Source organism: Pinus tabuliformis, chromosome 3_1 (assembly GCF_031772625.1).
Source record: "Pinus tabuliformis cultivar Carrire ecotype Pingquan chromosome 3_1, CPIR1, whole genome shotgun sequence".
NCBI classification, from domain to species: domain Eukaryota; kingdom Viridiplantae; phylum Streptophyta; class Pinopsida; order Pinales; family Pinaceae; genus Pinus; species Pinus tabuliformis.
The window spans coordinates 562,071,222-562,143,310 of NC_142301.1; the positions used below are offsets into that span (position 1 = coordinate 562,071,222).

Consider the following 72,089-nt stretch of genomic DNA (forward strand, 5'->3'; position numbering starts at 1 on the left):
CCAATTAGTTGTCTATACTCTGATGGATTTGCCAAATCGGGTCCTACAACTTCTCCACATAATTTCTTGCAGTGCATTTCCATCCGTGTAGCCATGGATTTGCATTCAGTGATTCCAAATCTTTCCAGCAACTTCACAATGTATTTTCCTTGTGAAAGCAAAATCTCACCAGGCCTTTTCCACACCTCAAGACCTAGAAAGTAGTGCATGATACCAAAGTCGTTCATCACAAATTCAAAGGCTATCTCCCTCTTACACTCTATCATCAGAGGCTCACTACCTTTCAAGAATAGATCATCAACATATGAAACCAAAATCAATGGCATACCTTGGACTACCTTGAAGTAAAGGTTGGGATCGACATTGCTTCTTGTGAATCCCAACTTCATTAAGTAACTATTAATGCATGCATACCAAGCTCAGGGAGCTTGCTCCAAACCATATAATGCCTTCTTCAACATGCAAACATGCATTCTTCAATTTTCTACTTCAGCTCCCTATGGTTGTTTAACATATACTTCTTCCTATAACATGCCATGAAAAAATTTGGTCTTAACGTCCATTTGATGAAGAGTCCATCCTTGACTAGTAGCAAGGGAAACTATTGAATGGATGGTTGTATATCAAGCCACAAGAGAAAATATGTCATCATAATATTCTCCCTCTTTCTAAGAGAATCCTCAAGCTATGAACCTTGCTTTGTATTTCTAAATTCTACCATCAATTCCATGTTTGATCTTGGATAACCACTTTGAAGTCACGTCAAACTTCCCATTCGGTCTTGGCATAATATCCCATACATAATTTTTCACAATCGATTCATATTCCTTAGCCATAACATCCTTCTAAACTTGTTCTTTTACGACTTCTTTGAATGAGGATGTTTCGACTTGATTCATAGTGCTCATGGTTGCAATATATCCTTGATACCTGCATGGTTGCTTCCCTTCTCTAAATGATCTATGAATGGGAACATTTCTTTCATCATTTTGTAGAGTATCGTGGAACCAAAGTGGTATCTTCCTAGTAGGAGGATGAATTTGAGGAGGATCGAAAGCATCCATAGGCTCCATGGGATCATCAAAAATATCTGACTCGGGGAGGGAAGGACCATCTCGAATATCCTAGTCATCAGTCTCTTCCTTGGGAGGAGGAGGCAGAGGAAGATCTCTCGCTTTTCTAAGAGTTTCATCTTCGTCGAATGTTATGTCCTTGTAGTTTCGACCTTCTTTTGACCAGGAATATATATTATATATGCTTTAGTATTTTCACAATAACCCACAAACGTACCTTTTCTTCCTGTAACTTCCAACTTGTTTCTTTTTTCCTTCAGCACATGAAAATATACGAGGCATCCAAATACACGAAGATGGCTAATATCCATCTTTACACATGTGAATATTTCTTTGTGTAACAGCTCTAGTGAAAAATCCATGTAAAAATATATAAATACCACGGATGATGGGACACATATTCCAAGCTGAATGGTGGTCAAGACATCCTAGGGGGTGTTCATTTGGTTCTTTATGGCTAAGGAAATTGGCAAAGGCATTAAAGAGTCAAAAAGGTATTTTGGCACAATTATTTATGAAAATAATGGAAATTGGGAGAAAAGGAAGGTGAAAGTTCACATGCTGCATGTGAGGAGGAAATTGAAGGAAAATAATGGAAAATGGAAAAAATAGAGGCCTCATTAATAAAAGGGCTTCTGAGGATCAGTGGGCAAGACGTGGTCAGTTTAGCTTTGGAGCTCTCTCATTATTCTCTCTCTCTCATACTCTTAGACACTTAGAGTTTTCTTGCAGCACTTTGGCATTGGAGCAAGAAAGGCAAATAAGGAAAGAGGAAGCAAAGATTAAGCAGGGAAAGGAAGGATCAAGCAGCTACAACAGGCTTCATTGCAAGTATCAACTTGCATGTGTATTTTCCTCTGCTATATTTGGCATGCATGGGATCACATGTATTTCTTTTCTACCATGGCATGGGTTTTTCTAGGTGTGATAGTATTTTTAGCCTAGCCTTGCCACTTCTTGATAGCTTTGATGAGATGGATTCTCTCATGCCTTTTGTGGGGGATGGGCGGATTGGATTCAAAGCTAAGTGGCGTGGATATCCGAATTGAAAAACACATGGTGGTAGTGGTCCTTGAACCAGACTGTGGATGCACAAGGCCACTGGCCTACTAGCCCCTGAACCAGACTGTGGGTTGCGGTAAAGCCTGATTGTGTGCCTTGGCGGGCCTAGAAATCCTTGCTGGTGAATGACGGGATATATGGTAAAGCCAAGAGGTGGATTTTATCTCCGTTCGGCCTAGTGACTCTGAGATGGAATGCACAGTAAAGCTTGGAGATTATGTCTTGGTGTAGGGCCTAGTGATCCTTGGATTAGACTACGGATGCACGTAAAGCCTGAGAGACTAGGAGGCAATCAAATTCCTCATGGTGTAGGCGGAGAAATCCGATGGTATCCACATTGATTGGGATTTTTGATATGTTCTATGAGTCCCACATTCATGCTTGGAATATGGCATGGGGGTGATTGGCTGAAGAGAAACTTGGCTCAGCCAATCTATGGTTGAGTGGAACGTGGTAGTTCCATCACTGGTTGGTTCATTCCATTTATTAATGAGGAATTCATTCCTTGATTTTAATGTGCAAATGTACTAATATATATATATATATATATATATATATATATATATATATATATATATATATATGGATGGATTTTGATGGCTGATATGTCCATTGTATTTATGTTCCTATTATGCTGGTTATATGTACATTTTATGGTAGTAGTTATGTTTGGCTCTCAGCATGTTTTTACTTGTGTTTGAATGGATATTGTATTTATGACCTAATAAGTGATAAGGTAGTAAAAGACATGAGGAAACAATGGTTCATAGTAATTCTCAGATAAGTATGAGATCCCAACCCTTAATTCTATTATTTAAACCTCAAGGTTACATGTTGATGATATGTTTGACAAAATTCCTATCATGGCTAGTAGGCGTTTGGTTATGATTTTTTTCGTATTATTACTTTTGTATTCTTTTTACCTTGTATCCTTACCAATTCTAAATGATCATTCCATTTTGGGTAGTGTCCGAGGCTCTGCGCCAAAAAAGGTGGCTCAAATCCCAGAATGCTAGCATTAATTCTGAGATTAACTCGCCTGGGTAGTGTTTGGGGAGCATTACAAAGCACCTTGCTAGTGTTTGGGGAGTGCTAGTCCTGAAACTAACTTGCCTGGGCAATGTCTAGGGAGTATTACCCTACCCTAGGTTTTCTCAAACAACAGTAGGACCCAGGGACAGGATGTCTAAGTGGCTGACTTGTCTTCTTAAGTTTTTGTGGATGATGTTGGGTGAATATATGTGATGTTTTATCGATTCCTTTTCCTTAAAGTCACCAAGGAGGTTGAATATTATCATAGTGGCCTCTCATTGCATGTTTACCCTGGCTGTCTGGTTGCTTGGGTAGATGTGGGAGGAGGGTGTTACACTTCGGGAGTCTTGTTTTCTAATGCTTGATGAGGCACCCTGTTTTGAACATATATATTAGCATGTGTGGCTTCTGCCCAAAGGAATTTCGTCACCTTTTGATCACGGAGCTTGGCACCGATAACTTCTAATATAGACCAGTTCTTCCTTTCAACTAAACCATTTTTTTTGGGAGTATATGGCATAATTGTTTCCTTATTGATCCCTTCTTTCTTGTAAAATGATATGAATTCATTTGACATGTATTCCCCTTGATTATCGAACATGAATACTTTGATTCTCTACCCTATTTGATTTTCGATCAAGGCGTTGAATTCCTTGAACATTTCAAAGGCTTCATCCTTGTGCTTAAGGTAGTATATCCATGTCTTTCTTGAGAAGTCATAAATGAAGGTGATGTAGTAGATATGGACACCAATAGAATGCATAAGCATAAAACCACATATATCAGAATGAATGAGATGGAGGATGTCATTTGTCTTGTTCTCACTAGAGGGGAATAGTCCACTTATTTTCTTTCCACCCACATAACCTAGAAAAACTCCATCATGATGGGCCTGAACATCAGTAATAACCAAGATTAGTTTCTCCAATTCTGGAAGACCATCATAGTGAAGATGAGCCAGTTTGCAGTGCCATAACTTGCTCAAACGATTGGTGTTATGAACCAATGCTAGAAGTGGCCTTCTAGTGACTCTATAGAGTCCTTCAAATCTAGATCCTAATTTGAATGCATCTTTAATAGGTGAATCAGTAAACCAAGTCAAAAAATTTCCTTTGATGAAGGCAACCCTGATCCCTTTATCTTCCAATGTAGATACAGATACTTAATTCTTCATTAATGCTGGCACATACGTAACATCATGCAACAGAATGGATTCTCCATAATTCAACTGAAGTTAGATGGACCCAAAGCCTTTCACGGGATGAGTGGAGTTGTTTCCAAGAATGATAATCAACTTCGTCTCCCTCTCTACTAGATTAGAGAGGAATTACTTGTATCTAGAGAAATGATGAGTTGCCCCACTATCAACCAACCAAATATCTGACGAATCTGGTGGAGAAGAACTAGTAAGGGCAGAAATAAAAATATAATTAGATTCATTTACAACATTACTTTCATATCTAGGAGCTCTTGACTTCTTTTGAGGAGGATGATCTTCTTCACGACCGATTGAGGAATCTCTTCTTCTTCTTTCATATTTTCTGTCACAGTTATTCCTTTGATTTTCTTTTCTTCTTTTATTATTGTTGTTTCTTCTCGTGTTGTAACATGGCATTTTTATTTTCTTGGGACAGTCTTGAGCATAATGACCTTTCTTGTGGCAATTATAGCATTCAATATGAGATAAAGATATGTCATTCCTTCCTTTTTCATTTTTAGAAGGAGGGTTCCTTGATGGACCTCCTTTTCCCTTCTTCTTTTTGTCATGAGTGATATATGCACTGGGATCTCCTTCTTCATGCTTTCAAATCATTCCTCTAGCTATCATCCTTGATTATTCTTGAGTGGGATTCCCAACAATTTCATCAAATGATGGAAGGAAATTGTTGTTTCTTATTGTAGTAATGAAGGTTTCCCAAATAGGAGGTAGACCTCTGAGAGTCACAACTACAAGTTCCCTGTCAAGAACATTTTTTCCAAATATTTACAATTGATCTCTAAGGCCAAAAATCCTCATAATGTAGGATTGAAAAAATTCTCCTATGTTCATCTTGGTTTCCTTGAGTTGAAATTTCAAGGTGATGATCCCATTCAATTTTTTTATTTCATACATGTCGACTATCTTGACATAAATGTCTTTATACTTTCTTAAATGGCCAACATATGCAAGTAAATGACCTTGTAAACAATCATCTATAATTTTCTTTTATTTGGAATCACCTTTCTTTTACCTATTTTTTAGGGAAGTAGAAGCATTTTTTGGAGGTTTGGGCATCCTTCCTTGAATGTATTCCAGCACATCATTGTTGTCAGCTATGATCTCCAACCTGAATTTCCATGCAGCAAAGTTTGATGCATCACCCAACTTTTCATGCTCCTTGAAGGTAGAGGAAGACATCTTGACCTTGACTAGGAAATTTTCTTTCTAATAAAGAGGGCTTCCACGCTTGTCTTAACTTGGGCTTGTCCTTCACCTCAACTCTAATACCATGTTAATTTTTCAAATTGTTCTATGTTGTATCAACTACTTTAGCCCAATTTACTTCTTCATTAACAATGCATCCAATTATTAGCAATGTAACCAATCATAAACTATAATTGAAAATAGAAGAATATATGTAATGGTAAAGAAGACAACAACACAACCATAAGATGAAGAACATTGGTCAAAGACCAGGGAAAAACCCCAGAAGCGGGAAATCCTTTTCCAATATTCTTCTTTATTAGATTGTCATAAAAAAAATTCAACAAAGAGTACAATGAGGCCAATACATAAATTTGCAGCAGATAATTACAAAATAGATTGAAGATCTGCAAAATAGTAGAGAGAAACCCTTGATATACCAGACCGCTAAATCCAACTGAAGGAAACTTCCAAACCCTAGATCAAAACCCAGGACACTCCTAGAAAAGCTAACTGTTTCTATCTTAAACTACCTAGACGCTGCCTCAGATACTGTGTGAGGGAGTTTGTGTCTTCCCATATGCTCTCAGGAAGAATATATGTATGCGTCCGGGGTCAAAATCACTCATATTCTATCCAAACCCCCATACACTCTCTTCCAGTTATTGTGCGTGTGTTCGGGACTACCTAGACACTCCCTTAACCACTATGTGCGAGCGTCCAAGGACTAACACTATCTAATCTGCCTCAGAAACCCTGGATGATCCCTTAGCTACTGTGTGTGTGCATCTAGCGATGAAAAATCTCAGTTACATGCCTCTGTCTGAGAAACAGAAACCCTAGATCTATGTGAGCTTCATGCTTGTAATTTCAAACCCTCGCGAAAACTTCTTCCATCAGACCTGTGTGAACCAAGACAAAAGAGAAGAGTAGAAGATGGCTTGATCAATGTGTATAAATGAGATTGAGGTCTATTCTATTTATAAATGTCCATGAGGGTCCACTTAGGGTTGAGGCCGACCTAACCAATTTCACATGTGCTTAGGGCCAACCCATTCCATTATACATGAGTGAATAAAATAATTCAAAAATTAACTTCTGCTTGTCCAAATAGGGTGATCTTTAGGCTGATTTTGGTCCTATAAAAAAGAGGAATTTAATGAAATCATAATCTCAGTTATCTAAGTTGTCCAAGGTGGAATTTGACCCTAGTTGAAAAAATTAACAACTCTAAGGTCATTGAAAATTGGATCTATTACTAGATTAATGATCACAACTTCACATAATCTAGCATATAATAATGGTGGGAAGGTGGTAGTTCCAGGAGGTGGCATGTTGATCCAAGAATAGGAGCCCTTTGCAGATGCCATTGCAAATGTTTTCAATACAAGGAATTTTGTATAGGTGAGCATCACAGATGTTGTCAATGAAGGGAGATTTTTATAGGTGAGCTTTGGATCCTGAAAATAGCACCATATTTATTTGTAAATGTGTGTATCAAATTAAGATAATATTTTTCAACATAGTAAAATGGAACCATTATTTTTGTTCTAGTAGTACTTGGTTACAAAATCATTCCTTGAATTTCTATAGCCCATTGATTTCATTGGTTTTTTTTAGCTGATTGATGATTTCATCAAAAAGCGGGGCAGTTTATGTGGGGATGCATATTTTGGGGTGTTACTTGTGGCAAGAGACACAAGGCCTAATGGAGAAGAGCTACTCAGTGTTTCTATTAAAGTAATAAATTCATACTTTTACAGGCACAGTAGAATAGGTGCTAAATATATGACTGGGAAAAGATATTTTTTCTCTTTCAATATTGTCATGGCTAATGGTGGCAACTTCCGAAGGGAACTGGGGCTACAAAAGGAGTGATGGAAGTTGACATGGATATATTGACTATTCCACAAGTTCACAGGATGGTCTGGAGTAGAAAGAAAGGCATGCCAACAACAAAATCTGATTAATATATGCAGCTTTCAAGTTTAGTCAAGCAAGTTTGTTTAATCTCACATTATGTAAATCTTGAAATTGTGTGTAACATTTGATAGAATTCTTTAATTTGTACTTGTTATATGAATTCCTTGTATTGGGAATGTTTCTGAAGTCGATTGAGCCACCTTACGAATGAATCTTGATGAGCCACCTTACGAATGAATCTTGATTCTTGACTATTGTTTTATATTTGTATACTGAATCATTGACACTTATCTTTCAGTACAATCATTTGGATACGAGATTCTTACAGGAACAAGGCCTAGAGTGCAAAAGTCGAGACCTTGTATTAAAGGAGTGGTGGCAGATGGATTAAATGGAGTAGATGCAAAAAAATTGTATACATTACAACAAGTTTTGGAGGGTATTGAAGTGAATATCAGGAACTCTAGCAGGGAAGGTGAGGGAGGGCTCAATGATAATGTTGGGATTGAATTTGTGCCGAAGGAGAAGGTCAATCCAAGTGGATTTGGAGGGGATGATGTTGGAAGAAGGTGATTTTCTTGTCCTCTATGTTTACTATAATGGAAGATAGTACCTATTTTTCTTTGTCTTATGCTTTTCTATTACATAGTAACTACTATGTAAAATTTTGAAAAGGTGTGCAAGCTTGGATTGTGATGCAGATAGACTAGTTTATTTCTATATGTCATCCCAAGAGGAAAAAGCTGTTGAGCTAATTAATGGTGAGAAAAAATTGACTCTTTTTTCTATTTTCATCAAGAAACAATTAAATTCTATATATAACCAAGAAAAGGTAGAAATTTCACCAGCAATAATATTAGCTCAGAATCCTTTCAATGAAGAGTGCCATTCCATTACATTGGGAATTGTACAGACTGCTTATGCTAATGGAGGTTCAACAAGGTACTTGAGGGAAATTGGTTTTGAAGTTGTGTTCACTTCCACTAGAGTGAAGCACTTTACATGAGAAGGATATTGAATATGATATCAGTATCTATTTTGAAGAAAATGGACATGACACTATTTTGTTTTTGAGGAATTCTTACTATGGTTGAAAGAATTCGATGAAAATCCTTTTTCTGCATCAACAAGTCTGTTTGACTGTAAATGGGCTCTAGTAATTCAAATATTGCTAGTATTTAGTCTAGTAAATAGATAATGTTACAATTTGAGTAGTTTTCATTCATTAAACTTCTTCAAATTTAACTTCCATACTCAGAGAAGAGGAGGATTGTTCAAATATTTCTGGAAATGAGTAGTTTGATCAATCAAGTAGTTGGGGATGCATTGAGTGGCTTGTTGTTGGTAGAGGTAATTATTCACTCTATGGGATGGTCCATTCAAACATGGAATACACTATATCTGGCCATCAAAGCAAAGATGAGGTCTTTTTTTTTTTTTTTGTCTCAGACTCATTGTGGTCTTTCACATAAGGAACTATCTTTTGTATTCTGAAATTTTCTTCATACAACTATTATAGTTAGCAGTGTTTGAGAAGTAGGATGTGTTGAATATATTTAAGTGATTGTGTTCATTTATGTTAGTTTAGATATTTTGTATTATTATGTTTTTTCTCTGTGATATCATATGGTTCCCCAATGACTTAATTTGTGTGGAACATCAAACTTTTATGTCGTATGCCCATTGAGTGAATTGTTTCCATTCACTAGAAAATAAATTGACAAATTTTCATATACACAAACATGACTGCTACATAGTAAGTGAGAGATATTAAAATCACAAATTCATTTTGTACTTGTTATCCCTTGAAATGTCGTTGTAATATTATAAATCCTACATTCTACAACCATCTCTAATATAAATAAGGCCATTTAGGTGCATATGCAACCTACTAGGGTGAATTTAATTATCAAACCTTATTTGGAAAAATTGGTGCAAAACTTCTTAGCAGGTGGGACATTCTAGAGAAGAAGATGGACACTACAACTTGAGATACCATTGAAAGTAGGATTTTACATTCTTTATGAGGTCCCCTAAAATGTTGTGTTAATGTCCTCAAAGGTGGGTGTGAAGTGTTAGCTCACTACTCAAACTTTTTCTTTTGAGATGTTGTATGTATTATTTCAAAGATGAAATTAGTATATCATGGAGCAAAAAATTACATCACATGAACAACAGGGTTACTAGGAAAATCCTACCCTAAAATAACCTAAAAGGTAGGCATATGATCTTGCGCACCAAGATAAAGAAACTCAACATCAAAAACACTAATTTTGGCTCTCACAAGCAGATCCAATGACCACTTGAAGTTCCTTAGATCCCCTAGGTTAAAAAAAGAGGAGTCATCTTTTAAAGTAAATTTACATGGATGCTTCCATAGGCAACCAATACTAATCAACAATACTAAATTCCATAGGGATTTGAAGCTATCTGAAACCTTTTGAATGTACTCCAAAAGAGGCCTTTTACACAAAATCAAACTTTTGAAGAAGTGAAGTTAAACCTGAAACCATGCCTAAAAAATCAACCCAACATCTCTAAAATATATGCTTGACCTCTTCATCATTTCCACATAGAACACAAGAAACATTTGTCATACAATATATCTTCTTTATGAAGTTTAATTTTGGTAGCCAACCCTTACTAGAGCAAAAGCCACCTCTAAATGTTGTCCTTAAAAACCAAATCTGATTTCCAAATGGATTGACACTGCCTCAATCCATTTGAAAAGATCTAAGACACAAGATCTTAAGTGAAATTCCTCCTAAGGATCCTACAACAAAAATCCATTGGCTAGGGTATGACAAACTACAACATAAGATCTCAGATGCCCGTTGGGTCTAGGGTAACTAACTGTTGTCACAATATGGTATATTATTTGGATGTTCATACATAAGCATTGTGATAGCATTTATTTCTTTCCATGTTGGAGGTATAGCAGGAGATTGATGTTGTGGGAAGTTGCAAAATGCTTAAACCTTCCATTATTTTTATGAGAGAGTTTAGTCCAATCAGAATCAATTGGGATATAAGAGTTGTGTATCTTGCTACTGTACTATAAGATGTGTCGTTTTTACTTTTTATACAATTATGCTAAATTAGTTTATTCTACTAACTTTGGAACAATAGTATGGAAGGATTTAGATGTTTTCAAAGTATTTCTTTGTCGTATAGTTTCTCAATGATGGGTGTGTAGTAGACAAAGCATGAAAAATGGGATTTTACTTGAAGCATTCTTTCTAGATTGGTAGAGCATGGGGAATACCTATGATGGATTTAAAAAAGGTTATGCAAATTGTCTCGTTCATTTTTTTACATGGATGATAATGTTTGAAAAGATGTATGGTGTAGATGTCACTAAATTCCATAGTTTGTTCTTGAAGGAATATTATCTTGGAAATGACATGCTCATTGAATGTAGTTGGGTTACTCAATAAAATTACTCAACAATGTTCTTGTAACTGGGTTGTGAAGTTGCAATGAGTCTCTGGCAGTCTATGCAATGAATATTAGATGGGCCATCATGCTTTATGAAATATTCTTAATTGACTAGCAAAGGTGAACAAAATGACAAGGGAAGCTCAAATCTTGAAGGAAGATTTTGTCCCTAATGATTACTATGGCTATAGGTCATTCTAGAATATTTTCAAAAATTGGAGCAATAATATTGCATCTAGTAGATTTGCAACCTAGATCTAGAGAACATAGGAAATGGAACATCCATAATATATTCTACCTTTCTTGTTTGCGATCAATATTTGTGGATGAATCACAAAGATTTTCACAACTCAACAACAATAAATGAATTTAATGGCTTTTCTATATGAATGAAGTTTCAAGTTATTTCAAAGTCTAATATTTTGTTGTTTTGCAATTAAACTAAAGACGTTGAGCATTTCAATCTCCTTTCTTGTTTTTTTGTGGTAAAATAATTTTGCTAGATTAAATTTGCGAGTTCATGAATTTTTTTGGCACTTCCACCGCTCATCCTAGTTGCACTATTTGGTGTGATAAACTGGTTTGTTTCCATATTTTATGCTCCTAATTGTGGATCCTTCATTATATCCAAGTTTTCATTTTCAAATGAACTACTATGTATTTCCCAAATGAACTTAGCTATTTTATACAGAATAAGAATGTATCATTCAAGATGAAAATACAAGCATTATTGAAGGGAAAATATTACTTATGTACCAGTTGTCCTTAATTTTTGTCTGAGAATATTTGGATTTATTACCTAGCATGCAATGGTTCTTAATGTGAAATTGTGATGTTGAAATCTTTTGAAATGTTTATGTTCTGTTTGAATTCGAATTGTTCGCTGAGGTTAACCATTAAATTCGGGTTTATATATATATATATAAATGAAATATAGTATAAAATATTAAGAAATGAACCTAATAAATATAAAAAATGTTATGATGGAAAGTTCGAAGATAGATTACAAACTTCAAGCTATGATATGAACTAGAAAATTAACTCTAGAGAGATCTTATGCATATAGGAAAGGAACAAAAGAAGCATCAAAGGACAATATCCATCAGTCTTTTATAAAAGTCTAGGTAACATGTGATTCCTGTTGGAAATTTTGCTTGCACCCATTAAGGGTGAAAGGTTCATCACTTCCAAAAAACTGGTTTTCTCAGATGTTGAGGTGAAACATTCATCGCTTCCAAAAAACTGGTTTTGTCAAATGCTTTCTGGCTATAATTTTATGTGTTTGGAAAATATTAGTTTTTTTGACAAAGTCATTATTGCCCTATAAGTTTATGTGTTTAGAAAATATTTGAGCCATACAATAATACCTTATGTCTGATTTAGTATTGTTCATAGTTAACAACTTACTAACAAGTTTATAAATATCATGTTTGAAAAATATGTGTGGGTTTGTAGGCTAGTTTTGTAGTTTGTAATGACCTAGTTGATTTTAATATGTTATTGTTTCAATACACCTACATGAATCTATGTGATGTTACTAAAGATTCAACCATGCAAGTTATTAATGGGATGTATGGTATACAACCAATCTAGTCTCAAATGGATCCAAATAAAGGAAAACTTCGACCTCTAGGTGCTCCTATGTCTAGACTCTAAACACCTCTTTAATATCAAACATGTTGGTACAATTCATTACATAAAATATTTAAAGCCAAGTGTGATTTCCAACATTAGTAAGAAAGAACAAGAAATGATTTAACTCGTGAAATTTGTAGGTTGAACGGATCACTCAAGTTCTCTTTCAAAGAAGAATAAATAGAGCTTTGTTAGGAGATATAACTCAATTGATGTAGTTCAAAAGCCTCAAGAAAAAATTCAAGCAGGCACATGCATATTACAACCGACAATTAATGGGAATGGTGTTATAATGGGAATTGACAAATTCAAACAACAAGAAATATGGAAGTTGAAACATAATGCTTCTTATAGAGGTATGTGTTTTAAAATCAATTCTTGTGAATTAGTTGCCACTTGGTAATTATTTTCTATGTATGTTGTCACTTATCCATGATTTTATACACTTATTACATTTTTCTTCAAACTTGTCCTATGATTCTAGTCATTTATCAAATAATAATAAAATTATGTTATCTTGAGTTTTATGATGGTGACCTCTTCATCACATGTAGCAGAGAGAAATGTGGGGCGAGGAAATTGCAAGAATGAAGTTGAGGCAATGTAACATAATTCTTTAAAAAAAATTAAAGCTAGAGTAGAAGTTCATGTCTCTAATACTGAATTGTCAACAATTCCCAAAGAATCAAGCAAAGTTGATATATGATATAAAGCATTGATACACAGTGTGAAGCCTCTTGTTATAAAGAATAAATGTTCAACTGATGTAATTCAACATCTACAAAATATCAATCAAGCACATGTATTTTGCAAGAAGAGATTACAGAGAATGGTGTTGCAATGGGAATACACAAATACCAATAAGGATAAAAATGGAAGACGAAACAAAATTCCTCTCACATGGGTATGTGTTTGCAAATCCTTTCTTTTCTTTGGATTGCGACTGTATACATGTCTAAATATATAAACTCAAGGTAGGGGTCATACAAACAACTAAGTATTAAAGGCTGGACATAACAATCGCTATATATATATATATATAGCTTAGGAGGGAGAGAATAGCCAGAGTGTCGAGGGAAATTACCATTGACAAATATATCTATATTCATATATATAGGGATTGCTATATCTAAGTATCAAGGGTATATTGAAATGAATTCCCAACAATCATCATTGTCACGGAATTACCGTCTCGATGTCTTAAACCTTGGGAGCCTCAAACTGCACATAAATGTGGGAGGTTGAGAGAAGAAGCTGAGATGAGAAAACTCCGACAGTCGACGCAAAGAACTTCCATCTCAAGCCCTTCGCACATTGTGAGGAGACACCGAATGTCAAATATTTACATTGGGGATTCATGCTTAGCATAAGGGCCAAAAACATGGTGGGACCTATGCCATGTGACAAGATGACGTGGATTAGTAGTGACATGGCATTCAAAAGGACTACCATGTGGCATGTGCCAATGGCCCTTTTGGTGGGGCAAGTGGCCCAAAAAAATATGACATGTGGAATTCCTGAAGGAGGCTATGATGATATGATGACACGAACATGATATCAGAGTGATGGCATCTTGAGTTGATGTCATCTTAAGGTCTCGACAGGGCTTCTTGTATGAAACTATCATGATTTATAGGCGGGGATAAGAAAAGTTGGCAGCAGTTGATGGAGATGATTGATGTCTTTAGGTCTCGGGCCTTGGGGCAAAAATGTTTAGTGCAGGGGGTGGGCCTAGGTTATTTACTGACCTAGATGGGAAATTTTACTGACATTTGATGTGGAAAGTCTCATCTTGCCTCGAGCATTTTCTCATGGGTATGAAATGGTGGTCCAAGGGAACATGCCAAGAGATGGGAAGCCTTCCCATTTTTTGACATGCATAGACTTTTGTCTCAACTAAAAAATAATATTAAATGCCCTATACAATGGGACCGAGATTTATTATAATGGAAGTTTAATGAATTTCAAGGATTCAAGAGGGGTCAAACATCAATTTAAGGGCCCCCTTTCCTCTTCATAATTCATAGGTTTAACCACCCCCCTCATTTTGTTGATTTGGTTTGGTTAAAGAAAAGTCACTTGATCTCAAATGTGGAACCGTAAGCGGAACCAAAACTGAGGGACCCCCTTACCACATGACGTTAGCAAGGGAAATAGGGGGTGGTCCTCATTTAATCTCAATCATCGATCTGTGTGCGACTGAAGGTTTGTGATCAACCAAGGGGGCATGATGTGTGCGTGCGCGTCTGTAAGTAAATGAGCCACATGAACACACACATAAACAAAAATATATATATATATATACACTCCAAGGGGTGGATCAATGGTTAATATTTTATGGGTTGATGTGATGATGTGGAATTTCCCCTAAAGGGTGGAGAGGTGCCACATGGGAGCCATGTGTGGTTCATGTAGGTACCATGCAGCTACACAATGCTAACATGGAAAGGATTTATTAGCCTAACTACTAATGGTTGTATCTTGTGATCCATATGTCAATTTCTAACAAATTTTATAGTGTGAGAAAGTTCTTGACAAGCTAGATGTAATGGAGATGTTTATTTTAAGTTCTAATTATTTTGAAAAATGACAAAATTTTAAGACCCCATTTCCATAATAAGACTTTGGAGGTCGAGTCAAGGACAGTAATGCTTTCTTTTACCCTTACTATGGGCTAAGGGTGGATGGGGGTGTTATAGAGTGGTATTACAACAAAGGTTCAACTCTAGGCCTTTGGGAATAATTATTGTAGATTTGTTAATGATTAATGTCAAAGCGAAGGTTCAATGCTTTGACTTCTAGAAATGAGTGGAGCTCAAGCTCTGAGTGTAGTAGTTGAATATGAATATGATTACATGCTACTTATAACATCAATTGTGGACTGCATACTAACTAGAATGATGTTTGAATTGTTTTATCAGAGAATTGACATCACATGAGTTATCTTGCTTGCATTTTGGAAGATCGGAAAATTTATTGCTATGACCTTAGACATTTCATCAATTATTGCAAGACTAACTACATGATTGTGTATCAATTATAGATTGTGTATTGCATACATACCCATGATGATATTATAATTATGAAATTATAATATTATTCATTTTCATTATAAAATTATTATATAATTGTAAAGAAGTTAATATCTTATATTATACATTTTCATTAAATTATTATTACATTTACCTTTCCACAGAGTATATCAAAATAGATTATTTGTTTAATCAATAATGGTGTGTTTCATAAAAAAAAATGTATTTTTCATAGTTAAACATTACATATTTAATTTTATTACTCTTTTATATATATATATATATATATTCATAATTAAACATTACATATTTATTTTTATTATTTATATATATATATATATTCCATAGTTAACATTACATATTTAATTTTATTATTTTTAAATAATATTTCAATTTGTGATTAGTTCAACTCCTATGATGTAATGATTATTTCCAAATACTACCATGCGTACAAATTTCAACTATGGTTAAAGTATCTTTTTACGATCTGTGAATTTGTACTACTCCACGTAAATACATTTAATAAAAATTATAAACAAAAATATAAATCATTACTAGGGAATTGAATGTATTCTCAGGTAAATCAATCATGCGTAAAATGGAATTCCTGAAATTTCAATGTAAAATGACATAGCACATTAGACATAATTTAAATAATTACACCATTTAATGTAAAATGAAATAACACTTATGTGGTGTCGAAAATACGCATAATAAGCTGCTATTATTAGTGTGCTCTTTACGAAACTAAAATGTAAAAGGACATAGAAGAATGGAATAATTTAAAACTTCTCACGAGGCCATATCATCACGATTGTTAGATAATTACACAATTTAATGTAAAACGTCATAGCAGATATGGGTTGTGGAAAGAAAATATAAAAGTTGTGAGAATTTGCATGTTTTATCTATATTAACATAGATGGCAATGTGTGTAGCCAGGAATTTAATTATAATTTGGATAACGACATTTTCTTAAGGTTAATGTAGATATTTTATCAATCTTTCACAATTAGTATAATTTTTTTAACTCCGTGCTCTCGTAACGTGTTTATTTTTTTTCTATACCATATCTGAACATATAATTATTTATTATTAATGTGCGAAAATCTTTCCATCTTGCTTTCAGAAAAGGCCCCAAATATTTATACACATTGTTTTTAATGATAAGCATATTATAATTGTTTATTTATACACATTGTTTTTAATGATAAGCATATTATAATTGTTTATTTAATTTGCAATATGTTAATTATTATTAAATTAATAAGATAAGAAATTTAATAATTGTAACTATTTTTTTAAGTTGCAATTGTTATCTTGAAATTCAAAAATAATAATTTGTTAAATATATTATTTAATTATAACATAATATAAATCGCTAAATTACATTAAAAAAAAATACACTTTAAGTGAAAGTATAAAGACTAGCAAATAAATAACATAAACAATAAAGATTGATTGTAATTTGACTATAGTAAATTTTAAGGCTATATTTAAAAACTAGAGCAACCACATTAATAAATGTGATTGATAGATGTTTATAGGTCATATAAAACACACATAGAAATTATCAATAATATTAAGAATTAATGTTATTATCAATACTATTAATATAAATATAAGAACCATATTAATAATAATTAGTATTATAATAATAATAATAATAATAATAATAATAATAATAACAATTATATTAATAATCATTTAATAAATAATAATGAAGTAATTATGAAAGAAACATTTAATAAAAACCAAACAACATTTTAAATGTGGTTGATACAGAATTCAACTTTAAACACTCCACCCAAATACAGTTATTAAATTCTATCTTCTTCCAAAACACACTGAGACAGATGAAAAAAGTTGCACCAATTCAAATCAACAGGATAATTAGCACGACCATTTACACTTTCCAACCAATCCCTTCTCACACTGTCCTACATTTTTCATAACATTGAAAAGAAAATTGCGATGAAATCTGCAAACCAATCTATTGATTTCACTCTTGATATAGTTGTAAATGTCAGACCCTGCCTCTCTCTGTCTCAAATATCTACAGTGGCTTATTGCAAGGGAATAATATTAAACCCAAGGGATAAATATTATAAACCCAAGGTATAAAAATCCTAAGATAAATATTATAAACCCTAAAATAAACATGGTTGACCATGATTTGCCATCATTGATTTTCATACTGAGATGATATTTTTCATAATGTGACGTTGGACCATGGTTGACCATGGTTGATTTTCATATTGAGACAATCTTTGGCACATTGTGACATTGGACCATCATTGACCATGGATGACAATGATTGTAAAGCCAAGGGTTTTATATTAATCCCTATAATTAATATTATAAACCTTATGATTATATTCTAGGAATATGAACCAAATAGACCCAAGGGATTGGTATTATAGACCAAAGGGAATAATAAACCCAAGAGATTAATTCTAAAACCCAAAGGTATTATAAACCCAAGAGAATAATATTAAACCCAAGGGATTAATATTATAAATTCAAGGTATATAAACCCAAGAGGGGTTTATATTATAAACCCAATAGAATAATAAACCCAAGGGATTAATACTAAAAACCCAACAGATTAATAATATAAACCCAGGGAAATAATATCAAACCCAAGGGATTAATATTATAAACCCAAGTTATATAAACCCTAGTATATAAACCCAAGGGAATAATAAACCCACGGGATCATAAACCCAATTGAATAATATTAAACCCAAGGGATAAATATTATAAACCCAAGGAATATAACCCTTAAGATAAATATTATAAATTGTAAGATAAATATTTGTCACAATGCAACATCGGAATATCATTGACCATGACTGATTTTGACATTGAGACAATGTTTGTCACAATGCGACGTTGGACAAAAGTTGACCATGGTTGATCTCCATATTGAGACAATAGTTGTTACAATGTGATGTTGGACCATGGTTGAGCATCGTTGTGACAATGTGACTTTGAACCAAGAGATAGTATTTGTCGCAATGTGACCATGGTTGACCATGGTTGAGCAAGATTTAACCCAAAGGTATTATAAACCCAAGGGAATAATAAACAGAAGGGATTAATACTAAAAACCCAAGGGATTAAAAACCCAACGGATTGATAATATAAACACAAGGGAATAATATTAAACCCAATGAATTAATATTGTAAACCCAAGGTATATAAAGCCTAAGATAGATATTATAAACCCAAGGGAATAATATTAAACCAAAGGGATAAATACTATAAACCCAAGGAATATAAACTTATAAACCCTAACATAAATATTTGTCACAATGCTACTTTGGATTATGGTTGACCATGATTGATTTTCATATTGAGACAAATTAACCCTAAAATAAACATGGTTGACCATGATTTACCATCATTTATTTTCATACCAAAACGATGTTTTTCACAATCTGACGTTGGACCATGGTTGACCATGGTTAATTTTCATATTGAGACAATCTTTGGCGCATTGTGACATTGGACCATTGTTGACCATGAATGACCATGATTGTAAACCCAAGAGATTTATATTAAACCCTAGGATTAATATTATAAACCTTATGAATAATATTATACCCTAGGAATATGAACCAAATAAACCTAGGGGATTAATATTATAAACCAAAGGGAATAATAAACCCAAGGGATTAATTCTAAAACCGAAAGGTATTATAAACCCAAGGGATTAATATTATAAACGCAAGTTATATAAATCGTAAATGGATTGATATTATAAACCCAAGGGATAATAAACCGAAGGTATTAATACTAAAAACCCAACGGATTGATAATATAAACCCAAGGGATTAATATTATAAACCCAAGGTATATAAACTCTAACATAAATATTATATACCCAAGGGAACAATAAACCCAATCGATTATAAATCCAAGGGAATAATATTAAACCCAAGGGATAAATATTATAAACACAAGGAATATAAACCCTAAGATAAAGATTTATCACAATGCGAGTTGGAATATGGTTTACCATGATTGATTTTCATATTGAGACAATGTTTGTCACGATGCGATGTTGGACAATGGCTGATCATCGTTGACCATGGTTGATCTCCATATTGAGACAATCTTTGTCACAATGCGACATTGGACCTTGGTTGATCTCCATATTGAGACAATCTTTGTCACAATGCGACATTGGACCATGGTTGACCGTAGATGACCATGGTTGTGACAATGTGACTTTGGACCAAGAGATTGTCTTTGTCACAATGTGATCATGGTTGACCATGGTTATTGACCATGGTTGACCATGATTGAACCCAAAGGTATTATAAACTCAAGGGAATAATATTGAAACCAAGGGATTAATATTATAAATGCAAGGTATATAAGCCCTAAAGGCATTGATACTATAAACCCAAGGGAATAATAAAACCATGGGATTAATACTAAAACCCAAGGGATTAAAAACCCAATAGATTGATAATATAAACCCAAGGGATTAAAAATTTCATAATTTATTAATCATGGAGGAACTTAACATGGAAATTATTAATATAAACAATGTACTTCATAAGTAAAATATCTCAATCCCATATCAAGTAAAATATTTCAATGCCAACTAATATGTACAATGAAAAGAAATAAATTTTCATGGTTAATTTTTTTTTAATGATTTCAAGTAATGTTATTATTTTATATTTGGGCTATATTTTTCTATAAATTTTATCTTTGAGATGCAAACATTTTTTTTCAAATTTTGCATTAAAAAAAGTACGCAAGAAGAAATTATATCACTTTAAGCACTTCTTTTATTTGTGATTAAAATAGATCAATAGTGATCTTTAAAGAAAAAAACTAATAAGTTCATATTGCAATTTTAAAATTTGTTATTTAATGATTGCTAATTAATTTTAGAACGCAAATTCATTAATGCTACTTCACCTAATTCTACACTAAAAACCTAAGATAGACCAAGTTCATAGCTAAGCTACTTTTATACATTTGTACTTGAAAAGTAAAGAAATCTTCCATAGAGAACTCCTTCAAATCATTAACATCTAAACTACACTTAGTTACTAAATTTATAACTGACACATAATTCCTCTCATGGAGATTCGTGCATAAGTTGGTCAAACCTTCTACTCCTCATTTCTACGGTGACACATATTCCTCTTGAGAGTCAAGGGCTCGTAAAGCATCCTTATGATCCAATATCAAATGCCCAAACTTGTCATAGAGGTTTTCCACGTTGAAATTGCCACTCTTAGAGGCATGTGGCATCGTACAAATATATGTATGTTCAGATACTGGTAAAGTAGACAGGGAAGTAAGTTGTTGCACCGATTATAGGAAAAGACCTTGTTATATATGGTATGGAAAACTTTTTTATTAATAAAAGAAGACATAACATTCACAACTTGTAGCCCACATTCTTTCAGCGTGAGGAGAAGATTGGAGTAGACAATATGATCTTCGAACATGTTGAGTGAGGAGAAGATTGGAGTAGACAATATGATCTTCGAACATGTTGAGGAGCATCTTAACACCTGAATGGATTGAATTTATTTGCACCATAGTGAAGATGTAGGGAAAAACCTCATTATATATTCGGTTATATGTAAAATAATTTTATAAATAATAATGATAAACCTATCATGGAGGACCTTATTAGAATTGGAATAATCTCAAATCCCTAGGAAATTGGTGGGTGGAGAGCCATGTGGCAATCTAACTTTTAAAATTTATTATAAGTAATGGACCATTTTGCTAATTAAAATATGCTTATATATAAATGAATGTTATAAATAATAATGAGGAACTTATTACAATTGGAATAATCTCAAATACTTAGGAAATTGGTGGGTGGAGAGCACGTGACACAAACCTAAATTTTTAAATTTACTAAAAGTCAATGCAATCTAACAAACTTTGTAATACGCTAAGCATTATGAAGAAAAATATGTTGAGCATATTTCCTTGAGAATTAATCTAAAACCTCAATTAAAAAAAAATCAACAAACCTCTTTCCACATAAAATTCATATATACACCATAATAATCAAATATTTTTAAGTGTAAGCTTTATATAACATTGTTAAAAAAATAACCTTTTACATTCAATATTATATATTTTTATTAAATTTTGTTGAAGACACGAATGTCCTTTCTATATTAATGTGAAATTCTCATCTATAATTCCTATACAAAATCTTTACACCAAAGTCAAAGTTAACCTTTTACTTTCAATATTATATATTTTTATTAAATATAGTTGAAGAGACGAATGTCCTTTCTATATTAATGTGAAATTCTTATCCATAATTCCTATACAAAATTTTTATACCAAAGTCAAAGTGAATATCTATAACAATGATGTTGTTAAGAATTTTTTATGTATCATAATTGTTTAATTAATTTTGAACATTTATATTTTAATAATGTAATAATATATTTTGTCATTGCACAAGAGGATTCTCAAATCAATTATATTTTCACCGTAAGGTGTTCTCGTTGACGTGATGGTATGGTTAAATTGTCGTTCGATGCCAATAACTCGACTCTTTGGCAGATTAAACTGGGCAGGAATCGCTTTTTTACTCACTTTTCTTCTTCTTGTAGCTTCAGAGTTTCTTTAAATCGATGAACTTAACAATTCTCATTGATTTTCATTTTAGATCAGTTTTGCAGATAGGATCACCCACAAGAAATAAAGGAGAAATGCTGGGAAATACTCGGCCCGGTGAGAACAAATAAACCACCCAACTACTCTTGTTCAATACTACAGTCATGTGGTTTGTCCATTTCTAGTTTTTAAAGCCTTTATATCTTTTGAGTATATTCATGTCGTTTATCCATTTTTTATTTTTATTTGTCACTTTTATTGAGCTTTTGTTTTAAGTGTATGGGTGGAAACATCTTTGCGTTGGTAGTAAACATTGAATATAAATGTTAATTATAGTGGAAGGTAGGGATTTGGTTTTTATAGAATATATATATATATTTTATTTTTTTTGTTAAGTTTGGTAGGTTTTTTTTTTTTCAATCATTTATAAGAAAATTTATATCACATAGATTGGCTAGGTTGTTTCAACTTGCCCATTGGAAAACCAAGTCTGTTGGCCACCTATCCACGTTGTATGCCATCCAAAAACAAAAAAGTTTCAATCTTTCTATCCAAGCTATATAAGTCTTTGTTTCATGACCATACTCTAGATTTCTACCTATACATATTCTTGCATGAGGAAAAGTAAAAGCTATCCGCATATAAAACAAAATTAAACAAGGGAGATTATCTAGTCATTATGTTCCTCCGAGGTTGATTCCACAGGCGCAGGGTCTTTGACATTCGATCCAGGCATCTCAGATAGTTCCAAGATACATGGGATATGTTTCTCAATTCTGCCCAACCTGATATCTTGCTTATGGAGTTGAAACTGAACTTTCTGGAATTCATGTTTGTAGCTTGGCATGCCTTGGACAGTGACGGCCATGCCTACCAAAATCTGCTCCATAGCCTTGCCCAGTAGGCTTTTCATCAACCAATAAAGGTATAAGGTCTGTTTAAATTGAGTGATCCCGCCTCTAGTGTTGCGAGGATCCGAAACTAGGGTCCTCCAGTCATCCATTTCTGCATCTGTGTCATTGTACTACTTGAATTCATCTTCCCATTCCTCTAAAATTTTCGGAATACCTTCATCTGTGCCCTCACGATATGCCTATGTAGCCTCGTTGATAATCCTTTCCACCGATTTTCTACCCCTGCGAGGCTTAGATGTGCTCAGTCCCTTGTCCTTTTTCGGCACCTGGGCCTGTCTTCCACGGCCACAAATTTTCGCAGGACGAGCCATGTCGGAGATGCCCCAATCCTGTTCAATGTAGCAGTTCATTAACGAAAAACAATTCAACATGGTATAATAATGATAACACTGCTAAGTTATACTATCACAGCTAACCACCCCACCTTTCTCCTCCCCTTCCCCTTCGGTGTCGATGCCAGAGCCTTCGTGGTCATAGGTCCATTCCCTAGGAGGGACCAACCTACTACCGCCAGCAAAGAGCCCCCGTTGCCACACCCACCTCCTCATGGCCGCAGGCAGTTTATCTTCCCCTCGCCAATTACCTATTGGTGAGCATTGTCGCTTGCTAGCATTAGGCAAGCCACGGTTAGTACACCCTTTCCCCTTTGCCAAAAATGCAAGAGGATAGTCATTGATATTTTCTTGCCCAACTTCCCACCCGCGATTCCCAGCATTTCCCTCTCTACAAATATATATATCTACCTCCCAACGAATGCACTTGCAACTACAACAGGGACCAACTCCTAGGCTACAACTTGATTGACACCCGCACCCCTCTACACCAGTCTCTCTACCTCTACCCGCAAGACCCCTACAATCATCCCCATTGGACCCTCAACCCATAATTCTCAGGGTCCCCATGTGAGATAGAAAGACTTTGAAACTGAGGGAAATTGAAGCTATACCAGGCAGTTGCAGAATACAAACACAGGACCGAACCAAAACCACCAGGTGCCACCCCCAGTTCCTCCATTGTTTCTTGACTTCCCAATTTCCATTCCTATTTTTCCCTTGTGCCCTCTAGCAAAAACCCAAATAGGTCAACATTGCTATGGAAGAGAGGAAATACATACCCATGAATACTTGAAGGTCATCGAAAAGCTCCGAGCTGAGGATGGCGTCGTAAGACGCGCCCAATGCACCAGCTTCCCCTTCCGCAAATAGACCCAACTACACCAACCACCTGTCTACCCTCTCTCCCATTAAAGCCTTCACCTCTACTGCCCTCGCTGCCACCTGTCCCACCTCCCTTGTAGGAAATAATGCCAAGGGAAACTGCAACCATCACCTCAGGCGTGTGGAGGGCAGTGGTACACTACTCAGAGGTCCCCTACATTAATCCCCATTTGTTATTCCAACCACCGGCTCGCACCCCCGATTAGGGTCTTTGTCTTCTGGAAGGCCATATTGGAGACTTTGCTTGTGATCTTGTTCCAGGGTTTCCGCTAGGGTTCAATATTTCTCATCCTAAGGTTGAACTGGTCAAAGTTTTTCCATCGGCCCATTTTGGTGATTACATCACCAATTGGCAAGAAATTCTACCCCTCTCTCCTAACATTTCTAACAATAATGTAGTCAAACTTTTGTATCAGCTCACCGATCTCTTGGATTAGTCTCACTGTCCTCCAACTGTGGCTGAGCTTATCCCATTTGGATCCATGGTTCAACTTTGTCAGAGTGTTTATGACCAAACTTGAGTCTCCCTCCACCACTAGGTTTCGGTATCCCATCCGAACATCTATTTGTAGAGCTTGTGTGGCTGCAGCAAATTCCGCCTCATTGTTACTGGCGATATCACAGAAATCAACATATATTAGCCAGGTTTTGGCCTCGAAATCCTGGAAGAGGCCGCTGACGCCTGTCAGTCGGGGATTACCTTTTGAAGCCCCATCGGAACTGAGTTTTATGAATACTTCCCTCGGGGTAGTGAAATGCGCCAAGGATGACATTCCTACCCTTCTTTTTTCCCAACCGGTGGGTGTTATCATTTCTGGCGATAAGTTAATCTTTTGCAGAATTCGAGCTTCCTAAGGGGGTACCACTACCTGCCAATCCTCTTGGTAGCATTGCTATGCTAAGATCGTTTCAGGGTGCTAATATTGTTTCCCTGATGTTCTGAATTATTCCTTCCCAGACCTGCTCTTGGGTTAAGGATTGATTCTTAAAAATCCGATGATTCTCATCCTTCTATATGGCCCATAAATTTAGCCCTAAGGCTAGTCCCCAAGCTCTATTTATCACGGGCTAGAGAAGATATGGCTTCTCGAGAGGATAATTGTTTCCTTAATACTATGGTGATCTCGATCCATTCTTCCAAAAACTCCTTTCATTTGCCTCCATTTTTGTTCTGCAAACGGGCACGTGTTGAGCATATGCTCCAGATATTCTCTATGTTGATGGAAAATCCAGCAGAAGGAGGGCCCCTGAAATCCCCTTTTTTGTAGTTGGTCCCAAGTTAGGATCCATCCTTTACTCACTAGCCATAGGAAGTGGGTTACCTTTGGCCACCATCCTCCCTTCCATATTTTTTTCCCATATTGTATTTTGTCCATCCTAGGCTTGCCCTATTTGAAGGTCATATGCTTCTTTTATGGTGAAGGTTCCTTTTGAAGTATGCCCCCATCTCAAGATATCATGATCATTTTGGACCGTTAATTGCCTCGACCTCAATTCTTTGTCTAGCTCGGTCCATTACTCAGTTTCTATGGCCTCATGCCAATCTTCCTTCGTTTTCCATCTTCTCCAGCCTCCCACTCCTTGTTCTTCTTTCCAGAACTGCTCTATCAGGTGTATATTCCCATCTCTAGTGTATATAAATATGTTTCTAAGGTCTTGCCTTTCTATGAGTCGTTCTCCTTGTTTGCACGAGTCATGCCAAAATCTTGTTTTTTTGCCATCGTGGATTTCCCAGAAAGCATGTTGGTTGATGAGATCCTTCTTTTGGGCTACCAAGTTCCACAATGTCAATCCCTTAGGAGGGTCTCTATATCGGAGAATATCCTCGGTTCTCTCCAATATGTTGTATTTTCTTGCCCATATTTTCTTCTAAAGATCCATCCCTCCTCTATCCGTCTCCACTATAGTTTTTCTCCCATAACTTGGTTCAGAGTATAAGAGTCTTTGAGGCTTAGCCCTGCTTCCATTTTCTTTTTCACTAAGCCCTGCCAGGAAACCAAGGCCCATTTTTTGACTTGTTGAGCCCCACTACAGAGGATTTTTTTAAAGATGTCAACCATTTTGGAGCAGGTCCCTTTAGGGGTGGCCACATTAGAAAGTTGATAAATGGGTATCGACTAAAGCACAACTTTGAGTAGAATTGTCCTGCCTGCTAGGTTAAGGAATCTGAAGGCCGAGCTGCTTAACTTTCCCTGGAGCTTCTGGAGGATCGACTGCCACCAAGATGTCTTTAAGGAATTTTCGGATAGGGGCATTCTTAGATATTTGGATGGGAGGGTCCCTGTTCCAAATCCCAGGATCCTGACAATTTTTTTTTGTTTTTTAAATGAATTATAAAATTAAATTAAAATAATAAAATATATAAAAAATAATTTGTATATAAAATGAATTATGGTTTTTAATATGTAGTATTGATACGTCATTATGTTTTTTATAATATAGTACGAAATTAAGTAAAAAATCATAAATTTTCATATGTATATTATTTTTATTATTAATAATAACACCTTCAAATAAAATTATAGTATAATTATTTTTTTAATGATTTTTTTAACTTAATCAACCACACTTATAAATTAAATATTGTAATTCTTATCCATTAATTTTACACCATTTAATTTATATAACTACACTAAATATAATTATAACAAGGGCGCATAGCTAGTGTTCCTACCCCTTAGATTAATTATTGAACTTTAAAAAGTATGAATATAGTAGTTTAATTATTGAACTTTAAAAAGTATGAATATAGTAGTTTAATTATTGAACTTTAAAAAGTATGAATGTAGTCTAGATTTGAACAAAAGCTTAATTTAAATATAGTTAAATTAAAATAAAAAAATAAAGATATAATGAAAATTGTCCAATTTTACTAAACAATCAATATAAATTTCCTTGAATAGCTTTCATTTAATGTGATTATATATATATAAAATTATATATTTTATATAATTATTATAATTCTAGTAAATATAAAATTTAATAAATAAAAAATAAATTACTCTTATACTCTGACCGTAATAAGGCCTATTGTCATAATCAATACAAATATTGTCATAATCAATACAAAAAATGGAATTAACAGAGCTCGAAAGTGTGTCATTTTCGCTTCCGTGCGTCTTCCACGCCTCATAGGGCAACCCTGCCTCGAAAATTCATTATTACTCTGCCTCGAAAATTCATTATTACTCTGCCTCGAAAATCCATTCTGCAATACAATATAAATATATATATATATATATATATATATATATATATAATTAACTCGTATGAAATTATATGGGATTTATATGCTTTGTTACACGGAACCGTTTCTAAGAGTTGAGAAACAATGGTTATTCTACTCTGGGGGAGCTTTGAAATTGTATGCGAATATTTTTTTTAAGTGAGAGCTGCAATGGAAGTTTGAGAAAGCTCTGGGAGTTTTAAAGACTATTTTCTTTTTGGAGTTCCAACGTTTCCTAGGGTTGGGGAATACAAAGTCTGTCGAGAAATATGCTGAACTGCCCACAAAACATGAGCCTAAGTTGAAACCTTTGCAGGAAGAAAGGCCAAAGACATCCTTAACTCTGATATCCTAATTGAGAAACTGGCAATCTCTTGATGGAAGCGTGTGGCACTCAATGTAAGGGCGATATCTAGGATGTCATGTTGATGAGTATTTCTTTTGTTGTTTATGTATATATATTGCAGAAAATTGTGCGTGCATATTGTATGTGGCAGTGAATGCTTAAACATATTAGAGTTACTCTACTTTTTCTCTTAAGAATAACTAGAAAAACATATGTAAAATTGTTCTTTTGTATTTTTAAACCAAATATGTAAAATTGTTCTTTTGTATTTTTAAACCAAATTGTTTTAAAAACTTGTCATGTATGATAATGAACCTGACATTTTAATATTTTATATATACATCTAAAAAATATATTTATATAAGAAAAATTATATATTATATATTTAAATTAATATATATTATATATTTAAGTTAATTTTAATATTTTGATTCAATATTAATTTTAATTATTATATAATTAAAAAAATATTTTATATTTTAAATTTTTTATTATATGATATTACCGCTTTTTATTAACTATAAATTTAACGCTTTTACGTTTTAAAAATTTAAACGACATAATCTATATGCATAGGCTATCTTTAGCCTGGTGAACGTTAAAATAATTTCTTTTTTTCTTTCTTCTTCTATATAGAAATAATTAACTTGCAGAAAATTATATAGAATGATTGATTTTATTGCTACAAATGACCGTGATTGAAATCATTTGGAAATAAGATAAACTCAATAGAATTCAAAAAACTATAAAATAAAATATTAAAAAAAAATAATTTTATTTTCGTAATGTTTCTTTTATACTTTCGCTTTTTAAATATAAAATAAAATATTTAAAAAAATAAATAATTTTATTTTCGTAAGGTTTCTTTTATACTTTGGCTTTTTAATTTTTGATGAATCATTCACTAATTCGGTAGTCGAAGACTTACCGAATGCGATATTCTGCCTGCGACAGGATAATAATTAACTTTGTCAGGTTTAAATAAATATAATTATAATAATGTGAAAGATTCTTCCACATCATATTTATTAGGATAAAATATTGTCTTCAACTTCGTCTAAAATTATTCACATCTCGGTAAAAGATTCTTCAGTACCATGTTCATTATTATTAAAAAAATCAGTAAAAGATTCTTCAATACCATATTTATTATTATAAAATATTTTATTTTAAAGCAAACGGAGAAACATTGAATTTGCATTTCCATCAACTGATTATTGACATCGCATGTCGTGGACGCTAGTCATGGAGTTTGAGAACGGTGACGGAGTTTTGGATTTCTGTTTGCCTCAAACTCTGTCATCTTCTTAATTTCATTTAGAACGGTGACGGAGTCTTGGATTTCCGTTTGCGTCAAACTCTGGCATCTTCTTAATTTCATTTCGCGTCTGAGAAGATTTATTCTTGCTTTCGTTTATCGATTGGGAAGCTGTTTCAATCTGTCGACCTAGAGATTAGAGACCGAGCTCTTTTCAATTGGGTATTTTCATTTTGTACATTGTGTTGAAATTGTGATGTGAATGATAGAATGTTGTTTGAATACGGTGGTGATTCTGGTGTTGCTGCAATGGAAAAACTGACATGTTACAAATCGGCCGTTTGGATCGTGGTATTGATTTTATTGTTCGTTAGTGTTATTGCTCGAACAGGTATTATTCAGCATTCTGAGAATCTGATAGCGGCCAGGATGTTGGACTAGTGTTTCTGTTTTGCCCTCATTTGCAATCTTGGTTCTTTTAGCTTTCATAATGTTTGATGTTATTCTTTGTTTGACAGATATTCTTTCATTAATTAATTGAACTCTGGGGTCTTAGGTTTTCTCAGCATCGATTGTGGAGCGCTAACAAATTCTACTGACGGCGAAAACAATATAAGATGGGTCCGTGATGTTAACTACATAGACGTCGGTCATGGTGGATACACAGGGGACATCTCTCAAGAAACCGACAATTCTTTCATGCAACACCTGCGGTACTTCCCAATGCCTCTTAACAAGTCTTGCTTTCAGTTGCTTGTCGAGCCCAGAATGCCCTACCTGGTAAGACTATGGTTTTCCATTGGTAATTACAGTGGATTCGATGCATTCCCCATCAACTTCGCTTTCTCTATCGAGACATGGGGTATGCTGGCTTTCCAAAACGTATCCTTCAGATCAGCTAATTTTCCATATAGTTGCGAGAATATCTTGGTTAGTTCAGGGACAGTGCTGTGTATTTGCCTGATCAGAACCTCGGAGTCCCATGATCCGTTTAGCAGTGCTATCGAGTTCAGGACCCTCAGAAATGGCATGTACCCACACGCTAAGCCAGGAACAATGTTGACTTTAGTATCAAGGCATGACGCTGGTGGAAATTCCTCTGTAAGGTGAGCATTTTCAACTTAATATTTTTGAGCTACGGAAATCTAAGCGTCACAAACTAAGAGATTTTTTTTGTGAGTAAGAAAAAAGCATGATGATATATTATAGATTTTAGCATGATGATATATTATGGGTAAAATCTATATGATAGTACATAAAATCAACCATTTATAGATTAATAATGAACTACCCAGTTCACTTGATAATGAAAATATGGTATTTTGATCACCATCCAAAATCTAGAATTGAAAAGATTAATATAGTTAGGAGACATTCACTTATATATCTAGAGAGGTTAGATCTTCTAAACATAAACATTCATGTCTGTGTACCATATTCTCTCAATGTGCTGCAATGAAAAGATTATAGACATATATAACAAAATTACAAAAATAGGGTGAAACATGTAGAGAAGCTTTTAACCCGGGTATGGAAAGTCCCCCATATCAAAAATGTTCTGCTCCCAAGTGATCTCCAGATACCATTTGCCAATCAATCCCTGTAATCCTTTCTTTGATAATCTGTTCACTTCCTTGTTGAGGTTCCTTCCAATGTGCTGGATTGTGGAGCAGCCTTGTCGTTGCCATAGAAATTCGATCCTTTCTAGCCATCCTTGAAGCATGGGGTTGTTGATGGATGCCCTCCCCATGACTTGATCAATTATAATCTTCGAGTCTCCATATATGTGCAAAGTGGGGTTCCCAAGGAAACTGTTGAACCATAGGAGCCCCCAGAGTGCTAATGCTTCAACTTTGGTATTTGTACCACTACCACAATTCCAGTAAACCCTGTATGACAAATCAGCAGTCATGGCAATCCAAAATCCACATGCACAGGTGTTCCCTTGGGCAGCCCCATCAAAAAACCCCATAGGGTATATGAACTGAACATTATTCTTCATTTTAGGGCTGATATTAGAGCATGATGACTATTCAGAGAAAATTGAAAGATTGGTGGAGACTATTTCAATAATCAAAGAGAAATCTTCCCTAGAGTTATGGAGTATAGTTTTGTTCCTCTAATTCTAGATTGCCCAAAAGAGAAAAAGAGGGATGGCCCACCAGGCAGTTTTTTGAGTACTCCACCATTTTAATGATTCTCTGATGCAACTGTGTTGAATGTATGGGAAACCAAATAGGGAAGCAATCTTTTTCCATTCCCGAGTAGTAAATTCACAGTGCAGAAAGATGCGATCATTATCTTCAGTATCATTTTTGCATATGGAGCATCTTCCAGGGCCATGCCAATTTCTTTTGTGCAGATTCTCCCATACTAGATTTCTGTTATGATATACCAGCCAAGTGAAAAGTATAACTTTTATTGGAGCTTTATTTTTGCAGAAGGCACATAGAGTTTGATGATCCCCTTGTTTTCCGCTAGGTAGGAAAGGACATTGATCACACATATGACCAGTTCTCTGGAAGAAATAGCATTTGAAGGGAACCCCCCAATAGTCCAGCCTTTGTTGGAGGAAAGTGTCACCCTAATGAAGTTCAATGTGGTCTAGAAAACCACCTTGATAATCCTTCTGAATGAGAATCCAAGCAACCCTCTTGTCCTATGCCCCCAGGTAGCGAGGGTCCACATAGATACATTTGTCGATGGCATTGTCAATGTTAGAGAGTGGTTGTTTAGTCCATAATTCAAGTGGAAGACCAGGTAACTTGACCCATACCAGTTTGTTGGAGGGTGTATTACGAAGAGGATTGTACCCGATGTACCATTTGTGGAGGGCAAGGAAGCTTTTTCCATGAATCCATGGGATGGCTTTGATTTTCTCCAAGTCCTCCTGACTGAGAAAATGAAAGTTGTACCATCCCTTCAGTAGCCTCACTACCGTAGGCAAGTACCCTAGCATAGATTTCCATTTCTTGTCTATCCATTTACGCATTTCTGAGTCCTCCATCTCTGAGAAATACCATCTACCAACTAAAGCGCGTTTTTGGAGACTGTTAATACGGTCCGCCAGGGTATCACTGTCCAAAGCCAAAGCCGGAGGTGGTGGAGCAGTTTTTATGGAGTGATGCTTTGAACGGCGATGATGAAGTGCATGCCCACCACCCATCTGATCAAGAGGCGCCTGAGCGACATCTGGCATACTGCCGTCACCCAAGATAGTGCGCCATGCATCAAGTGATTAGGGACTATTTTGGCAGACATGGATATCACCACCAATACAACGAGATTTGATTTCCATGGTGGCACAAATAAGTGTAGAGGTGGCAGATACGTCAGAGGAATAATCTGCCATGGGCTTGTGTTACAGGGAAAAGTGTCTATTTAGAACTGCTCTATCCCACTAAGGTGTGACAGCTTCCTTAGAAACAAACAGAGAAAAACTACTTTTGTATTTCCTTTATGAATTATAGATAGAGAGGAATAGAAAGAACCAACCTGTGTCTTGCGCTAATCCTTTGATCCAATCCCTCTCTGCTTTGATAGTCTCCAGCTACCTACTCCCTTGCATGCCCAGCTTCACAAAGTACCTGTAAGATCACAGAAGGAGAACACTATACAAAGACATGGATCTATATTCATAAACAACTTAGGATCAGATTTAAGTTAACCATACAAATGTAACAAGCATCAATGATACAAAAGCATGGAGGAGAACTCAAATAGTTTTTATTGATAAACAAGAAAAGATCCAGGAGGAGTTACAACCAGTGGTTCTGACCCAACATCAACCTCCCAGCAAAGAAGCCCCTCTTCACCTCAAACAAATCATAAATCACCCAAAAATCTGATGTTTGTCTCTAGAAACCAACAACAATTCCTTAAAATATGCAAAATTCCAGCCTCTGGATCTCTGGGATGAGGGATCCATATATAGATATCTGTAAGGAAGATGAGTCAGCTTGTGATTTGATTAGTGTCTTCTCTCTGTCAGTTCTTGCTTCCACTTGGAGACTGAGGGCCTCTTACTCATCCTTGGTCGAATTCAGTGAGGCAAGTGTCACAGGAGAAGATTTTGGAAGCTTCCTTTGCCTCTCCACCTCGCGGAATGACACTGCCATTTGTCATTTCTCGCCCATCGCACCCTACAGAAGGGAGTTTTGAAATGCAACACACCCTCACAGTGTATTTAGGTGCAATGCAACGCACTTAGCCAGTGGAGCAGCTGAAATGATCTTGTTTTGACCAATTCTGAGCAGTTTCTGGTGGAGAACTTCTGGGAGAAGCTGTAATCTATTGACCTTGTTCCTTTAGGGGTTAGAACAACACTTTTAGGGACTTAGGAGCCCTTGGTTTATGGACATTTCATGCTTGGAGTTGTAGGGCACAAAAATGTCTATAACTGTTGCCCCCTAAAGTATGAGGCCGTTAACCTTTTGGTGTCGGGTGAAATGCTTTATTATGAGGATCCGAAGTTCTTTCAATGCTAGGAGGAGACCTGTAATAAGATACAATACAATACATTATCTTCATACTGTTTTCATGATCTAGCTGAGGCGGGCATTCCCATGCTCAGCTTTATAAATTCATTTTCATGTACATAGGATAGACAATCGTCTGAGTGTAGACTGATGATTCTGATAGAGCCATCATCCTTTTGGTAGGGTGATTATCTCTGCTGCAATGCTGTACATTTAATGTCTTTATTTCCCTTAATATATATCGCAGCCCGGATGGATGAAACTAGATCCAGGGTCTTCAATCTCGTCCGATCTTCACTCGAAGTACAAGTCGATCCATGTAAGAAATGTTTTGAAGTCGAACATGGAAAGACATCGCTTGATTACCAGTCAATGATGTAAACTGTTAATAAGCGCGAGAGGAATCACCGATAATGATAATGGTCCTCAAAGTACTACAGTACAATTCACGTGGTGTGAATAAAGGACTTGGCATCGAAAACCACGCAAAATCTTTCGGTCGAAGGCCATTGATGTAAACCCGTCGCCGAAAGTGAGAAACTTGCCATTGAGGCATGCAAGATTCAAAGTACTGAATGGGGTGTTCCTAGATCAACTTCTTGGATAATGAGCTGATGTCGACAAGAAGTGATCTGTCACAGGAGGGCCTTAATGAATCCCACATCAATGACACGGAACGGAGCAAATGATTTTTATGGAGGTGAAAACGATCTGATGATATAAGGTTCAGGGTGGTGGTCATGAAAGAATGGAGTATAATGTATGGTAGTGGGTGAGACACAGGTGACTTCTCTGGATGACTTCTCTTGAACATATCGGTGACACTGATGTGATGGATTGGTAGCATTAACCCCAAATGTGGATGGTATGGCGGGACCATGGTGATGTGACCGGTGAATGAAACAACCCAACCCGACTTGGACACGGAGTGGAAGTGTCATGTTCAAGAGCGACTTGCTACCAACAAAGTTTCCTTGAGTTTTCTTCCCAATTTTTCCCTAGTCATTGCTGACCAGTACCTCTTTATTTTTGTCAAGCTTGAGGAGGATAACATATGTTTGTTCTATAATTTGCCCTTTGGGCAAACCCATCACTATGTTTTAACGAGCCTAGCGATAGTGAAACTCGTTCTCGTTTAAAGACAAGTTTGTCGCTATTAATCTTTTTAACGAGTTTAACGACAAAGATAACTCGATCCTTTTCAATTTTAGAGAGTCTGAAAAGGAACGTAAAGGTAACTCCAAAATTCCTTTTTCGTCATCTAATCCCTTAAGTCGGAAAAAGTATAAAACAATACAGAAGGGATGAATTTTCGATAGTTTTAACGAGCCGAACAAAACAAGCTCTCGATCTTTTTGTGTAATAATCCCTCAGGTCCAAAAAGATTAAAATCTAGAGGAGGGATAGCACTTCCTGTCCCTTTAACGAGCTGGAGAGGCCAATGGCTCAGAAATCTTTTCATATTTTACGAGTCAGTTGAAAAGAGCTTAAAGGAGACTCGTATTTTGAGGAATGAGTGATAAAACGGGTAGCAGCTGATTCCAGGTAAGGTTTGGAATTTTCCAATCACGGCAGTGTCACAAGGATGGCTAGTGAAATCACTCTTCGTAGCTGTTCCTCAAAATGGGTAAACAATCAAATGGAGGTGAATGATCGACCAATGAAAAGTGGAGGTGACGGTGCAAACACGACCAAGGCTTTAACGGCTGAAGTACTACATTCACGATGGTTATTTACCGGGGGAATAGTTCATTTTTTAATGAGCTTAAATGCGGGTGGAAACATTTGCTCATGTCTTATGTTTATTTTTTAACGAGCTTGAACTATGTGCTAAGACTGCTCGATTAATCCAGTCTTGTGATACGAATGTCCCATATAAAAAAAACAACTTTTAGAGTTTTGCCCCACATCCTTTCTTTATGCAAGTTAGGAAACGACCAATCCTACGAGTTTAAAGGGTTAGAGGTCCTAAAAATTTTAAAAAATAAATAGTCACTCTTCGCTTGCACTCCAAAAGTTTTGCATGCCCCCAGGTATAAAATAGAGTTTCAAGGTTACCCCTACTTCTTTCCGATAAAACATTTGTTTTAGCGAGAGAGGCCTACCTCTTACAGGTTACCAAAGATAGTTATATTTACGGCGTAAACAAAACACTTCTCTGGTGATGTCTACCGAAATAAACAAAGGTGAGCGACGATGCCCGCCAACTTACGTAACTTTGACAAGAGAATCTTGTTCTAGAATAACCCCCTCTTCCAATCACGGATGGGGGTACAGACTAGTCATATTCTCCTGCGGAAACCTACCCTATACCCGAAGTTTTCCTGCCGAAGCAGACCAGGGTGCATGCCCCCTGGGTTTCAGTCATGTCCCTCCGAATCACTCGCGCTCATCGGGAGGACGGACTGGAGATTGAGACATTTTTTGTGTGAAAAGACCATTCAGGGATGATATATGACTATTTGCTATGCGTGATCCGGGAAATGAAAGCTGGTCCACGAGCTTGACCACTCTTCCTTCCTGCGGAAAACACATCACTCTAAAGAGTGATGAGACAATGGCTCTCATGCAATAAATATAGTCTCGTCCAAGGAGGAGATTGTAATCTAGAGGTCCTTGAACTACCATTACATTCATGTGAACGATTTTCCCTCTCAATGTTATGGGCACATCGGGAAGGATCCCTAACGGTCGACTGGTTCCTTTATCAAAGCCTGTCAGATTTCTCATCTCAGGCAAAAGCGATGGCGAACCAAGCGCTTTCCAAGCAGTTGAGGAAAGGATACTCACAGAAGCCCCCTCATCTATGATGGTACCAGCCATAACCATTCTATATATTTGAACAATAATTTGGAATGGTACACTAGTTGGTAAACGGGGTCTGCCTAGTTGATTCCAGTCGAAGGAGACAACTAGGTTGCTTGGAGGTGGGACAGAATAGACGGCCGTGTACGACTCTGACGAACTTCCTTCCTGCGGTAAAGGAATGGCTAAATTGTCCCCATGTCCGTTGGAGTCTGTGCTTATGAAAAGAATTTGGATGGTGTCATCCTTGTTCTCTTCAGTGATTGTATCATCTGAAGATGGAACCTCTGAAGGCAAGACCGGGTCAACTGCCGCCTCGACCTTTTGAATTTCTTCTGGTATGGATTCAGATGGTTCATCTTCAATGACAGATGCATCGGCCGACCACCTGAGTGGGTCAGCCGGATTTTCAACTAGTGACGAACTCGGCAAGAGTTTTTTATATCCAGGAGGAAGTCGTAACGGTGAAACCGGACGATCATCCAAAACTCTTTTAGCTTCGTCTAAGAAGGGACAACGGTGGACGGCATGATCGCCTTCGCACAGTTTACAGGGAAATCTATATTTTCCTTTTTGTCCTGGGGCTTCACTTTCACTAGTTGACGGTGTGTTTTCAACATGATCATCAGAGGTTGACGACACCGGGTTGTGCAAACGAGGAGACTAGTCCCTTAAGATCTGAGGGATGCAAGGACAATCTCCGTGAAAGTGGTCTCCTTTGCAAATGACACATGGCAATTTAGGCCTGGTCGGTGCAGTGTGTGGATTTTCGTTAGACGACACTCGTTTGCCCCCATTCACTTTCGGCTCCTTCTTCTTCTTTTCCTTCTTCTCCTTAGGAACTTGACTTTTGGCTTTACCAACCCCATCAAGCAAAGAGGAAGGAGGAGAGGAAGAATTAGAGGAAGTAGAAGGTTGGTGGGTAACTCTGGTCTCGTCTAATTGCTGATTCGATTGTTCAGGAATAGTGGTGTTCTGAACGACAGAGGTTGAGAAGAGCCATACAGGCAAACCAATTGTCAGTCCTGGAAGTGACAATGTGGCCATATGGGGTGCACCAACATCTCCCCAAGAGGAGAAGGGACTAGGATTTCCTCCAAGGGGAATTACTTGGTTGGTGGACTCCATTTTCTCAACCCAAGATCAACATAGGAAAGGGGTAATGAATATTCCGTTTAAAATAAATTTTTAGACGCTTTGACACAACTTGTTTTTTCAGTTTTTAAGAGTTGAGAAAAAACAAAAGATGACTCTAGTCGCCTTCGATTTTTTAATGAGCCTGAAGTGACAAGTGCTCAGATGGACCTTTTCCGTTAAGGAGTCTGAAAAGGAACGAAAGGGACTGCTCTGGAGGTCTAGGTAGAGGGAGTACCAAACCAATCGCAAAACTCCAGAATACTTTTTACGGTACGACAGTCAATCTTCCTGAATGTTGTGTTCAGTGCATTGCGATCGATAGGGCGGCAGACACGACTTCCTAAGGATAAAGGATTTAAGCCTATAGGGGTCTCCCAAAATATACTCGACGGTACGTGGGAGCACAAGTCCGTACTGGCACTTATCGTCTCAAAGTGGAGGAATCACCCAACCATCAGTGATGACAACAGTTACCAGGCTTTACGACGTCGGAATACATCTCTAGCCTAGACCTCTAAATGTTGTGCGTTAAGTTCCAAAGCGTTGTTAGATTCATTGAATTTTTTTTAAGTTGATCTTGTTTATGAAGTTTACCTTTCGGGTTCACCACGAGATGTAGACGTAATTCCTAAAATGCAATCTAAAGATGATAAACAAACTTTTATCTCTTTTGTGCAATGAAAATCCTAGCTACTAGGGGAAAAGAAAGACAGAATCTTTTTACAAAGAGAAAAGAGCACACTGTAAATGCACTTTCCTAAATCAAGCCAAACAGACTGTCTATATGCAAATGCACATGCATGTATTTGTTTTCGACTTTCTTAGTATTGATGCTAAGAAGAAAGTTGATGTACAAATCTGAATTTCTTTTCAAGCGACAAATATAAACAAGCTCTTTTTCGAAATCAAAAACAAAGATGATTACGACACCTTACGATTTTGAAATGAACACTCGTTCTTGACATTAGAAAATTACAAATTCAGACCAAAGGCAATAGTAACAGTATAATCGACCATCAACAACACTCAAACTTTCTCCTATGATCGAAATCGACACTTGCGACAGATTCAAATCAAAGGACGACAGTATGACTATTCTACTTTTGCAAAGGAAAACTGTAAACGACTCAACAAACACATAAAAACATCTACAGTTCTTTTGTAAAAAGGAGGTGGAATAACAGCAAGGAAAAGAGGTTTCAAACAGACTTATATTGATCACAGGCAGCAAAATTCAGGGATAGAACTAGAAAGAATGAAGCACAAGAACCACAACTGCACAGAGCTAGTCTGATCAGCGCACCTGTAACACAGAGAATCTGAAATGCAGCGTAGGTTGCCCCTTCGGGAAGTGCGCTGAAATTCAGGATCTCTGAACAGTACCTGCGCTGGGCCAGAAACGAGACTCTGTCCGGGTTCTGGGTCACAGTTTGTAGTTCAGTCCTTGGTTTTTGGCCGAGTAAAAAGCAATCAGTAATGCAACAATCAGGGGTAGATCTAAGGAGGATCTAAGAGCTATCACAAGGGCAATCAGATAGTTTGTGAATCAGCTGTTTAAATCATAAACAGATCCAGTGAATGGATTGAAGCAGCAGTTATCTACTTTGCATTTGTTATGGCAAATGCAGTTTGAAAGCTACTTATAAGTTTATGAAACAAACAACAAAGAATGATGCACAAACAAACTAATTAGACATCCTCCCCAGTGGAGTCGCCATTTTGTTACAGGGAAAAGTGTCTATTTAGAACTGCTCTATCCCACTAAGGTGTGATAGATGCCTTAGAAACAAACAGAGAAAAACTAATTTTGTATTTCCTTTATGAATTATAGATAAAGAGGAATAGAAAGAACCAACCTGTGTCTTGCGCTAATCCTTTGATCCAATCCCTCTCTTCTTTGATAGTCTCCAACTACCTACTCCCTTGCATGCCCAGCTTCACAATGTACCTGTAAGATCACAGAAGGAGAAAACTATACAAAGACATGGATCTATATTCATAAACAACTTAGGATCAGATTTAAGTTAACCATACAAATGTAACAAGCATCAATGATACAAAAGCATGGAGGAGAACTCAAATAGTTTTTATTGATAAACAAGAAAAGATCCAGGAGGAGTTACAACCAGTGGTTCCAACCCAACATCAACCACCCAGCAAAGAAGCCCCTCTTCACCTAAAACAAAGCATAAATCACCCAACAATCTGATGTTTGTCTCTAGAAACCAACAACAATTCCTTACAATATGCAAAATTCCAGCCTCTGGATCTCTGGGATGAGGGATCCATATATAGATATCTGTAAGGAAGATGAGTCAGCTTTTGATTTGATTAGTTTCTTCTCTCTGTCAATTCTTGCTTCCACTTGGAGACTGAGGGCCTCTTACTCATCCTTGGTCGAATTCAGTGAGGCAAGTGTCACAGGAGAAGATTCTGGAAGCTTCCTTTGCCTCTCCACCTCGCGGAATGACACTGCCATTTGTCATTTCTCGCCCATCGCACCCTACAGAAGGGAGTTTTGAAATGCAACGCACCCTCACAGTGTATTTAGGTGCAATGCAACGCACTTAGCCAATGGAGCAGCTGAAATGATCCTGTCTTGACTAATTCTGAGCAGTTTCTGGTGGAGAACGTCTGGGAGAAGCTGTAATCTGTTGACCTTGTTCCTTTAGGGGTTAGAACAACACTTTTAGGGACTTAGGAGCCCTTGGTTTATGGACATTTCATGCTTGGAGTTGCAGGGCACAAAAATGTCTATAACAGCTTGGTTCTCGAGGAAAGAAGTGGCATTTAAGTCAGTGGACCCTGAAAACCTAATAAAGATATGCAGTCCTGACATTAGGGGAAGGAGCATGTATGACACAATGAATGGAACTCTAGTTTTGGCATCAACAATTCCCGAAGAAAGAGGGGATATGGGAGTGTGCGAGGGACATAAATATTTAGAATCAAGAGGTCGGACGTCGCCAAGTTGACAGTCCAAAAAAGGAATATTAATTAAAAATGATAGAAGGAATGTTACGCTAGATATGGACAGATGTAGTAATAAATATACACCTTGAGATGCGTCCGGCTGACACGTGTGGATTAAATGATATGAAATGTCACATATGGCCAGAAACACCCTACACCCACCGGAATAGTAAAAACCACTCGGGAAAATAAAAACTAGCCGACGAATTGAGAGAGCCGAGAAAGGAACTGAGACAACGAAGGTGGTGGGCTATGGCGGAAAATCCCCAGACGATGAGGAAATTGACAATCTAGATAGAGAGAAAAAAGTAACCAGTAAAAGTAATGATAATTCATAGAGTCATGGTGACGAGTGACTAGAAATCTACTATTAGCACGAGAAATTCAAACAACAGGGACTGGAGATAATTAGGAAGTTTGAAAAATTGAGCCACAATGGGAAATGACAATCAATATGGTTTGTAGATAGCTTAAAGGAAAAGAACCCTAATAAAATGTCTCTAAAAACTTGAAATCCCCACGGCATATGGAGCTAGGAGGATAGATAGACTGAGATTTAGATAGTAAGCCCTGAAAACAAAGACAATTAACATGAAACAGAGAAATGTGCAAGTCCCAGAAAGGTACAGGGAAATTAACGTAAACTAGCACATGAGTATATACCCAGAAAAAGAAAATAAGGAAATATACAATAAACCAGCTCGATAAGAAATTACCCAGAAAAAACACAGAGTTTTTTACCCAGAAATCACATTTAGCAAGCATAATACACAGATTATGGCTCAATTAATAACGATGGAGGCATACCTATGAAATACTGTTATTATAACCAACACGCAGATGCCAGGACATCGCTTTGTAGGAGGAGATGATATAAGAGCTCCTGAAATCATGTGTTAAAGATTGAATCCAGAATCCAATTCAGACCAAAAACTGTATATTCAGCGAAAAAACTCGAAATGGAGCGACCATGGCAACACCATCTACCGAGAAGACAGTGAGGAGAAACTGTTCGTGAGGAAACAATTTAATGCAGGGAAATACCATCAATCCTGGTAGAGGACACTGAATTCCCAGTGGCCAAGCCAGAGCTGTGCGTTAGATTAGGGAATAAACCACTTGCTCGGTATTCTGTGTCGCAGGGGCCACGCCACTCAATTTCTCAGATACGAAGGAAACGAGGAAAACTGCTTGCTAATCCAAACCCAACTGGGAAAACGCTCACCCTATTAACCACTATAACGCAGTTGTATTATATTGGTACTCACAATATTTTTTATTAGGAAAACAAGTGTGATGTGATGGCTATCACGTTTGTGGAAAAATTTCAGTAGTAAGTGGTAGTGGGGCCGATACAATCCTTCCCCTTCAAATAACACAGAAAAATTATAAGAAACCGCAAAAAAGTTGCCATGCTTGAAAAATTCTTAGCAGGAATACTGTAGCCATGGAGGATATAGAACACAAAGGTAATTTTCCCTTTCAAATATTTTATCTGCTCTCTTTAGTTTTTGTATTTGTCTTTAGATTTTGCGGAGGAGCGGTCAGCCTTCAATGTGCTTTCAATAATCTCACAAACTAAGAGATGCAAGCTATCAGAAGCCCAACTTGCCAAAATTTTGACGAATTATTGTTTTGTAGCTCTCATATGTCTAAGTTGTGACTTCAATGACTGAGTACAGTGATTTTATATGTTAAACTAAGTAGGTATCCTCAGGACAAGTTCGACTACATTTCAACATCAAATTATAATAATGGGTTTATTGGATACAAGTTTAAATATACTTGCTATTACAAATTTCCAAGAGCCCATTTCAACAAACAATACCCAGGACCTTCCTCTAGTTGTTGTCATGCAAAAGGCTTGGATAACCACCGAAGATTCTTTAGAACTCTATCTAGTATCCTTAAGTAGGACCAAGTTGCTGTTACTCCTTTATTTCGCAGAGATCCAATAGCTTAATATGAATGAAATGAGATCTTTTAACGTTCAAATAAATAGCCAAATTTCTCAATCTATTACTATAGTGCAGAATTATTCTGCCCTAGAGCTAGCATTCCGGTTGGACAGAAGATAATACATACACTTGATGCTCGAGAAGGCCACTAATTCGACCCTCCTTCCTATACTCAACGCTTTTAGAATTACTTGGTTTTCGATACAGCTAGTGCTACATATTCGGAGGATAGTAAGTGCCATTTTCCATAAAACTCCTCATTCTGAAATTGCTGATATGAAGTCTAACCAAGTAGTTTTTAAGTTGCATTAGAAGGTACTGAGGCTATTAAGAGGAGGATTCACATGAAAAATTGGACTTCCGATCCTTGCTATTTAGTCCCCTGGGAAGGAATTGGGTGCGATCACATATCTTCGTACATACGGATGTCCAAAATGTAATTTACATTCTTTGATTTTGTTTACAGTTCATTATTTATAGCTGAAATTGAAAAGGGACCATAATTATAGGTGCAATCCCAAGAGCTTACCATAATATCATTGTTGACAGAAATTTGTCGAGAAAGAATTTTATAGGATCGGTTCCTGAAGATATAAGACAGTTGATTGCATTAGTTGAACTATAAGAAAAATTCTACTTTCTTTATCACTTAAGAAATGCTCAAAGGAAATATTGGCTAGCATTGTGACTAATGTGTTAAAAGTATTAGTAGCCCGTAAGTCTCAACGTACTTTGGGATTATTTACATGAGAAATAGAGTTTGTCTTTTGTCTTTGAAATCAGATTGGAAATGGCATTCATTTATTACTCTACTAGGTCACTTGACAATAATCATTTAATAAGACCCTTGCCAAATGAGTTTGTCTTTTGTCATTGAAATAAGATTGGAAGTGACATTCATTTATCACTATACTAGGTCACTTGACAATAATCATTTAATAGGACCCTTGCCAAATTTCTCCAGTTTAACCAGTTTAGAACGATTGTAAGTGCTTTTTTGCTAAACATAAATTGTCATTATGTCTTGAGCAAATTATGTGTGTAGAAAAACAACATTAGTGTCATTTTTGCCAAAAAATGTGGGCATTTTGTTATGTTATGGAGCAGACATCTAAAAAAAAATTACTTGACAGGTTGTGTTCCAAACTGTTTATCTCAACTCAAAAATCTTATAGAATTGTAAGTATATCTCTTCTAATTCTTTTCTAGCTACTCTTCAAAATATGAAGGAATCAATTGATAATAATATAACTGTAATAATTTTGATTGGTGTTATAGGTTTATAGAGAACCATAATTTCAGTGGGGTGATTCCTCCAGAACTTCTCTGCAATTAATCACTGATATCCAGGTAATCTTTATTTATTGTATTCACCCCAGGATCCCTTAATTTCTATTTCTTCTATTCAACATAGATTCGCTTTCCAGAAAGGCTGAGAATGAATTTTTATATAGAAATCGTTGAAAAATCATATAATATCATCTCAGGAAGTTTTTCATAAGTTCATTCAAAGCTCGTATTGTTGTGTTTCAGTTACTTTGGCAACCCCCACTTCTGTACGGATAAGTGGGGATGTATCCAAGGAACTCAAGCAACCAAAAATAATTCAAGTAAGGACAACGAGAGCATGGTCCTAGGAATAACTATAAGCGGAGGTTTAATAATAGCTTTGGGTTTGATAGTGACTATTGTTGTATGTCAGATGAAATTCATGAAAAAACATCGTACTGAGGCTATGGTAAAAATGTTGCGAAGTCCCGTGCCTGTTGGGAATTTATGTTGATTCCAAACAAAAACGAAACTGAACAGAACAGAGAATGATGCTCTGTTTTTACCAAAACTGAACTAAAAATTTGTTTCTAGAGCACAAAGTTTAACACACACAAAAGGACTTGTATTCATTAAAGAAAATGGCTGTTATAAAAAGATATTCCTCTATCAGAGGGATTTCACCAATAGAACTGCTGCAGTTCCCCAAAACAATTTACTCTGTCTTCTCTTGAAAAATATTACACTGTTGTGTGTAAAATTTCAATACATACATTTTGCTGCATCTCCCTTTCATTTTTTTAGCAAAACAACAACACAATCACTTCACACTGCTGTGTGTATTACATTCAACCTGCTGTAAAAAAAAATCTTCTTACATTCATTGCGGCGAGTTTTTCCCTTTTTTCATATTCAACAACAAACAAAACAGGACATATATGTTTTTACTTACCATACTCTCGTGAAAATATATATATCTATCTATATATATATATATATATATATATATATATATATATATATATATAGATATATATATATATATATATATATATAATTAAAACTTTTACCTACATTTACCAACTGTAGTAAATTTTTCATTTATTGTTTCACTGACAAAACTGGTGGTCAATGAAACTCCTAATTCACGTCACGTAATTTACTGCAAGCCTGTACATCAACCGTTGATTTAATCGGATGGCTGAGATCGGTTTGAAGAAGGTGAGATATGTGATCGGATCACATCGCAACATCACGTCGGCGGAAGAAGAAATGTAGAGCGCTAACATATCGGTGCAATTTGCGATTTGCAATCGGATCGCATCGCAGAATTGCAATCAGCAGAAAACACAGGGTGTAACGAAGGCAACATGACAAGGATGCGATTTGCGATAGCGATAAGATTGCATCGCAAAGAACAACAAAAAAAGAGCTAACAAATCCCATGACGGTTTTGGCACTGCAGTTGAAATTATCATTTCAACGCTCCCCTTTAATTTCCACTGCTAGGTTATCAGTCATACCCAGACATTTCCTCACAAACTCAAAACTTTTCTGCCCCAATGGTTTGGTAAGAATCTCTGTGACCTTCTCCTGAGTTCTGCAGTGTTGTAAAACAATTTCTCCATTGTTTACCAATTCCCTGATGTAATGAAACTTTGTGTCAATGTGTTTCGTTCTCTTATGAAACACATAATTCTTGGATAATGCAATAGCTGAACTATTGTCACAAAAAATCACAGTTCCTTTTGCTTGTTCTTGGCATAAGCTCCTTAACATCCTTCGCATCCAAATTGCATGACACGTTGTTGTTGTAGCTGCCACATATTCTGCTTCTGATGTAGACAATGCTACAATAGTTTGTTTTTTAGAAGCCCATGAAATGGCTCCTGAACCCATGTGAAAAACATAACTGGATGTGCTTTTCCGATCATCTACACTTCTAGCCCAATCACTATCAGTGTATCCAATTAAATCTGAACATTCTGAAGTAGTATATAAAATGCCAAACCTGTTAGTACCTTTAACATACCTCAAAATCCTTTTTGTTGCCTGCCAATGTGATTTTTTTGGCCTCTCCATGAATCTGGAAATTAAACTAACATCATACATTATATCCGGCCTAGTTGCAGTTAAATACATGAGGCTTCCAACTATGCTCTTGTACAAACTAGGATCAAAATCCTTGATGTTGTCTTCTTTGCTGAGTTTTAATCCCATCACTGTGGGAGTGATTGTTGCTTATATCCTTTGACAACCAGTCTTGCCTTGTGTCTTTCTATTTTGCCTTCAGCATTACTCTTGGTCTTGCAGACCCATTTAACTCCAATGACTTCTTTTCCTTTTGGTAGTTCAACTTAATCCCATGTCTTGTTTCTTTCTATGGAATTGATCTCCTCATCCATAGCTTCTATCCATTTCCTATCCTTAATTTCTTCTTTGAAATGAAAAGGGTCATCAACATGACAATATAAAGCAAACAAAGAGTTCATACCTTCATTTTCTACCTCTTGTTCATAAATGTCACTTAAATTTATGTTCTTACCTCTTTCATTTGGTGTACAAGTGCTTGAAGAAGCACTTGAATTTCCTCCTTGTAATGTGCTTGGAGAAGCACTTTCGTTTCTCCTCAAGGGTGTCCCTTGTTGTCCTTTTGTTGGTGTTGCTGTTTGGGGATGTATTTCAGCCATCTCCTCATCATCTTCATCATGTGACAAAGAGTTTTTAACATTCACTATTTTCTCTATGCTTCCATCCCAAGCTTCCTCCTCAATGAACTGAACATCTCTACTCACAATAAGCTTCTTGGTGGATGGGTTATACAACCTGTAAGCTTTGGATTCATCATTGTATCCAATGAAAATACATTTCTCCCCTTTGCTGTCCAACTTCTTCCTTAGTTGATTTGGAATGTGTGCATAAGCCACACATCCAAAAACTTTCATGTGGGTGACTCCTTGCTTTGTCCCACTTAATGCTTCTTACGACACTTTGTTCATGACTTCTTTTGTAGGGCATCTATTCAAAATGTACGCTGCACAGTGTACAACTTCAGCCCAATAATAATTTGGCAAATGCTTTGCCTTTAACATGCTCCTCGCCATATCCATGATTGTCCTATTCTTCCTTTCGGCAACTCCATTTTGCTGCGGAGTGTACCTAGTGGTAAACTGCTTGTGAATTCCATTTTCTCTACAAAAACGTAGAAATTCTTTGGAGATATACTCACCTCCTCTATCAGTTCTTAGAAATTTGATATGCAGCCCGCTTTGGTTTTCTACAAGTGCTTTGAAATTGCAAAATCTTTCAAACACTTCAATTTTGTTCTTCAGGAAATAAACCCAAGTTTTTCGAGTAAAATCATCAACAAATGTTAGTATATAGTGGCTGCCTGCAAGTGATGGAGTTTGCATAGGTCCACATAATCTGAGTGGACAATCTCTAAGGGTGCTTTTTCCCTCATGATTTTCCCAGATGGAAAACTTTCTCTGTGTTGTTTCCCCAAGATACAACCTTCACAAAGGCTATCTGGTTTCTCTATCAATGGCAATCCTCTTACCATTCCGTTTCTATTCAACAATTTAATACCTCCAAAGTCGAGATGTCCAAATCTCAAATGCCACAACCAATTTTCATCTTTTGGTTCACTTTGGGAAGCCTCTTGTGTCACAACTACTATTTCTTCTCCATTTTTTAAATCTAATTTCATTCTGAGACGGAACATCCTGTTCCTTGTAATCTTCACTTCAACAATACATTGTTTGCTGGGTTTTTTATCTATGATGGTGTATACATCATTCGCAAAGAAAACATTGTACCACTTTTGAGTAAGCTGTCCAATACTTCAGAGGTTACATTTCCTTCCAGGAACATAATAAACATCTGCTATGGTCTTCTTTGCAAATCTCTTTCTTAATACATTTACTTCTCCTTTTCCCATAACAGAAACTTTATTATCAATCCCTAGTGTGACTTGTGACTTCACACTCTGATCTAACATAGAAAACAGGGCTATGTTTCCTGTCATATGGTTACTGCAACCGGAGTCTAGAAACCATACATCTTCACTCTTTTCTTCAGCCATATTACAAGCTAAAAACAAATTATTTTGGCTTATATTTTCTCTAGTGAAGTTTGCACTAGTCCTATAATTCATATCATGCTGCTTCTTCCTACATTCATTTGCATAATGCCCATATTTTTTACAATAGTGACATTGGACATTGGATTTATCATACCTTTGTCCTTGAGCATGATGTTTTCCACTTTGTTGGCTACTGCCTTGGCCTTGGTTCTGATTTGGATTGCTGCCTCTTCCTTGAGAATTTGCTGGACCGTTTCTTCCACCTCTGTTTTGGCTTCTGCCTCTTCCTCTCTTGTTTCCTCTGCCTTTGACCTCTTCCTCTTCCAAAGAACATTTGGGTCTTAAAGGCATGTTCTAGAGATGAGTTTTCATTCCTACTCAATCTCTGCTCATGTGTTATGAGTGATGCATGTAGTTCATCAACTGAGAAGTTTGTGAGATTCTTTGTCTCTTCTATGTTGGTGACAATCACATCGAACCTTGATGGTAGGATCCTCAATAGTTTCTCCATAATCCTCCTTTCTTCAAGAATCTCTCCATGAGACCTTATCTGTGTGACCAGAACAATCACATGTGTGAAGAATGAGTCAATATTATCTGACTCCTTCATGGAGAGAGTCTCAAAATTTCTCCTCAGTAACTGTAGTTTTGCTGTCTTCACTTTCTCCATGCCTTGATAGGGTATCTTGAGGGTTTGCCATGCTTCTTTAGATCTCTTAGCTGCTGCTATCCTTGGAAACACACTCTCATGCACTGCTTGATACAAAAAGTAGAGGGCTTTAGAATCCTTCTTCTTATTTCTCTTCAACAGATCTTTCTCTGCCTGAGTTAAGTTATTAAACTCATTTTCATCTGCTGGTTCTTCAAAACCGTCCTCAACAAATTCCCATAAGTCTTGGGAAGCAAGCAAAGATTTCATAGTTATTGCCCGATAGTCATAGTTTTTGCCATTAAATTGTGGGAGCTGAGTATTACAGATACCCATGCTAGTGCTGGGTCCAGCCATACTTGCACTCTTAACTATGCTTCAAAAATACTTGACTGTAAATCTTCGGTTCTGAAAGAACCCAAAACTGTGTTTTTAGCTGTCTTGATAAGTTTGTCTTCCACTTCTGTATTCTCGACTACCCATCTTATCATATCTGTGTATGGCAAGAGCCTAGCCTATCTACTATTCGGTGAAGGAAAGAGCATGCAGCATCTATGAACTGTACTCTTGATGGTTTTGCACTATCAGCAGTTGGTCGAATATCTGTTACTTTAGGGTTTTCATTCTCCAGCGTAGTATAGATAGTTTGCCATGCAATGGTGCCTCCATCTGCAATGCATACTGTATCTGTAAAAATGGATGGCATATCTGTGCTTTCGGTTCCTCCTATAGATTGCTTGGTATGCTTTTGCATCACCTTTCGAATGGACATCTCTTGAGGAGAGTTCCTATTAAAGCCAACAACAATTAATTCTCGCGTAAAATAAAAGATTTGATGAAATGCCCGAACTTTTTAAGAAAAGATCCGGGAACAGTTTCAACATTAATCAACAATAACGAACAACATGATTACATCCATAGGGATGATAACCGTATTAAATTATTCTGACCTAACTCATGTCCAACTTAAAATCTCTATTAAACTTTTATCAAATCCATCATATCAGGTTTCTTTTATACCGAATGCGATATTCTGCCTACGACAGGATAATAATTAACTTTGTCAGGTTTAAATAAATATAATTATAATAATGTGAAAGATTCTTCCACATCATATTTATTAGGATAAAATATTGTCTTCAACTTCCTCTAAAATTATTCACATCTCAGTGAAAGATTCTTCAATACCATGTTCATTATTATTAAAAAAAATCAGTAAAAGATTCTTCAATACCATATTTATTATTATAAAATATTTTATTTTAAAGCAAACAGAGAAACATTGAATTTGCGTTTCCATCGACTGATTATTAACATCGCATGTCGTGGACGTTAGTCATGGAGTTTGAGAACGGCGACACAGTTTTGGATTTCTGTTTGCCTCAAACTCTGGCATCTTATTAATTCATTTAGAATGGTGACGGAGTTTTGGATTTCCATTTGCGTCAAACTCTGGCATCTTCTTAATTTCATTTCGCGTCTGAGAAGATTTATTCTTGCTTTCGTTTATCGATTGGGAAGTTGTTTCAAATCGTCGACTTAGAGATTAGACACCGAGCTCTTTTCAATTGGGTATTTTCATTTTGTACATTGTGTTGAAATTGTGATGTGAATGATAGAATGTTGTTTGAATACAGTGGCGATTCTGGTGTTGCTGCAATGGATAAACTGACATGTTACAAGTCGGCCGTTTGGATCGTGGTATTGATTTTATTTTTCGTTAGTGTTATTGCTCAAACAGGTATTATTCAACATTCTGAGAGTCTGATAGCAGCCAGGATGTTGGAATAGTGTTTCTATATTATAACATGGGTCCGTGATGTTAACTACATAGACGTCGGTCATAGAGGATACACAGGGGACATCTCTCAAGAAACGAACAATTCTTTCATGCAGTACCTGTGGTACTTCCCAATGCCTCTTAACAAGTCTTGCTTTCAGTTGCCTGTCGAGTCCAGTATGCCCTACCTGGTGAGACTATGGTTTTCCATTGGTAATTACGGTGGATTCGATGCATTCCCCATCAACTTCGCTTCGCTTTCTCTATCGAGACACGGGGTATGCTGCCTTTCAAAAACGTATCCTTCAGATCAGCTAATTTTTCAAATAGTTTCGAGAATATCTTGGTTAGTTCAGGGACAGTGCTGTGTATTTGCCTGCTCAGAACCTCGGAGTCCCATGATCCGTTTATCAGTGCTATCAAGTTCAGGACCCTCAGAAATGGCATGTACCAACAGGCTAAACCAGGAGCAATGTTGCCTTTAGTATCAAGGAATGACGCTGGTGGAAATTCCTCTGTAAGGTGAGCATTTTCAACTTAATATTTTTGAGCTACCGAAATCTAAGCATCACAAACTAAGAGATTTTTTTTTAGTAAGAAAAAAGCATGATAATATATTATAGATTTTAGCATGATGATATATTATGGGTAAAATCTATATGATAGTACATAAAATCAACCATTTATAGATTAATAATGAACCACCCAGTTAACTTGATAATGAAAATATGGTGTTTTGATCACCATCCAAAATCCAGAATTGAAAAGATAATATAGTTAGGAGACATTCACTTATATATCTAGAGAGGTTAGATCTTCCAAACATAAACATTCATGTTTGTGTACCATATTCTCTCAATGTGCTGCAATGAAAAGATTATAGACATATATAACAAAATTACAAAAATAGGGAGAAACCTGCAGAGAAGCTTTTAACCCGGGTATGGAAAGTCTCCCATATCAGAAATGTTCTGCTCCCAAGTGATCTCCAGATACCATTTGTCAATCAATCCCCGTAATCCTTTCTTTGATAATCTATTTGTTTCCTTGTTGAGGTTCCTTGCAATGTGCTGGATTGTGGAGCAGCCTTGTCATTGCCATAGAAATTCGACCCTTTCCAGCCATCCTTGAAGCATGTGGTTGTTGATGGATGCCTTCTGTATGACTTGATCAATTATTATCTTCGAGTCTCCATATATCTGCAAAGTGGGGTTCCCAAGGAAACTGTTGAACCATAGGAGCCCCCAGAGTGCTAATGCTTCAACTTTGGTATATGTACCACTACCACAATTCCAGTAGACCCTGTATGACAAATCAACAGTCATGGCGATCCAAAATCCACATGCACAGGTGTTCGCTTGGGCAGCCCCCAGGGAAAATTTTAAGAACCACCCATAAATTTACATGTATAATAAATGGGCGAATCTCCATGGTATATAGGAAAAATGGAAGGCGATTTTAACAATAATATGATATGTATATATAATTTTTTGGCGAATATCTCACTAGGCATGGCAAATATTTTACTCAATTATAAAATCTTCTGTTTATTGAATACACAAAGGAAATCATTGCATTTATTTAAAATATCTTTTGAAATCAAAATTACCAAAATTACATATGGATAACCTAGTGGGTGTAGGATAAAATTCACCTGTGCCATTCACAGAAAGCATGAGAAAAACCCTAATACTATATATAAAACTAAGAATTCATCACTTCTAGCGACCTCGTAACCACCCTGCCAATACGCAAGTATGTTCCTATTTGCAATTACAAAAATTACCCAAATTACAATTTGTTTACTCCAGCATATGTTGGAAAGTTATAGAAGGATGACTAATGCAATCAATCCATTCCTTTTAGCCTTGGATTTGTTTCAGTTTAAAACAGAAGTATACAAATATACTTGTCCAATGTCTATGCTTTAACCATTCACCTTAAGATGTTTTTACAATATAATTTCCTAAGTCTATTTAATATCTTCATTATCATAAAAGCCAACCTATATCCATCTTAACTCCACATCTACCACTCTTAGGGGGATGGAATCTATTTATCCCTCTGAGCACTTGGTAGACCCAGAATTAAGATGGATCTAAGATGATAGAATTTCCCCTTTAAATAGTCTATGCTCACTTGAATACCATGGTATTACCATGGGTCAATACCATGTGTTATCATAAACCTAGAGCTTAAAAATTACTATTAGTAATATATAAAAATTAATTAAATTAATAGTTTATTTTTATTTTGTTTTTTATTTTAACCAAGCTAAAATGTTTAACATACCTTAAATTACAACATCCATTTTTACATTTGATCAGATCAAATATTTTTCACTCTATTCTAGTTTGCATATCACGATATTTGATACCTCTCGGGGGTTAGTAGATCTAGAGTAAAGATGGATCTATGCTAGTTTAATTCCCCCATTTAAATAGGCTACATTCTAGTGCCATTTTGGTGAATACCATGGGTCAATACCATGTGCCATTTTTTTTATTAACAGTAATATTAGGGTTAATAATGTTTTTTGTATGGTATTAATAACAATCTAGTCCATGGTATTTGTCCCATAGTATTTTGCCCATAGGTTTCACCTAAATATAACGCATTTTTTGAGTATTCGTAAATATAAGGTGACTTATGGAGTAAATATTAAAAAATGCTTTATTTGTTTACCATACCTCTGGTTTATTTATATTTTTATTAATTTACCATACCTCTTTTACAAATATGGTATTTGGCCCATAGGATTCACTTAAATAAAACCTCTTTCTTGACTCTTCATAAATAGAATGAGGGTTATGGAATAAATATAAAAAGAGGTTTTATTTATTTACCATGCGTCTAGTTTATTTATATTTTTATTTATTTACCATACCTTTTGAGTAAGTATAAAAAGACGTTTTATTTATTTACCATGCCTCCACTTTACTTATATTTTTATTTGTTTACACCCTTGCATGTATATAAGGTGACTTATGGAGTAAATATAAAAATGTTTTATTTATTTACCATACCTCTCATTTATTTATATTTTTATTAATTTACCATACCTCTTTTATAAATATTGTATTTGGGCCTGTGGCCCATAGGATTCACTTAAATAAAACCTATTCTTGGAAATCGGCGAATGGAAGGTTGTAACTCCTAATTTCAAGGGCTAAATTTACCTTTTTTACCCTCTCCCTTAAAATAAGGTGGGCTATTTGAGGTGATTTGTAAAAATGTACTATGATACAACATATTCGCCCACTAAAAATTTAAAACCCCTTGATTTCTCCAAAGGACGAACATTCGCCCCTAAAATTATCTATGGCAGCCCCATCAAAAAACCCCATAGGGTATATGAACTGAGCATTATTCTTCATTTTAGGGCTGATATTAGAGCATGATGACTATTCAGAGAAAATTGAAAGATTGGTGGAGACTATTTCAATAATCAGAGAGAAATCTTCCCTAGAATTATGGAATATACTTTTGTTCCTCCAATTCTAGATTGCCCAGAAGAGAAAAAGAGGGATGGCCCACCAGGCAGTTTTTTGAGTACTCCACCATTTTAATGAGTCTCTGATGCAAGTGTGCTGAATGTATGGGAAACCAAATAGGGAAGAAATATCTTTTCATTCCTGAGTAGTAAATTCGCAGTGTAGAAAGGTGCGATCATTATCTTCAGTACCATTTTTGCATATGGAGCATCTTCCAAGGCCATGCCAATTTCTTTTGTGCAGATTCTCCCATACTAGATTTCTGTTATGATATACAAGCCATGTGAAAAGTATAACTTTTATTGGAGCTTTAGTTTTCCAGAAGGCATATAGAGTTTGATGATCCCCTTGTCTGGCGACCATATTTGATAGAGTATGATATGTGTCCGCCACTATAATGTTGTCAGATGCCATTTTACCCAACCATACAATTTTGTCCTGTGTTCCTGTTCGGAAAATGCCAAGCTGCTTCATTATTGAAATAGTATGAATCCATTCCCCTTCCATTTGGCCAGTGAACCCCAAATCTTGGGCACTTTTCCATATGGGGAGCGAACCATGCCACCCATTTATAACTTGGCCCTAGAAAAAAATGCCATGCTCATTCAGGTGTTGGATGATACTGTCAGAAATAGTGAAATCCATACCAGCACCCAATATTGGGTCAATGCCAATAAGAATGCTATTGCCTAACTGAAATTTCCATGCAAGATGGTGAATAAAATACTTCTCTACTTTCAGGAAACTTAGCCAGATTGCCGAACCTTGTTTGATACCAATAGAGCCATATCGGTACCAAACACTGAAGTCTTTATTCTTTAGATACTTGTGTTGGATGATCTTGCTCCATGTGCCTGCTCCAAATAAACCCCTCCAGAGGGATTTTATAAGAAATGCCCCACTGAAGTGACGAAGGTCCATAATTCCCCAACTACCCATGCCCTTTGGGAGAGTAATATTTGATAATTTGGTCAAATGGTATTTTTTTGCACTGTGGCTTCCCACCTAGATGAAGTTTTCCATAAGACAGTTTATATCGCTAATGATGGAGGCAGGGATATGGAAAAGATGAGCCCAATAGACACCCAATTGTGACAGAATAGCTTGTGTAAGGATAACCCGTCCCCCTAAAGACAGGCATCTAAATTCCCACCCAAAGATTCTTTTGTAGAACCTATCAGCAAGCCATTTCCAATCTGCGGTTCTATAGCAGGTGGGTTTGAGACGATAACCAAGATATTTCAAGCCATTTTGTATAGGCCTAGCCTCGATTCTAAATAAGCCTTTGATATATGCAATAGTCTCCAAGTCAGATTGACCATAATATAAAACAGATTTATTAATATTCATGATCAGCCCTGAAGCATTTGCAAATCTATTGAAAATGTGAAATAGATATAACCAAGAAAAACGACAGAGCATACCCATTATAAGGATGTCATCAAAAAAGAGGTTATGAGAAATGTTGATGTTATTTCCCAGCTTCAGTGGTTGGAATTGATCCTCCAGGACCACTTTTTTAATATGCAAACTTAGACAGTCCATGACCAGAATGAATAATAGAGGGGATAGCAAACATCCCTGTCGGAGACCCCTACTAGCCCGAAAGAACCTTGTTCAGTACTCATTGATAATGACAACATAGTTTACATTATCAACATAGGTCATGATCTAGTTAACACATCTGGGCTGTAACCCAATCTTGTTAAGGACGGGTCTGAGAAAACCCTAGTCCAGGCAGCCATATGCTTCTCGAAGATCAATTTGTAGAATAACAGCTTCAAGATGTTTGGTGTGAATCGAGTGCATACTGTCCTGCGAATTTTCCACAACATCATGGATGAGTCTACATGGAAGAAAACCATGCTGTTCTGGGGAGATGAAGCATGAGAGAGTTCTGCATATATGCCCAACAATAGTCTTCGATATGATTTTATAGATGACGTTACATAGTGAAATAGGCCTGAAGTCAGTGAAACCCTTAGCTGAGTTGTTTTTAGGAATGAGGGCAATGTATGTGGAAGTTATCTTATGATGGATGAAGCCCATGGTCCTGGATTCCTCAATCATGCCCAGAAGGTCAGCTTTGAGAGTTTCAAATAAGTGTGTGAAAAGTTCGATTGTCCATCCATCAGGACCAGGACTTTTGTCACTCTTAAAAGATTTAAGAATGCCCAATAGTTCTTCTTCAGAGACTTCCATAAAAAATTCATCATTTTTCTTTGAATCATACATGATTGGGTATGGATCAATACCCCAAACCATGTCATCAGCAGAAGTGTTTTCATTGTTGCCATAAGATTTTTGAAAAAATTGTACAACAACATCACTTATCCCCTCTTGAGTTTGGTGTATGTGTCCATGAGAGTCCGTAATCTCCCATATGGAATTTATATTATGGCGGTGGTTAGCATATCTATGAAAATAATTTGTATTGCGATCACCTTCCTTCAAACATAGCATCTTTCTCTTTAATAGCCATGCAGATTCTTCCATAGTAAGGATATGCTTCTTCCTGAGTTCCATTGATTGAATGTTTGAGCGGATGTGAGCAAGAAGATAATGAGTGGACATGGAGGAATGAAATGAGTCCAAACTTTTTTGGATATCAACAAGCTCCTTTCTGTTGTCCCTGATTTTCTTTTTCTGCCAGTATTTGATAGTTCCCCGGAGGGAGTCAAGTTTCTCCAGGATATTGTGCATGGGAGAGGTCCCTGCAGAGCCAAAACTACCCCAAGTTTCAAGCACCAGTTTATTAAAATCAGGGTCCTCCAAGACTGTTCTATTGAATTTGAAGGGGATGCCTGTGCGAAGTTCCATTTTCCTCCATTGCAGTGTGATGGGTCTATGATCCGATATGAAGTTACTGATGATGTTAACCCGGACATCCCCCAGATGGTCCAACAATTGTTCATGGATCAGAAATCGATCCAGTCTCTTTGCAACGTAGGCAGAGCCAGTGCGCCCATTGTCCCAAGTAGGGGCAATTTTGGAGGGACAAATATCCACAAAGTTGTTCATGAGGATGGCATCCTGAATTTTCCCAGCAAGAGGATCAACTTTCTTGAAACATCCCCAAACTTCATCCAGACTGATAGTACAGTTTAGATCCCCTGCTATAATAAGCGACTCCAGGTCCATCAAGCCAGAAGATATGAACTGGTCCCAGAAATTCCCTCTATCTTTGTACGGGGCATATATGTTTAAGATATGTACATGGCCAGGCAGGCCACGAATACTACCTTCCAGCAGGATACCAGCGAAACATTCATAGGCCTTAATATTGATCCAGCTAGGATCCCATAAGGCCACTAGACCACCCGAGAGACCCACAACAGCAGTAGCAGATATATACCAGTTCGGAAACATTTTCCAAAAATATTGGATAGTGCAGGGAACATTATGCATCGTTTCTTGAATAAGAATAATGAAAGGCTGTAAAGACAACAAAAGGTGTTTGAGGGCTAAGTATTTTGGGGTAGTCCCCAAACCTCAGATATTAAGGGAGATGATGCACATCATGGAAGATCCTTCTCGGGCAGCCGTGCTCTAGGGGCCCGTGAGGGGGAGGTGTCAGCAGTGGGGATATCAACCAGAAACCAATCCATTGGGGAGGAAAATGGATTTTTATTGGAATGTCTCTGAAAATGACGAATGCCATGATTTTTCTTTCTTCACACAATACTGTTGCTTGCTGAGGTTGGGTTGATGTGGGGAGATGATTGACCCCCAGGCTTGTGGATAGTGAGGGTATGAAGATCAAGAGTCTTCCTTTGTAAGAGGAAGTCCAGGTCACTCCCGACAGAATTTGTAGGCGAAGTTGTAGGTGAATTTGGTGGAGTAATGCTGAGACATGGACCTTTATCCTTTGACTGACGGCGAGGTGGTGCCAGAGGGGCAACGTATGCTACTTGCGAGGTGGACGGAATGTCTGGATATGGATGCAGAGCTGTAAAAGGAGTTGGAATGTCCTGACTAGTGGTAGGCTCAGGTGGCAGATGACATATGAAGGTTGGTGGGCTGTCAGAAAGAGGAAAATCCAATTTGGGGGATACATTTGGGGATGATGGGATGGTAATGGGCGAAGAAACTATTGAACCGAAAGCATGTGGAAGGTGGGAATTTTGGTGCGAATGCATACCTGGTTGATGTGGTTGATGATTGTGTGGCATAGTCCATTTACCATTGAGACTCTGACGACCCATATCAGAGCGAGACACCGTGGCACCATTGAAGCATCTTCTGCCATGGAAGCATCCGCCAGGTCGGAAAGGGCATTGATCACGCATATGGCCAGTTCTGTGGCAGAAAGAGCATCTGAAGGGAACCCCCCAATAGTCCAGCCTTTGTTGGAGGAAAGTGTCACCCCAATGAAGTTCGATGTGGTCTAGAAAACCACCTCGATAATCCTTCTCAATGAGAATCCAGGCAACCCTCTTGTCCTATGCTCCCAGGTAGCGAGGGTCCACATAGATAAATTTGTCGATGGCATTGCCAATGTTAGAGAGTGCCTGTTTAGTCCATAATTCAAGAGAAAGACTAGGTAACTTGACCCATACTAGTTTGTTGGAGGGTGTATTGCGAAGAGGATTGTACCCGATGTACCATTTGTGGAGGGCAAGGAAGCTTTTTCCATGAATCCATGGGATGGCTTTGATTTTCTCCAAGTCCTCCTGACTGAGAAAATGAAAGTTGTACCATCCCTTCAGTAGCCTCACTACCATAGGCAAGTACCCTAGCATAGATTTCCATTTCTTGTCTATCCATTTACGCATTTCTGAGTCCTCCATCTCTAAGAAATACCATCTACCTACTAAAGCGTGTTTTTGGATACTGTTAATACGGTTCACCAGGGTATCACTGTCCAAAGTCAAAGCCGGAGGTGGTGGAGAAGTTCTTATGGAGTGATGCTTTAAATGGTGATGATGAAGTGCATTCCTACCACCCATCAGATCAAGAGGCGCCTGAGCGACATCTGGCATACTACCATCACCCAAGATATTGCGCCATGCATCAAGTGATTGGGGACTATTTTGGCGGATGTGGATATCACCACCAATACGATGAGATTTGATTTCCATGGTGGCACGAATAAGTGCAGAGGTGGCAGATACGTCAGAGGAATAATCCGCCATGGGCTTGGTTCTCGAGGAAAGAAGTGGCATATAAGTTAGCGGACCCTGACAACCTAATAAAGATATGCAGTCCTGACATTAGGGGAAGGAGAATGTCTGACACAATGAATGGACCACCAGCCTTGGGATCACCAATTCTCGAAGAAAGAGGCGATATGGGAGTGTGTGAGGTACATAAATATTTAGAATCGAGAGGTCGGACGCCGCCAAGTTGACAGTCCAAAAAAGGAATATTAATTAAAAACTGACAGAAGGAATGTTACGCCAGATATGGACTGATGTAGTAATAAATATACACCTTGAGATGCGTCCGGTTGACGTGTGTGGATTAAATGATATGCAATGTCAGATCTGGCCAGAAACACCCTACACCCACCGGAATAGTAAAAGCCACCCGGGAAAATAAAAACTAGCCGATGAATTGAGAGAGCCGAGAAAGGAACTGAGACGACGAAGGTGGTGGGCTATGGCAGAAAATCCCCAGACGATGAGGAAATTGACAATCCAGATAGAGAGGAGAAAGAAACCAGTAAAAGTAATGCTAAATCATAGAGTCATGGTGACGGGTGACCAGAGATCTAAAATTAGCACCCGAAATTCAAACAGCAGCAGTAACACCAGTTACAAACAAACCATAGATTACAGAACCGAAACCCGCACTGCTTGCAGGGACTGGAGATAATTAGGAAGTTTGAAAAATTGAGCCACGATGGGAAATGACAATCAATCTGGTTTGTAGATAGCTTAAAGGAAAATAACCCTAATAAATTGTCTCTGAAAACTTGAAATCCCCACAGCATATGGAGCTAGGAGGATAGATAGACTGAGATTTAGATATCATGCCCGGAAAACAAAGACAATTAACATGAAATAGAGAAATGTGCAAGTCCCAGAAAGTTACAGGGAGATTAACGTAAACTGGCACATGAGTATATACCTCGAAAACATAAAATAAGGAAATATACAATAAACTAGCTCAATAAGAAATTACCCAGAAAAAATACAGAGTTTTTTACGCATAAATCACTTTTAGCAAGCATAATACATAGTTTATGGCTCAATAATAACGATGGAGGCATACCTGTGAAATACTATTATTATAACCAACACACAGATGCCAGGACACCGCTTTGTAGGAGGAGATGATATAAGAGCTCCTGAAATCATTTGTTAAAGATTGAATCCATAATCCAATTCAGACCAAAAACTGTATATTCAGCGAAAAAACTCGAAATGGAGCAACCTTGGCAACACCATCTACTGAGAAGACAATGAGGAGAAACAGTTTGTGAGGAAACAGTTTAATGCAGGGAAATACCATCAATCCTGGTAGAGGACACTGAATGCCCAGTGGCCAAGCGAGAGCTGTGCGTCAGAGTGGGGAATAAACCACTTGCTCGGTATTCTGTGACGCAGGGGCCACGCCACTTAATTTCTCAGATACCAAGGAAACGAGGAAAACTGCTTGGTAATCCAAACCCAACTGGGAAAACGCTCGCCCTATTAACCACTATAACGCAATTGTATTATATTGGTACTCACAATATTTGGTATTAGGAAAACAGGTTTGATGTCATGGCTATCACGTTCGTGGCAAAATTTCAGTAGTAAGTGGTAGTGGGGCCGATGCAATCTTTCCCTGTCAAATAACACAGAAAACCTATAAGAAACCGCAACAAAGCTGCCATGCTTGAAAAATTCTTAGCAGGAATGCTGTAGCCATGGAGGATAAAGAACACAGAGGTAATTTGTCCTTTCAAAGATTTGATCTGCTCTCTTTCGTGTTTGTATAATTTGTCTTCAGATTTTGCGGAGGAGCGGCCGACCTTCAATGTGCTTTCAATAATCTCACAAACTAAGAGATGCAAGCTATCAGAAGCCCAACTTGCCAAAATTTTGATGAATTATTGTTTTGTAGATCTCATATGTCTAAGTTGTGACTTCAATGACTGAGTACAGTAATTTTATATGTTAAACTAAGTAGGTATCCTCAGGGCAAGTCCGACTACATTTCGACATCAAATTATATGGGTTTATTAGCTAGAAGTTTAAATATACTTGTTATTACAAATTTCCAAGAGCCCATTTCAAAAAACAATACCCAGGACCTTCCTCCAGTTGTTGTCATGCAAAAGGCTTGGATAACCACCGAAGATTCTTTAGAACTCTATCTATTATCCGTAAGTAGGACCAAGTTGCTGTTACTCCTTTATTTCACAGAGACCCGACAGCTTAATATGAATGAAATGAGATCTTTTAACGTTCAAATAAATAGTCAAATTTCTCAACCTATTATTATAGTGCAGAATTATTCTACCGTAGAGCTAGCATTCTGGTTGGACGGAAGATAATACATACACTTGATGCTCGAGAAGGCCACTAATTCGACCCTCCTTCCTATACTCAACGCTTTTAGAATTACTTGGTTTTCGATACAGCTAGTGCTACATATTCGGAGGATAGTAAGTGCCATTTTCCATAAAACTCCTCATTCTGAAATTGTTGATCTGAAGTCTAACCAAGTAGTTTTTAATTTGCATTTGAAGGTATTGAGGCTATCAAGAGGAGGCTTCACATGAAAAATTGGACTTCCAAACCTTGCTATTTAGTCCCCTGGGAAGGAATTGGGTGCGATCACATATCTTCATACATACGGATATCCGAAATGTAATTTACATACTTTGATTTTGTTTACAGTTCACTGTTTATAGCTGAAATTGAAAAGGGACCATAATTGTAGGTGCAATCCTAAGAGCTTACCATAATATCATTGTTGACAGAAATTTGTCGAGAAAGAATTTTACAGGATCGGTTCCTTAAGATATAGGACAGTTGACTGCATTAGTTGAACTGTAAGAAAAATTCTACTTTCTTTATCACTTAAGAAATGCTCAAAGGAAATATTGGCTAGCATTTTCACTAATGTGTTAAAAATATTAGTAGCCCGTAAGTCTCAACGTACTTTGGGATTATTTACATGAGAAATAGAGTTTGTCTTATTGGAAATGGTATTCATTTATTACTGTACTAGGTCACTTGAAAATAATCATTTAATAGGACCCTTGCCAAATGAGTTTGTCTTTTGTCATTGAAATCAGATTGGAAGTGACATTCATTTATTACTGTACTAGGTCACTTGACAATAATAATTAAATAGGACCCTTGCCAAATTTCTCCAGTTTAACCAGGTTGGAATGATTGTAAGTGCTTTTTTGCTAAACATAAATCTGTCATTATGCTTGAGCCAATTATGTGTGGAGAAAAATGACATTAGTGTCATTTTTGCCAAAAAATGTGGGCATTTTGTTATGTTATGGAGCAGACATCTAAAAAAAAATTACTTGATAGGTTGTGTTCCAAACTGTTTATCTCAACTCAAAAATCTTATAGAATTTTAAGTATATCTCTTCTAATTATTTTCTAGCTACTCTTCAAAATATGAAGGAATTAATTGATAATAATATAACTGTAATAATTTTGATTGGTGTTACAGGTTTATAGAGAACCATAATTTCAGTGGGGTGATTCCTCCAGAACTTCTCCGCAATTAATCACTGATATCCAGGTAATCTTTATTTCTTGTATTCACCCCAGGTTCCCTTAATTTCTATTTCTTCTATTCAACATAGATTCGCTTTCCAGAAAGGCTAAGAATGAATTTTTATACCGAAATCGTTGAAAAATCATATAATATCATCTTAGGAAGTTTTTCATAAGTTCATTCAAAGCTCGTATTGTTGTGTTTCAGTTACTTTGGAAACCCCCACCTCTGTACGGATAAGTGGGGATGTATCTAAGGAACTCAAGTAACCAGAAATAATTCAAGTAAGCACAACGAGAGTGTGGTCCTAGGAATAACTATAAGCGAAGGTTTAATAATAGCTTTGGTTTTGGTAGTGACTATTGCTGCATGTTGGATGAAATTCATGAAAAAACATCGTACTGAGGCTATGGTAAAAATGTTGCGAAGTCCCATGCCCGTTGGGAATTTATATTGATTCCAAACAAAAATGAAACTGAACAGAATAGAGAATGATGCTTTGTTTTTACCACAGCTGAACTAAAAATTTGTTTCTAGAGCACAGAGTTTAACACACACAAAAGGACTTGTATTCATTGAAGAAAATGGCTTTTACAAAAAGATCTTCCTCTATCAGAGGGATTTCACCAACATAACTGCTTCAGTTCCGCAAAACAATTTACTCTGTCTTCTCCTGAAAAATATTACACTTTTGTGTGTAAAATTTCAATACATACATTCTGCTGCATCTCCCTTTCATTTTTTTAGCAAAACAACAACATTACAATCACTTCACACTACTGGTGTATTACATTCAACCTGCTGTAAAAAAAATCTTCTTAGATTCATTGTGGCGAGTTTTTCCCTTTTTTCATATACAACAACAAACAAAACATGACATATATGTTTTTACTTACCATACTCCTGTGAAAAAAAAAAAACCAATATAATTAAAACTTTTACCTACGTTTACCAACCGTAGAAAATTTTTCATTTATTGTTTCACTGACAAAACTAGCGGTCAATGAATCTCCTAATTAACGTCATGTAATTTGCTGCAAGCCTGTACATCAACCGTTGATTTAATCGGATGGCTAAGATCAGTTTGAAGAAGGTGAGATATGCGATTTGCGATCGGATCACATCGCAACATCGCATCGGTGGAAGAAGAAAAGTGTTGCACTAACATATGGGTACGATTTGCGATTTGCAATCAGATCGCATCGCAGAATTGTAATCGACAGAAAACACAGGGCGTAACGAAGGCAACAGGACAAGGATGCGATTTGCGATAGCGATAAGATTGCATTGCAAAGAACAACAAAAAAAGAGCTAACAAATCCCATGACGGTTTTGGCGCTGCAATTGAAATTATCATTTCAACACTCCCCTTTAATTTCAACTGCTAGGTTATCAGTCATACCCAGACATTTCCTCAAAAACTCAAAACTTTTTTGCCCCAATGGTTTGGTCAGAATATCTGCGACTTGCTCCTGAGTTCTGCAGTGTTGTAAAACAATTTCTCCATTGTTTACCAATTCCCTGATGTAATGAAACTTTGTGTCAATGTGTTTCGTTCTCTTATGAAACACATAATTCTTGGATAATGCAATAGCTGAACTATTGTCACAAAAAATCACAGTTCCTTTTGCTTGTTCTTGGCATAAGCTCCTTAACATCCTTCTCATCCAAATTGCTTGACACGCTACTACTGTAGCTGCCACATATTCTGCTTCTGCTGTAGACAATGCTACAATAGGCTATTTTTTAGAAGCCCATGAAATGGCTCCTGAACCCATGTGAAAAACATAACCAGATGTGCTTTTCCGATCATCTACACTTCCATCCCAATCACTATCAATGTATTCAATTAAATCTGGACATTCTTAAGTAGTATATAAAATGCCAAACCTTTTAGTACCTTTAACATACCTCAAAATCCTTTTTGTTGCCTGCCAATGTGCTTCTTTTGGCCTCTCCATGAATCTGGAAATTAAACCAGCAACATACATTATATCTGGCCTAGTTGTAGTCAAATACATGAGGCTGCCAACTATGCTCTTGTACAAACTAGGATCAAAATCCTTGCTGTTGTCTTCTTTGCTGAGTTTTAATCCCATCACTGTGGGAGTGATTGCTGCTTATATCCTTTGACAACCAGTCTTGCCTTGTGTCTTTCTATTTTGCCTTCAGTATTACTCTTGGTCTTGCAGACCCATTTAACTCCAATGACTTCTTTTCCTTTTGGTAGTTCAACTAAATCCCATGTCTTGTTTCTTTCTATGGCATTGATCTCCTCATCCATAGCTTCTATCCATTTCCTATCCTTAATTGCTTCTTCGAAATGAAAAGGGTCATCAACATGACAATATAAAGCAAACAAAGAGTTCATACCTTCATTTGCTACCTCTTGTTCATAGATGTCACTTAAATTTATGTTCTTACCTCTTTCATTTGGTGTACAAGTGCTTGAAGAAGCACTTGAATTTCCTCCTTGTAATGTGCTTGGAGAAGCACTTTCATTTCTCCTCAAGGGTGTCCCTTGTTGTCCTTCTGTTGGTGCTGCTGTTTGGGGATGTATTTCAGCCATCTCCTCATCATCTTCATCATGTGACAAAGAGTTTTTAACATTCACTATTTTCTCTATGCTTCCATCCCAAGCTTCCTCCTTAATGAACTGAACATCTCTACTCACAATAAGCTTCTTGGTGGATGGTTATACAACTTGTAAGCTTTGGATTCATCACTGTATCCAATGAAAATACATTTCTCCCCTTTGTTGTCCAACTTCTTCCTTAGTTGATCTGGAATGTGTGCATAAGCCACACATCCAAAAACTTTCATGTGGTTGACTCCTTGCTTTGTCCCACTTAATGCTTCTTCCAGCACTCTGTTCATGACTGCTTTTGTAGGGCATCTATTCAAAATGTACGCTGCACAGTGTACAACTTCAACCCAATAATCATTTGGCAAATGCTTTGCCTTTAACATGCTCCTTGCCATATCCATGATTGTCCTATTCTTCCTTTCGGTAACTCCATTTTGTTGTGGAGTGTACCTAGTGGTAAATTGCTTATGAATTCCATTTTCTCTACAAAAACGTAGAAATTCTTTGGAGATATACTCACCTCCTCTATCAGTTCTTAGAACTTTGATATGCAACCCGCTTTGGTTTTCTACAAGTGCTTTGAAATTGAAAAGTCTTTCAAACACTTCATTTTTTTTCTTCAGGAAATAAACCCAAGTTTTTCTAGTAAAATCATCAATAAATGTTAGTATATAGTGGATGCCTACAAGTGATGGAGTTTGCATCGGTCCACATAGATCTGAGTGGACAATCTCTAAGAGTGCTTTTGCCCTTTGCTTTTCCCGAATGAAAAACTTTCTCTGTGTTGTTTCCCCAAGATACAACCTTCACAAAGGCTATCTGGTTTCTCTATCAATGGTAATCCTCTTACCATTCCTTTTCTATTCAACAAGTTAAGACCTCCAAAGTTGAGATGTCCAAATCTCAAGTGCCACAACCAATTTTCATCTTTTGGTTCGCTTTGGAAAGCCTCTTGTGTCACAACTGCTATTTCTTCTCCATTTTTTAAATCTGATTTTATTCTGAGACAGAACATCCTGTTCCTTGTCATCTTCACTTCAGCAATACATTGTTTTCTGGGTTTTTTATCCATGATGGTGCATATATCATTCACAAAGAAAACATTGTACCCCTTTTGAGTAAGCTGTCCAATACTTCAGAGGTTACATTTCCTTCCAGGAACATAATAAACATATGCTATGGTATTCTTTTCAACTTTCTTTCTTAAGACATTTACTTTTCCTTTTCCCATAACAGAAACTTTATTATCAATCCCTAGTGTGACTTGTGAATTCACACTCTGATCTAACATAGAAAACAGGGCTATGTTTCCTGTCATATGGTTACTGCAACCGAAGTCTAGAAACCATACATCTTCACTCTTTTCTTCAGCCATATTACAAGCTAAAAACAAATTATTTTGGCTTATATTTTCTCTAGTGAAGTTTGCACTAGTTCTATTATTCATATCATGCTGCTTCTTCCTACATTCATTTGCATAATGCCCATATTTTTTACAATAGTGATATTGGACATTGGATTAATAATACCTTTGTCCTTGAGCATGATGTTTTCCACTTTGTTGGCTGCTGCCTTGGCCTTGGTTCTGATTTGGATTGCTGCCTCTTCCTTGAGCATTTGCTGGACTGTTTCTTCCACCTCTATTTTGGCTTCTGCCTCTTCCTCTCTTGTTTCCTCTGCCTTGACCTCTTCCTCTTCCAAAGAACATTTGGGTCTTAAAGGCATGTTCTAGAGATGAGTTTTCATTCCTACTCAATCTCTGCTCATGTGTTATGAGTGATGCATGTAGCTCATCAACTGAGAAGTTTGTGAGATTCTTTGTCTCTTCTATGTTGGTGACAATCACATCGAACCTTGACGGTAGGATCCTCAATAGTTTCTCCACAGTCCTCCTTTCTTCAAGAATATCTCCATGAGACCTTATCTGTGTGACCAGAACAATCACATGTGTGAAGAATGAGTCAATATTATCTGACTCCTTCATGGAGAGAGTCTCAAAATCTCTCCTCAGCAACTGTAGTTTTGTTGTCTTCACTTTCTCCATGCCTTGATAGGGTATCTTGAGGGTTTTACATGCTTCTTTGGATCTCTTAGCTGTTGCTATCCTTGGAAACACACTCTCATGCACTGATTGATACAAAAAGTAGAGCGCTTTAGAATCCATCTTCTTATTGCTATTCAACAGATCTTTCTCTGCCTGAGTTAAGTTATTAAACTCATTTTCATCCGCTGGTTCTTCAAAACCGTCCTCAACAAATTCCCATAAGTCTTGGGAAGCAAGCAAGCCTTTCATAGTTATTGCCCAATAGTCATAGTTTTTGCCATTAAATTGTGGGAGCTGAGTATTACAGATACCCATGCTAGTGCTGGCTCTAGCCATACGTGCACTCTTAACTATGCTTCAAAAATACTTGACTATGTATTTAAAATAGATGTCTGTCCTCAACAGTAACACAAGAACTAACTTGAGAAATTCCTTGGATTCTTTCATGACCGAGTCTTCACTCTGCTAGAGAAGCTGCTACAACAAGAAATCGTTCCTTCAGCTTCTTTGACACCTTCAAAGATCCTGGACAAGCTCTGATACCAATGTTGGGAATTTCTGTTGATTCCAAACAAAAATGAAACTGAACAGAACAGAGAATGATGCTCTGTTTTTACCACAGCTGGTGGGCTCCAGTATTGTAGCAATAATGCTACAACTCCTGGGGCTTCCTATCTCTAATTTTATCAACCCGGTAGTTCGTACAAACTTGGAAGCGACGGTGCTATATGCACAAGTACTAGCTCTTGTTGCAGCTGTCACTTGGTCAGCTGGCACAAGTCCACTAGGGCTCAAGCCAACTTCTATATGCTCTCAGAAGAAGCTTGCTAAATGATGGACGAAGGCTATCTCAAAGGAAATTAATCTACTTTGCAAAAATGAACTGAAAGCCAATCAAAACATGGAAACCCTAGTAAACCCTAATCTGACTAGCTTAATCTCTATGATGCCATGGTGGGAGTGTAAATGTCTAAGAATGATGCCATTACCTCTAGAAATATGAAATGCATGAACTTAAACTACTTCTATTGAAAAGAACATTGTTTTTTCATTTTTGCTTAAGTGGCTGGAGTGATTATGATTTTGTTTCTTATTAGGGTTTGGCTGTGCAGAGGTGGTGCGAAGGGAGAGAAAGCTTGGGAAAGGTCAGGAGGGCTAGGAGAGGTCCCAGGGGATCCCTAACATCATTCCACAGGAGTCCACAACGTTCAGATGCTCGGCAACCAAGTTTGTAGGCTTCTACCAGATGTCTGCAGGGGATCCTACAGGAAACTCAAGAATTCTACAGGAAGTCTGCTAACTTCTACAGGATGTTCTACTGTGGGAGTTTTGGGTGATGGTGAAGTGATGGAGCGGTATGGGTGGATAGGTAAGATGGAGATGGAGCTTGTGATGGCTCAGGGGCAGAGAAATAAGATGGAGAAAGAGTGCATGAAGTTGGTTAGTGGATAGAAGGATGGAAGCAACGAAAGGTCAAGAAAATGGAGCTACGTGGACAATGGAAGAGTTGGAAGGTAAACAAGCTGAACAGAGGTCGAGTAGGTGGTTTTAGGCGTGGTTGAGAAGAAGAAGAAGGAAATGGAATGATGCTGAGCAGTGTAAATAAAACAAATTGCTTATGTCTTGCACCAAAAACGAGAATTCATTAACCTATGCTACCTGTGCTATTAAACAAATGAACAGCAATGTAAATCGTGAAGAGAAGTCGTGCATGGAGTTGGAATGAAGAAGTATGGTTCAAGATCAAAGTGCATGGATGGATCTACAATTAAAATGACTGTGTTGCAGCTTGCATGAAAGTAAAAAGACTGCGTTTTTTGGTGGTTGGTACAGACTGCACCCCAATCTCTAAACAGAGATGGCAGTGAAGGCACTATCAACCTTTTCTTGGAGCTCCAATGAATTACAATCCTCCTATTCTAATCTAAGCAACTGAAAGCGATTTAACCATAAGCTAATCCTACTCAATCTCATTAAAGAAACCAAATCAGCAGACTGTAAATTCTAAATGCATGTCAAACAGAGGAAATAAAGTGTTGCAAAGAAAGGCAAATAACACTACAAAGAAGAGGAGGTCTATTGCTCTCAGGTTGGGCCCTAACCTAAGAGCTATAGCTCCCTTAAAAATTCAGAATTAGATCCAAATCTGCTTGCCTTTATTCATAATCAAGAGTCTAATGTCATGCCAAAACTGGCTTACAAAACAAACACCGAGCTGTAACTCGTGCTCAAAAATTACAACAGTACTTCAAAAGTTCAAAAAGCTCCTATCAAAGGCTATGGCCTTCATATTTATACACAATGAAAATTAAGTTGGCTTCCTCCATTCGTGGAGCTTGGCTGTCCAACTGAAAGTTAAACTGCTGATCCTGTAGAATCTGTTGGCTGCCTTTAAGCTCGGTGGGGAGAGCTGTTGGAGCTCGGAGTTAAGGTGAAAATCACGAGGGAAGTCATTTAAGGCTGTAGACAACCTCCCTATAAACCTGCAATGCCACCTTTGTTATCTCCTTGTCTCCTTCTGCGTGGTCTTTTGCTCTCTTTAATGCCAAAAACCTGAAATCATCATGTATTAGCCACATAGATATAATGCCTGCGCTTCTTCCTACAAATAACACAAATATACTAAGAAATGAATGCACAAGTGATAAAAGATGAATGGTTGAGCAAGGTAAGTAGGCCCAATGAGCCCAAATTGTACCAAAAATTGGGGCTCATCAACAGCTGAACTAAAAATTTGTTTCCAGAGCACAGAGTTTAAGACACACAAAAGGACTTGTATTCATTAAAGAAAATGACTATTACAAAAAGATCTTCCTCTATCAGAGGGATTTCACCAACAGAACTGCTTCAGTTCCGCAAAACAATTTACTCTGTCTTCTCCTGAAAAATATTACACTGCTGTGTGTAAAATTTCAATACATACGTTCTGCTGCATCTCCCTTTCGTTTTTTCAGCAAAACAACAACATTACAATCACTTCACCCTATTGTGTGTATTACATTCAACCTGCTGTAAAAAAATATTCTTACATTCGCTGCAGTGAGTTTTTCCCTTTTTTCATATTCAACAACAAACAAAACAGGACATATATGTTTTTACTTGCCATACTCCCGTGAAAGAATATATATATATATATATAATTAAAACTTTTACCTACGTTTACTAGTCGTAGTAAATTTTTCATTTATTGTTTCACTGACAAAACTGGCAGTCAATAAAACTCCTAATTCACGTCACATAATTTGTTGCAAGCCTGTACATCAACCGTTGATTTAATCGGACTGCTGAGATCGGTTTGAAAGAGGTGAGATATGCAATTTGCGATCGGATCGCATCGCAACATCGCGTCGGCGGAAGAAGAAAAGTGGAGCACTAACATATGGGTGCGATTTGCGATTGGATCGCATCGCAGAATCGCAATCGGCAGAAGACACAGGGCGTAACGAAGGCAACAGGACGAGGATGCGATTTGCGATAGCGATAAGATCGCATCGCAAAGAACAACAAAAAAAAGAGCTAACAAATCCCATGACGGTTTTGGCACTGCAGTTGAAATTATCATTTCAACATTGCCTTCACTTTAAAAGAGATGGTTGGAGCAACTCAAAACTTTAGTCAGAAGATTGGGCAAGGGGGATTTGGATTAGCATTCTTAGGTAAATTTCTAGAGGGACAAGGCATAGCAGTAAAAGTGCTTTCGTTGTTTTCCAAACAAGGATTTCACGAGTTCGAGAATGAGGTAATTCTAAGATTCTTGAAGTATCTAAAATGATTTAATTTCTACATGCGTTGATCATAATGGCATTAACAGTGTGTGTGGCTGCATTAATAGGTCCATCTTCTTTCTAGAGTCAATCGTACGAAGTTGGTATCTTTACTTGGCCCTTGTAAGGAATCCAATGAGCTCATGCTTATCTACAAACACATGTTCGAAGGGTCCCTAAAAGACCGTCTTTATGGTAAATATATTGCCTTTCAATGTCGCTGATTGATTTGAATAGAATATTGTTTGATTGAGTTGCTTCCATATTGCAATGGCCAAAAACTTATATTTCATTGGTGTGGTCTAATTGTGAGAATTTTTTAATTTTTTATTATTTTATTTTGGTTGGAATTAGGTGAAAAATAATTTGGTGAAATTTTTTATTTTTGTTATTTAAAATGGGTTTTTTCCTATATGAATTTAGCAAACTGAAAATCCTGTGGGGTGGTGTGAATGTGGAGAGTTCCCCACTCAAATTTGTGATTTCAGTAAATCACTACCTAATTTTGGAGAATTTCTTCATTTTTATGGTTTAAAATGGGTTTTTAATATTACATATGAATTCAGGAGGCTAAAAAACCCATAAAAACTCAGAGTGTAGAGAGTTTCCAATTCAAACTTGTATCTAATTCTGGGCAATTGTTAGAAATAGTAATTACTCCCGAATGAGGAAGAAAAACACATAAAATTTTGGATCTTTTTATTAGAAAGAAGAAATTTTTATAGGGTTTTCATTGGCAAGAGAATTTAGGGCATTGTAAAGTCTATCAGTTATTTGGTTTTTTGTCAAGCATGACAATTTTTTTGGTGAAGATTGTGCTTTATGGGGGTGCATATTGAAAATCATATTTTTTTTTAGGGGCAATATGGAAATAGCCTCATGTAATCAGGAAAGAAACTATAATACAGAGGAAAGACCGTATACATGGGTCGCAAAACGTGATTGAAGCGTATTAATAACATAAATCGAAAAGAAAAGGCAAAGATCATTTCCATGGTTAGAGAGGTTCAGGCCGCAACCGAGCAACTCAGAAGTATAGTAGAAGACAAAGAAGAAATCGAGGGTGATTGGTGTAGCTTTGATTTGCTACCACCTCCTATGTTTACAGGTGAATATTTTGATCATTGGGTTATCAAGATGTTAATTTTTCTTTGAGCTAAAGAGTTAATTGAGTATGAATCTAATAACCCATATGATGAAGTATGCAATT

At 36.8% G+C, this 72,089-nt stretch overlaps 1 protein-coding gene and 1 pseudogene across 1 annotated transcript; one reads left to right on the top strand and one right to left on the bottom strand.

Annotated features, from left to right (window-relative positions):
* Positions 1 to 7,448: 7,448 nt before the first annotated feature.
* LOC149188234 (phosphoacetylglucosamine mutase-like) lies at positions 7,449 to 13,937 on the top strand (annotated as a pseudogene).
* A 16,763-nt stretch (positions 13,938 to 30,700) lies between these two features.
* Positions 30,701 to 31,153, bottom strand: LOC149188235 (uncharacterized). The gene has a single exon (XM_089409899.1). It carries the CDS (start codon positions 31,151 to 31,153, stop codon positions 30,701 to 30,703), a length of 453 nt encoding a protein of 150 aa, XP_089266025.1.
* Between the last annotated feature and the right edge of the window lie 40,936 nt (positions 31,154 to 72,089).

What these genes read in the sequence shown, in the direction of transcription:
- LOC149188235 (XM_089409899.1), bottom strand. Translation starts at nt 31,153, where the DNA reads ATGGGGTTTTTTGATGGGGCTGCCCAAGGGAACACCTGTGCATGTGGA.